At 41.6% G+C, this 71,329-nt stretch overlaps 5 protein-coding genes across 16 annotated transcripts in view; all 5 read right to left on the minus strand.

Moving 5' to 3' along the window:
- The window catches only part of nfic (nuclear factor I/C), a 95,863-nt gene extending 92,246 nt beyond the window's left edge, over positions 1-3,617 (minus strand). Inside the window, exon 1 of one of the 2 annotated variants that reach the window (XM_035522185.1) lies at positions 3,054-3,617. In XM_035522185.1, coding sequence (XP_035378078.1) covers positions 3,054-3,056 — 3 coding nt within the window. In that variant the 5' untranslated portion in view covers positions 3,057-3,617. Of the gene's footprint in view, positions 1-650; positions 1,101-3,053 lie in introns of those variants that run through there. The other variant, XM_035522184.1, reaches the window with a different exon arrangement.
- Positions 3,618-19,708: 16,091 nt separating this feature from the next.
- On the minus strand, positions 19,709-29,315 carry mfsd12b (major facilitator superfamily domain containing 12b). Of its 11 annotated transcripts, none has more exons than XM_027029968.2 (11): positions 28,858-29,315; positions 26,526-26,736; positions 25,682-25,808; positions 24,641-24,832; positions 24,258-24,350; positions 24,011-24,103; positions 23,435-23,605; positions 22,702-22,796; positions 22,220-22,267; positions 21,875-21,915; positions 19,709-21,263 (listed from the first exon to the last, which is right to left on the minus strand). In XM_027029968.2, the coding sequence occupies exons 1-10, from the start codon at positions 29,123-29,125 to the stop codon at positions 21,882-21,884; spliced, it is 1,332 nt and encodes a 443-aa protein (XP_026885769.2). In that variant the 5' UTR covers positions 29,126-29,315; the 3' UTR covers positions 19,709-21,263; positions 21,875-21,881. The 11 variants fall into 11 exon arrangements, with proteins under 11 accessions (XP_026885769.2, XP_026885766.2, XP_026885770.2 ...); XM_027029965.2 differs by having other exon boundaries at positions 19,709-21,268; XM_027029969.2 differs by having other exon boundaries at positions 19,709-21,280.
- Positions 29,316-33,783: 4,468 nt separating this feature from the next.
- On the minus strand, positions 33,784-53,346 carry csnk1g2b (casein kinase 1, gamma 2b). The gene is made up of 10 exons (XM_027029956.2): positions 52,833-53,346; positions 42,581-42,650; positions 38,660-38,808; positions 37,843-38,077; positions 37,328-37,413; positions 36,653-36,737; positions 36,371-36,519; positions 36,068-36,148; positions 34,308-34,414; positions 33,784-33,978 (listed from the first exon to the last, which is right to left on the minus strand). Exons 1-10 carry the CDS (start codon positions 53,058-53,060, stop codon positions 33,924-33,926), a joined length of 1,245 nt encoding a protein of 414 aa, XP_026885757.2. The 5' UTR covers positions 53,061-53,346; the 3' UTR covers positions 33,784-33,923.
- Positions 53,347-58,385: 5,039 nt separating this feature from the next.
- Positions 58,386-60,437, minus strand: zgc:101100 (uncharacterized protein LOC445169 homolog). The gene is made up of 4 exons (XM_027029957.2): positions 60,345-60,437; positions 59,902-60,082; positions 59,610-59,785; positions 58,386-59,361 (listed from the first exon to the last, which is right to left on the minus strand). The coding sequence occupies exons 2-4, from the start codon at positions 60,071-60,073 to the stop codon at positions 58,894-58,896; spliced, it is 816 nt and encodes a 271-aa protein (XP_026885758.1). The 5' UTR covers positions 60,074-60,082; positions 60,345-60,437; the 3' UTR covers positions 58,386-58,893.
- A 5,248-nt stretch (positions 60,438-65,685) lies between these two features.
- The window catches only part of rexo1 (REX1, RNA exonuclease 1 homolog), a 10,524-nt gene continuing 4,880 nt past the window's right edge, over positions 65,686-71,329 (minus strand). The window contains exons 5-16 of the mRNA XM_027029955.2: positions 71,255-71,329; positions 70,839-70,976; positions 70,114-70,234; positions 69,600-69,725; positions 69,156-69,293; positions 68,643-68,756; positions 68,457-68,530; positions 68,109-68,219; positions 67,877-67,992; positions 67,557-67,695; positions 67,345-67,465; positions 65,686-67,105 (exon numbers count right to left, since the gene is read on the minus strand). The exon at positions 71,255-71,329 is cut by the window's right edge and continues 83 nt beyond it. Of these exons, the coding sequence (XP_026885756.2) occupies positions 67,017-67,105; positions 67,345-67,465; positions 67,557-67,695; positions 67,877-67,992; positions 68,109-68,219; positions 68,457-68,530; positions 68,643-68,756; positions 69,156-69,293; positions 69,600-69,725; positions 70,114-70,234; positions 70,839-70,976; positions 71,255-71,329 (1,362 nt within the window). The 3' untranslated portion in view covers positions 65,686-67,016. The remainder of the gene's footprint in view (positions 67,106-67,344; positions 67,466-67,556; positions 67,696-67,876; positions 67,993-68,108; positions 68,220-68,456; positions 68,531-68,642; positions 68,757-69,155; positions 69,294-69,599; positions 69,726-70,113; positions 70,235-70,838; positions 70,977-71,254) is intronic.

Genomic DNA, 71,329 nt, shown 5'->3' on the forward strand with positions numbered 1-71,329 from the left:
ATGTGCAATGCTGTACATATCGCATTACGGGGCTTAAGCAATTGGTACGATTATAAAGTTTGTTTTGCAGCACGATATAACTCCTTATGTAAAAATAGGTCAGTGATCCAAAAAAGACAAACTGGAGGGAACACCATTTCTGTTAGCCTACACTGTCCTTATGTGACCTTTCAACTTTAAAACAATTTACTATACATAAATGAAAACAAATATATAATATTCAAATAATATACAAATATTATCAAATGCATCTTAATCTGGCAGAACAGCGTAACCCGTGGTAACTAAAGACGAAAGTTTTCACATACAGGAGAAAAAAAAGTTCTGTCCGTTTACGTGGAAATGTGTCGATCTGGTACTAACTTTTTTCTCCTGGTTTTATTCTCCCAGCATATGACCGAACCACCCCACGGAGCCCACAGGTGAGCTGGAGTTACAGTAATCACGTAACGAATAATACAGCAATAACTCCACAATCTTAAGGTAGGACAGCTATCTAATGTGCAAACTAATACACGAGTGCGCGTGAATGTGCGCCAGCAGGGCAGTGACGCGAGCGGAGGCGCTCCTAACCCCCCAGGGACTCGCGCCTGCACCGACCCTCGCGCTATCCGTAACAAACAAACAAACAAACAAACGAACGTGTTTACCTGAGTCAGACAGAGAGGAGAATACATCATGTTGAAATGACGCGTGTGGCGAGTACAGTGGCGAACCAGCGATCAGTTACTGGAACATGTTTCACAGTTAATCGTCACCATCATCAGCGGCGCCTCCAACATCGCCACCTCTGACTTCCAGTCCGTTAAAATATAAACCCTCCAAAAACCAGAAGAGAAAGGACAACAGTGACCCAAGTTTGCGTAGAAACTAAGATGAGCAAACGTGGAGTGTCAGGCAATCTGTTCCATTTAGGAAATGGGGGGGAAAGAATCAAAGAAGAAGAAAATGAAAAAGAGGGAGGAATGAAATGACGTTATAAAGATAGCCCATCCCAGACCAGCGCGCGGCTTAAAGAAGCAGGAACTGGCGGGAATGCCGTTGATCCAAAATGGTCACCAGCAGGGTACTGTATCTCCGTAGCTCAGGTGCAGCGTGTGTGACCAGTTAAACACCGGGTACACACGCGCCAGACTGTCCTCCCGCCGCGACCCGGTTTGGAGCGCGGTAACGTCTGAACGCTTGGAGCCAGTGTTACAGCGATTAGACCACCGCGAGCGCTGAGGACGTTGCGGAGAGCGCACATATGTGTACACGTGTATGTACACATGTACACCCATTCATGACTAATTATATTAGCGAGCAACTATCGTTTCAGCAGCCGCGCGCCCATAGTAAATGCTGGTGTAAATGTGTCGACCAGACTGCGCCGCTTCTAACGACAAGCGCGGAAAGTTTTAAAACTACATACCGCTGGACAATAAAAGGGTTTAAATTCAAAGGGGAAGGAGATTCAAAATCCGTCGCTTGATATAATGTACAGATCAGGAATCTGAATTCTTCATCAAACTGGACTGAAGTACATTTGTAAAGCGATTTAAATGACATGGTGTTCACTAAAGTGTATATTTCACATTTTCACACAGTTAGGCCTGTCAGCTAAGTAACAGAATCACAAGTGGGAAATAAGAAAGCTGTGTGTTACTTAAGAGAACTTTCTTTAGGAGGATTTTGTCTAAGTAATCCAACAACAGTCCATTCTGACACATTACATACGATACAAAGCCGAACCTTACTGAGCTCACCTAAAACAATCAAACCACAAAAACGAACTACAAACACGGATCTGAACACGGCCTAGGGGTAGATCATAAAGAAGTTGGAGCTAATATTTCTTTTACATTTTACTAATATGCACAATGGTGCATCATACTGCACTTTACTGCGTCTGCAAATAAGGGGCTTGGCAAATTCGGACATGGCCTAAATATCCGAATGTCCTTTGAATTATTGCAAAGAACGAAATTAATAAAGATGTCTAAGCAAATGCGTAAAACTGCAATGCGGCCCAACCTAATACATGTCACTATCAGACATATTCACGTCCAGTTCAGAACAAAATATAAATAACTCCTGAAAGTAAAAAAGGTTAAACTCCTCGATCTTCAGTCAAAAGTTACCTTCATAAACTGGTAGACAATAAAAAAAACTATTAATCTGTAAACAGAGAAGAGGAAGGCAGACACTTCCTGGATATACATAAACTGAAAATGTCCTTGCTGATATCGAGCTGATCTCGAACTGATCTGAGGATCACCTGAACTCTCTCCTCACGGTTATTATCATGATATTGCAGCAAACATCGCAGACTTAACCTCAGCTGCCCGTTACAGCCCGGAGTTAAACAGCAGTTTGGCTCCTTGTTTAAGTCTGAAGTATGGTGGAAGGGTTCGCTCCTGCTGTTCTTTAATGTGAACTCAGCTGACTGGAGGAAAGTAGACGTTACTGACAGTTGCCCCGCGCCTAGGTGACTTGGCCTTGCTTGTTCAAACGTTAAAGCTACGCAAAGCTCCCTTGCGCTTGTACGGAGCTGGTGTTCACCAACTCTCCGCGGAGGCACTCCAGAGCCGCGGCGCTTTAACTGCGCCACTCTCGCTCAGATTACTTCCAGGGACGGAGCGCCTCTGTCGGTCTGTGGTTCAAATTCATGCCGGCGAGCCTGCGGCTCTGGCTGCGGCCATTTTCTGCTGAGTAGACTCTCCGCCGGGCGGCTGCGCTCGCGGGCTCTGAACTTTAAACTGGCCTTCGGAGTGCGTGCGTTTCTCAGGCCAGCGAAGAGCGAATAACTTCCGCTGTGGGATAAACGCGAGGCATCTCGATCGTTTCGCGGCGCTGTAGCTTAAATACACGCCTGCATTTCGACCCTTTTCCCCTCAAACCTCGCGCTTGGCTAGCAACCAGCCAGAAACGGAGCAACTGCCTAAAGCTTGGGAGCAGGGCAGCGCGAGGCACTCCTGCGACCATCTCGGCACTTTAAGCGTGCAGAGCACGCGAGCTCCGCTGCCTCGCGTCTGTCGAAACAACGCAAATAATGATGAAATTGATCAACGTACCATTTTGAAGCGAAACTGCCAACCCCCCCGAAAAGTTCTAGCTTAGAAGCGTTTGCAGTACTGCAGTTCAACGTCTGGCCATCTCGTCGGTACGTTTTTATTACTCCATATCCATTTCTCTTCGCAAGGAAGTAAATCCCTGGTGCTCGGATGAGAATAACCCGGACACTGACCAAATACAAACGTCCCACGCGAGGTATGCAGCTTCAACCCAATCCGATATCCACGCTACGAGGTAGAGAAGGACAACACGCAGATTTTAGAATACAATAAAAATTTCACGGTCAGGACTCTTAGCTGCAAAGAGTGCATTGGTTGGGGATCTGGGTATCGCAGCCTACTGTAGTCGTAGATCGCTGAACTACAGCGCTAGATCTCCTGTCTCAGCTTTGCAGCGTGCAGTACGGCTAGCGGTGTTGCAGAGCGGTCAATGCCTCGTCTCTTCTAGTCTTTATTTTTCTTACGACACGATCGGCCAAATACACTGCTCATGCAACGGGCTCATCATAGATCTTTTTGTCGCCGATAAGAAATTGATTAAACACCACAGAGGTAGCTTTTGTGTGTGTGTGTGGGTGTGTGTGTGGGTGTGGGTGTGGGTGTGGGTGTGGGTGGGTGGGTAGGTGGGTAGGTGGGTGCGTGTGCGCGCGCGTGTCTGTGTACACAAAGGGGCCCGATATCTAACAGAATGCTTGTTTTATGGCGTAGTTACAATTAAAAGACTTATTTTAAAAATACAATTAAAAAATCATAATTTAACATTACCTAAAGACACAAGGGACTAATATAAATCCGTTGGCAACTACGAAAAGCCAGCTCCTACTTAACATGGGCTGCTCAAACCTGTTATATCCCCCGCACGGTGCATTATTGGAAGCAGTTCTTTTAAACAGCCGTCCAAGAAAAGAATAAGTGTTGCTCCTCATCATATATAGTGTAAAGGGACCATCTCCCTGGGCTTGGCGCTTTATAGCCGTAGTTCATATAAACTGGCAGCGCAGAATATCAGCGTTTATATTCTGCACCTAGTTATATTATCTTATCGGCCTACCGCCTGTAAGCGTGTCGTTAACTTTGTTTATATCACCCAACTTTTAGTAACTGCAATTACCAACAGCAAAAGTAAAAAATATAACTAAACATATTATTTATATATAACTTTATCTAATGGTTATGTGTTACTGAGGCTAGATATGACAGCCAGTGGGCAAGTGACGGGCTCAAGTTCCCGCAAAAAAATGCGATTTGGCGCCAGGTGTTCAAACAGTTTATCTTTAAATATAGTTTAATTAACAATCATTATGTAAAAGTGCGGAATAGAGGACTTGGTCAGGCCCCAGACCTGTGTCCTCTCGTCAGGAATCCATCACTGTTTTGGCACACATGCTGCGTGGAGCTGTAGAAAACGCACAGCATACTTTTGTTCATGAAGTTGATTTCATTAAGAGGAAAAAACACTCATCGTAAGATTTTAGTAATTTAATATATTAAGGACCATTTTATGACTTATGATCCTCATCACGATTTAAACACAAAGAAAACAGTGTTTTTCCTCAATGTTCAATAATTTTGCTTTATCACACAAAAAAGTCTAGAGACTATTTTTATGGGGCGGGAAGGCGATTGGTTGGTAAGTATTTTCATATTAATAAGCTATTGCTACAATGTCAGACCGTTTCTGAAAAATATTTTTGCAAAAATTGCGGGAGTGCAAAATTTTATATTTTGTTCATATTTGTTTGCCTTTAGTTTACTTATCACACTCAAATCGCTCAGAGGTTTGCTTCTGACAACCACGAGTAATTAACCTGAATGTAGCGAAGACTAAGAATTTCTTTAAAAAACAGACTACTGTTTTGACTAAAAAATAATTTCGGAATTCCTTGATAAAATATTTGCGCAATTGGTCGGTGGTTAATATAGCCCAGTCTCTGATTAGCCCATAGCGATGAACATTAACTAATTAAGGTTTAAAATTTCGACTGCCTAATAATTAAATACCTTAATTTCTTGTCATATTCACAATGAATAGTCCACAAGACAAGTTCGCTTAACGAAATCTTGTGCTGGGGTTTCCTCAGCATCGCCGGAGTTTTGAAATAATAATGAAAAAAGATAATTTGTTCTCCGCAGAAGTATCCTGGAGCATTGGAATACTGCAGACGTTAACATAGACTGTAATACTTTACACACGAAATCCCGGTATGAAGTTGATTTCGGTCTTGTATGATTTAAGCATAAGTGTTTTATTAAATGTCTGCAGAGTTGACAAAGTACGTTCACTGCTTTTCACTTTGTTGTTCAAGTAACGAATACTTCCAAATGATTGATTACAGAGGCGTTGTAGTTCACTGAAATAGTTCCTTCCAAATGGAAAAAGATATATTTTCTGTCTGATTGTTCTAAAATAAATAAACCGTGAAACTGTCCTCCAACTCAGAAAACTGTTAACTCTATTTATTGTTTTTTTAAACATATTTTTAAAAAATATTTGAGCAACATTCTTTGTCATCTTTGTTACACACCAATTTATTTATTTAGTTGTGAGTAGCCTGCAGTCTCGTCCTTGAAGGTCTTACGCTGTTAGTCTTACTCTGTCAGTCTTACTCTGTCCTCAGCGCTCAGCTCAGAGGGGCAAACGTGGGCACAACCATTAGGCCTGAGCTCACATGGAGCAGAGTGCATGGGTGGGTTCACTGGTCAGGCCTCGGGCAGGCATCTACCTGCTGCTCTTGCTCACCGGAGCACAACGGAGTCTGATCTGATTCTGGTAGATCAAGAGGCCTTGGAAGAGTGTCCAAGCCAGCATGAGCACGGACTCTGACACCTCCGGATGCATTCAAGACCTTTTTGAAATGGGGAAATTTCCTTTACTTTAAGCTAAATTCAAGAAGCAATGAAATGCAAAACCACAATTCACAGTGTGAGAGGGTTTAATTCTCTTATGGCAGACTGAACCTAATCCCACACCAACATCAGGAGCCTCTAATAATAACACTAAAATATACATTTCATTATTTCTCTATCCCCAAACTATGAGATTTAACAATAATTAAAAGTTGTTGTTTTTTTTAAGTTCTCTTATGGTCACTTACAAGTCTGCAGGAAAGTGTGCATACATGACTACTTTTCATTTTAAAACCAAAAGCGTATCTGAGTTTTTGTAAAGCTTTAATCACAATAATCTGCATTTCATTGAAAATAACTGTTAATAGAATAGCCATCCCTAAATGCAGATGGATGGGAGTGTTGATTAGTGAAATTAATTGCAAAGCTTGTGAGCATAACACAATTAATGAAACGATGCATATACATGAGAATCTTGATGAATAGATTAGCAGATGCCAATGCCAATGATCAATTATTTAAGCACATCCACCAGGAAGAAAAGTCATTAGAGCTGAAAACTTTACTGATTTATTTAAGTTGAGCTGGACATGAGTGGACAACGTAAGGGGTAATTCAGCACCCTGATCACACAGTCCAGAGCAGAAAAAAGCCAAAAGGATTGCAAGTGGACATTTTATTAACATACATTATTTCAGATATTAAACTGTGATCACACAGCCATGTATAACTCACTGAAAAAATGCACCTTTACATCAGTCGTTTGTCCACCAAAGCCTGTGGCTTTCCAAGTGTGCCCAGTAAGATGCCACACAAATCATAAACCCCTTCAATAATATGATATTGCACCCCTGTTTGCTTTTTCCTCAGTTTGGACAGAGCACCCGCAACCATTTCACTGCGAGTTATACTGTGTATGACTATGTATGTGACAAATCAACCAAACTTGAAACTTGAAACTATATTTAATTTTAATTATTATAATTTTAAATACAAGTTTAATTCAGAGCACATGTAGGATTTCATATTCCTAACACTGTGCAGTACTGTCATGCAGGCAATAATTGCCTGCACTATACAGAATTTAATATTTGGTTTAGGTTTTGTATCAGCTAGAGCCACCCCCTCCCCCAACATATTAGTGCGCTCAGCTGGGTTTCACACTATGGGTACGTTTCCACAGAACTTCGTACTGCTGTGTTACTGCGGTTTGTGGTCACATACTCCCTCTTCTGGTAAAATCGGAGTACTGCAATAGAATTTGCTTAATAATTTGCTTAAGCTTTCAGTGGTTTCTGTTGTTTGTTATTGTTTACTGTTAAATGAAAATATTACATGCATTTTAAAAGCAGCAATTAGCTAATTTGTTGGTACCTTTGTGGATGCTGTTGGATTTAATAATGCAGTGTAGCTTCTAGAACTGTAAGTTTCTCTTATCGAACTGCATTACTCTTCAAGAAGTCAGACACGCTGGTCTGTAGCACCGTATGCATGTTGGTGGTTGTGCGGAATGAAAAACAGTGAATCAGCAGTTCTGCAGCTGTGCCCAGAAGCGCTGGGGACTGACGTAGAGGCCCAGAGACTGAGCATCGCTCTCTGTGCCGACGGCTGGTCAAAACCTGCTACCTGCTAAAATAAACTCCTGTTAGGAGGGAGAGAGAACAGTCCCATGTGTTGGCTGGATTCAGATTATACATTCCACTATTCTTTGCATAATTCCATGGAAAAAAGACACAGAGTGGAACAAATCACAGAGTGGAAGAAAAGGGAACATAATATGTACTAATACATTGTGCCTAATACAGTTTAACTGATTCAGCACATATTCATACTACATATTAGACACCTATTTGTTATTATTTTAACAGCAGCAGTGTGATTGTGTGCACTGTTAGTTTAAAGGTGGCTGCCATCGTCATTCTGGCCTGCAAAGCAGTTCAGGAAGCACCACAAACTCCAGAGAACAGTGCAGCCCCTCCACCAGTAGGAACTGCTAGCGTACAGAGCACCAATCTGACTGCACACTTCCATTTTGCTCAACATACAAAGCAGGTTACTGTCCATCTGAGTCATGGAGGCTCAGCCACAGTCAGATGGTCATGTTCTAGGCTCAGATTAAGCCTAGGGTCATTTTCAGAGCTTTCTACAGACCTGTGTATTCACTCATCTGTGCATAAGAGAAGCAGAGGAAGTCACATATGCTGTATGCAACACTATCTTTGCTTGGACACAATAACAAAGAGCACATAATAATATCAGAAGATCATAAAATTTGCCATTTTGTTTTTGATGTGAAGTAGATTGCTCTAATTGCAATATGCTAATTAGAACATTCAGATAAGTTTATATATATATATATATATATATATATATATATATATATATATATATATGTCCACATGACAGACTATATTTCTGTGTAGTTATTCCTCAGCAGTCCTTAAGATGCAGTCAGCAGGCTGCATCTCTGTGAACTATTTGCATAATGCAGAGGTCTAATTTATCATGATCTGCACCCCCTGTGGGACAGAACTAATAGCTATTAGAAAATGATTACGCTGCAGTAATATGGCAGTGATTAGTCTGTAATAAGCTAACAGTCCTGCTCCAGCTAACTCCTATTAGGCACAGTTAAGTTAGCACAAGCCTCGTCATGTTGGTCATACTCATGAATCTTATATTAAAGTGGTTATCACTGGAAATGAAAAAATCGAGGGCAATTAAACTGTCTCAAAATGACTGGAATGGAAGGGATTTTTTTTTTTCGATACAATGACACAAGATGTAATAGTTGTCCAAAACTGCTGTGTATGGTGTGAGCGGGAATGTCATTAGGTGTGTGGGAAGGTTTTAACAAGGCTGCATTCAGGTTGTTTTGACCCCTTAAGGGCAGCAAACTGTCAGTTTTAATTATTAATGGCCTTTGAAATAGTAATATCATAAAGGAACACAGTATGAAAAACAGCTCTTTTTTTGTGCATGTGCTCTATGCATCTTGACCGGTATCAGTCCAGAGGAATGTTTTGTGAGGTTTTTTTTGGGGAGCTTTGTCAGTGTTTTGTGGGTGTTTTAGAGTGTTTTGTGGGAGCTTTGTGAGTGTTTTGTGAGAGTTTTGTAAGTGTTTTGTGAGTATTTTGTGGGAGCTTTGTTAGTGTTTTGTGAGGTTTTTTTGGGGACCTTTGTGAGTGTTTTTTTTGTGTTTTGTCATGATTCCATGAGCATAAACATTTTCTGATCATTGTTTGGATCTGCAGGCCATTTACATTTACAGTGTTTATCTGACGCTTTTATCCAAAGCGCCCTATAATTCTGACTGAACAAGGCGTGAGTAATTGAGGGTTAAGGGTCTTGCTCAGGCAACCTGGCAGTGGTGGGACTTGAACTGGCAACCTTCAAACATCCCTTCAGCCATCGTGACTGATTATGCATGCAGACACTATTAACTCTTAACTGGAAAAAACCTTTAGGAAAATGAGAAAAAATGCCCTATGTTCCATTATAATTTCCTTTTTTTGCATACCTGGTCATACATTTTGGCCATGAACAATTCACACACACTCTCAAACACCCCTCCACATGCAAATGCATTCCCAAAAAACACCCCACATGCACACGCACTCCCAAACACCCCTTCATGTGCATAAGCACTCCCAAACAACCCTCCACGTGCACACGCACTCCCAAACACCCCTCCACATGCACACGCACTCCAAAGCACCCCTCCACATGCACAAGCACTCCCAAAAAACCCTCTATGTGCACACGCACTCCCAAACACTCCTCCACGTGCACACACACTCCCAAACACTCCTCCACGTGCACACGCACTCTCAAACACCCCTCCACGTGCACATGCACTCCCAAACATCCCTCCATGTGCACATGCACTCTCAAACACCCCTTCTCTCCCAATGAGATGGCATATGAGACCAGTTTTTCTACCTACCATGAGAGCGTGCACCTGCGTCCACACCACACACTCTGTGTTTGATTGAACAGAGAATTCAGTGAAACCCAAATCCAAAAATGTTGGACATGTAGAGTGTCTGCTGCTTCTGTCATGGATGCATCTGGGTTGTGCCGTGTGAAGCCTTCTCATGCACCCCTAGTCTGAGGGTTTTTCAAAGCTGACATCAGGGGAAAAAGTGATCTGTGTATTTACAGTATCAGAAGAGTGATAAGGGAGGCAGGGCATTCAAGCAAGGTTCATTACAACGAGACCAGCCTTGATCAGGCAAAACGATGTGTCATAACAAGCGTGAAGAATACCATCCGCTTGTACAAGGGTTGGCAGTACTGGGGATGAATGTTTGGTAATGACAATATGAGTGAATTATTTACATATTACCAATAAAGTTCAGAAAAGCACTCACACACTTTCTGAGAACCAGTACCATCTCTTTAATCCACAGATTCTAATCCAAAAATACGAGCTCAAATTATTGCTGCTGCAGGCATGAAACGTTAACCCTGCAGATACTAGTGAAAAGACATGCATCGGCTCCCCCTAGTGGTACAGAAAAGACATTCGCACAGACAGACATTCTTCCCTGTGTGTGTGTGTGTGTGTGTGTGTGTGTGTGTGTGTGTGTGTGTGTGTGTGTGTGTGTGTGTGTGTATGTATGTATGTATGTATGTATATATATATATATATATATATATATATATATATATATATATATATATATATATATAAAGAATGTTTCAGAATTAATGTCAGTATCTAAGGACCATTACAAAGTTTCCCACTTTATAAAATATTAAAATACACACAGATAAGTTTCATTTTGAAGTGAATTTCCTTTTATCTTCAAGTAGGTCACAACCCATCAGAAAAACTGAGCCTTGCTGGTTAATTTGAAGTTTGCTATGTGTTGAGAAAGAAAGAGGCCAACTCAAAACCAAAAAGTAATCCATCACCTTAATCATAATTAGTACATCATTTCCTAAAAGAAGAATTCTGCTAACATCTGACTTAATTTAACTTAATTCAAGAAAGCTATGGGACAAGACCTCGAGAGATGACAAAGTGAACAGAGAAAATGTCAAACTCCATAAACACATTCCATCTTACTAAAAAGTAGGGCTGTGTTAAAATCATCTTAGCTGTTAGACAGACTGCTCAAACAGACATTGCTTTGCAATCGTCTGTGTGCTCTGATACCTTAGACAAATTTTCCCCAGGGCCTGTTTTAAATATGAATAAACTGTAAGTGTCTCAGCAAGTTCAGTGCAGCTGCCTAGCTGTTAGCTATTCAAGCAAGTTTTAAAACTTAAATACTTAAATTCTTTCTCTTGATGCTTTCTCTTCTCAAAGTAAAGGCTAACTCACCCTGCATTAATGGCCTGAATCTCTCTCTCTGGATTTTTTTCTCGCTCATCTACCTATTTATCATCTACCTATTTATCAGACTTTTTCTATCTATCTATCTATCTATCTATCTATCTATCTATCTATCTATCTATCTATCTATCTATCTATCTATCTATCTATCTATCTATCTATCTATCTATCTATCTATCTATCTATCTATCTATCATGTTCTCTCTCTCTTTTTCTCTCTCTCTCTTTCCTTCTCAGCCTCAGTGCTAATTTTAGTCTGGCTCTTCTCACTGCTTCTGGGAATGATTCGTGTCACTTTCCAGCCGTCTGAAGTCATGGCCTTAGAACCACAACCTCAGGGCTGACCCGGCAGCCCGGCCGAGTTTCACGGCCCCGCTGACACACCACACCGCCCTCACACGCCTGCCACCGGCTCTCAAGAGGCTCGGACAGTAAAACTGCGGGGCGTGAACCCTCCATCCACGGCCTGGTGATGCAAGCGTGACCACATAGTGTGTGCGCGTCGTCAAAGCGCGGGAAACGCTGGCTGCAGCTGCTGTTTTTAGGGCACAGACGGAATAAACTGCCGCTGTATTTACTTAACAGGAACTTACGGGCCAGTGTTTGTCCGGTAACAACAAAGGCTTAGAATAAAAGCAGTGTACTAAAAATGAGAAGATATATGCTTAACACATGCTGGCTGCTGAAGATTCAGGTGAGCTGTAGGGCTGTTTCAGAAATTCCCATCTGGAGCTTTAATGCACTACAGCTTCTGTATATATATTTGAGATTTTGCCCATTTATGTCCTTGGTGCTAGTTGCTGCCAGTTCCTGTCCACTGTCTGAATGTCCTGTGTCATGTTTCCTCCAAGATCTGTAAAGCTGGCTAGCACAGTGTTCTGCTGAGCACACTGAGAAGAGCACTAATTGTTTATTTCTGGGCCCATCCAGCAGACACACAGGATTGGCCAGCACAGTTGCAGATCAACACAAGACAGAATTACACCATTCTTGTCCAACACCATTCTTCTCACTTGGACGTCCACCTATTAATGGCTGGAGAATCTTGGGCTTCAAATTCAGGACACTAAGATAGGACTCAACTCTCCTAGCCATGATATTTATTAGGCCTTGTTTCTCTAATGGGAAAATATCTTCAGAATCAGAAGAGTTCAAAAAATATCTTCAGAATCAGAAGAGTTATTTGAAATGATAGAAGCATTTTTAATTTAATTCCTTTATAGGCAAGTGCTCAGTCATCATTAAAAAATAAGTATCTTTTGTCTTGACTTCAAATGAATCTCAGCTTTCCCTTCTAAAGATCCTAGAGAATCACTACAAACTGCAGAGAGATCTTAGAGAACCATTACAGACTGCAGAGAGACCTTAGAGAACCATCACAGACTAAAGACAGATCTTAGAGAACCATTACAGACTACAGACAGGGAGAAAAAGTAGAATCTGAAATGCTGAAACTATAGGTACATTGTAATACTGTAGGAGCCTTAGGTACAACAAACATCTGTAAATGTCTGTATTTAATTTACAAAAACCCTTCAGACACTGTAACACTTCTTCCCACCTCCCAAAACTTGGGACAGATCTGTTTGAAATTCTGAAGAGATGTTTCTTTGCATAAATTTGGGTCTTGTAAGTGTGGACGGGATTTGACCAAATCCTAAATTTGTCAGTCTGCATTTCAGGACAAAACAAAACTTGAAGATTTTTTTCCCCCCATCAGCCATGCTTTGTGTTCCAATTTGAATAATTTAAAGACTCTTTTTTTATCCACCCCATTAAACATGACAAATTAATACAATCATCTTAAATGAATCCACAAATGTATGCAGTCACAGAATACAGATAAACAAACTTACGCTTCATCAACTAACTTCATCTAACTTTATTAGTAGGCTTTTAAATCCAAGCACCACGGAATGCACAAGTTGCTAATAATTCTCTTCATCAGTGGTCAGTTTTTGAACACAGGACTGCTAGATATTTATGAACAGAGGATCACTCTCAACCAATCAAAACCACCTGCACATATAAAAAAAAAACCTCCAGCAACACTGCTATGGCTCATCCTGACTTTTCTGACTTTGTGAATTTTAGCTGAGAGCTCGCAATTTCACATTTGACCAAATCCGTTTTAAAGACAAGAAATGTAACATGTCATTGATAAATTTTTATCCTAGTTGTATTTCACAACTCTAGGCACTAATTCAAAAAATTGGATATATATTAATGGAAACTGGTATCCTCATTAGTGAAAAATGTAGTTGTTGTGTAGATTTCAGTCAGAGGTAAAGTATAATGATGACGAAGATATATTTATATATGGCTTATGTAAGTGTAGGATTGAAGGCATACACTAGGAGAGAAGGGAACATGTGTGAAACACAGGGTCAGACAGCCTGGTCATTTTTCACCCTGGGCCTGCCAAACAATCAAAACCTGCCATTTTGATTAGTTATTAGTAAGGACTCAAAGCGAATGTTAATTGCAGAGTCAATTTAAACAAAAGTGTGGGTGGCTAATGCTAATGCAGGAAACAGAGAGAGAGAGAGAGAGAGAGAGAGAGAGAGGAGAGACAGCAGGGCAATCACCTTTGTTATAACACTGGAGGAACAGGGAAAAGAGTCTATCCATTACACATGGATAAATAAGCAAAACCCAGAGACTTGAACATTCTGCAAACACAGGGCGTTCCAACAGAAACTGGCTGAGAGAAGAAAGGAATCCTCCAGATTTAAGACACACAGCCCGACAGCACGATGAACAACGCATGTGAGAAGGAACATCAGAGGTTTAAGGAAAACTCAGCAACAACTTTTAAAACATAATAAACCTGTGAGTTTACAGCACATATCAAAATCCATCATTTCTGGCAAAAAGTATTTATGTTAAAAATACATTTTCTTTCACAAGCTTCTGTGTGCATATGTTCTGTAAATTTCAAATATTTTGGTTTACACTTTTATTTTAATTAAGAAAATAATGTTAATGTTGAACTGCAGGATGAGGTTAAGTACACTTCATTAACCAAAGGCATTCTGGAGGACTGTTGTATGTAATGTTGATTATTACTTCAGTTTTCAAGACATGTCAGAAAAACGTTATCAGAGAAAAACATCAATCACTTCAATGACTTTCCAGTAAAGTTAAATGTATCTGTTAAAATTCCATCACCTGAAATGAATGAATCTACAAATTACAGCGGAATTTGTTATGAGCAGAGTGGTGTGTGTGAGGACTGTATGTGTTAGGGCCACCTGTTTCAAACGCCACATACATCACACCTCAAACCCAGCTGCTCACACTAAATCTGTAAAGTACATTTGAAATGATACAAGACCCTTTTCCTTAACATGTCTGTGTTGCTTAATGTCAGTATCAGACAGATTATACACAATCAAAAAGCCGCATGCAGGACGTGAGTGCAGGGATTAGGTGCAGTGTCCTCAGCGCGCCGTAAAGCCAGATCATCAAACACAGTTAGACTCACCATCCACCAGGTCTTGGCTGTCATATCATAGCAAAGCTGCCATTTCACTGTGGTTTCTAATGGGTTACCATCCATATGTGTGATGCTGGGGCGCTCCATGAAGAGACAAATATCCGGAGAGTGAAAGCGAGAGATAGAGAAAGAGAGAGAGAGAAAGAGAGAGAGAGATGTGGACTGAGTACTTGAAGTTCTCAGAGCAGGTCCAGGGGGTCCCAGACAGCAGGAACTGGAGAAACAGAACTCCGAGTGTCCCTGAGCAGAACCATTCTCTCTGTCATCCTCACCTCCCCAAAAGGGGGAGCAATTGAGAGAGAGGAAGAGAAAGAGAGGGGGGGAGAGACTGAGAGAGAGAGAGAGAGAGAGAGAGAGAGAGAGAGGGAAAAAGAAAGAGACAGAGAGAGAGAAAGAGGAGAGAGACAGACAAAGAGTGGGGGAATAAGACCAACAGGATTACTCCATCAACAGCTGCTCTCACTGAAGACACTGTCCCTAGACCAGACCACTCAGACGACTGCACAGAGTTCATCTTCGCTAACACACATAACCACATTTCAGTGTTTTTTTTATAAAAAACAAACACAGAGAGACTGAGAGCTGAGACCTAAAGAGCAAGCAAAAGAGTGATACCATAAGCCAGTGTCCACAGTTCAGAGTACCTCATACACATGGAGAAAACACAGGACAAACAGAATCTGTGCCATAGTCATACTGCACCAGTCATACAACAAAGAGTCCCTCCCACACCATGGACTGACCACAATGATACTGGGCGCCCTCGATCCAGACTCGTTTTTCCATTAAGCGACATCAGCAGTGTAAGCACTCGTAAACTGGGTGTCATGAAGACTCAGCCGGGTTTACGCAGCCAGGCAACACTAAATAGAAACGATGTACATACGTTTGACCACCAAGAGAATTTATCAGCATCAACAGAACTGGGATATGAATCTCACCCCCAGCGAGCACACAGCTGCAGCCCGTTAGCAGGGTGGCCCCCACGGCTTCACTCCCCCCACTGCCTTCAACTTCCTCATGTTTTTTTAATCAAACTGCTAAACGTAAGTCATGGACCTCAAGGTCATGGTAGTGGGAATCAGAAACTCCATAACAGCTTTTAAGTTTTCCAGTTGGAAGCAAAAACTGAAACTTTTAAGCAGTACAACCCTCTCCTGTCAGAGAGACAATGGTAGAAATCTAGAAATATGCAGGTTACTTTCTTTTTTGTTTCTTTGTTGAATTTTGTCTCAGTCTGGATATCTGGAAAATCAGTTACAATTTGAAATCTGTCCTGAGAATGTTCAAAGAAAAGAAAAACTTAAACAAGATGAAATGAAAATTAATAATGCCAATGAAAATTATATGTGCCCTGACTGTAATTACTTTGCAGGCTAATTCAGATAAAGTCAGACATGAATAGCTCCTACATGTACTAATTTCTTGGACACAGAATTTTTTTTAAACAACAAAAACCTTCACTGACAGTGTGGTCCACTCAGAGATGAGACTGTCTATGTCCAGAAAACAGACGTAAGTGGTAAACGCCGACTCTGTTTGTTACTTCAGGAGTTCTGTCCTGCTGGGCGTCACTACTAATTATTCAATTGAGTTCCACTCATCAAAAGTGATGTATTCTGCAAAGTTCAAAACAGACACATTTGAGAACAAGGCAACATGCAAACCTCAGTGACAGAGAGGCCTTAGCATCAAAAAAAGACTGACCTTTGAGTCTGCTGTCATTTAGCATTTGTGGAGTAAGAATTGTTTTCTGTTATAACCAGTAAGCTGAGTGGATAATCAGTATATTAGGGTACAGACTGTACTGCAGTTTTGATTGAAGTCTTGACAATAAAATAACCCCCCCCCCCCCCCCCCCCCACACACACACACACACACACACACAGGATAAAGCTGGTAATTATTAATCAAAACCACGAATGGTTTCCACTTGTGTCAAGTGTGGAATTACAAGATTTGTTTTGGAAAGTGCACTTGATTCCAGGCCAACCCAAACCAGCAATGTCAGTTCGTCAGTTTACCGACTTATATGACATACTGTTACATGACTGGCATGTCTACTGTCAAGGAAGACGGTGACACAAGGAAGCACACTCAGCTCAGCTGAAGGCAGACGGATCAGCAGCTGCGTCGTGACCCTGGCAGGACTGGATCCAGTTCCAGCAGGACTGACCCGAGCCTCAGCTCTCCCAGCTGGTTGGAATCCTAGCTCATGCACATTCTTTGGTCATCCACAATGATTCATGAACTAGCTTTATTCTGACAATAATGACATACTCCCTGTCGGTATATTTCTTGCTCTTTAATTGGCTTTTCTCAAACATTTTTCATGATTCCTGATTTTGAGTGGGTGGCACCCTTCCTCCAGTCCCCAACAAATGGCCGCATTTCTTTCATTCCACCCAAGAATTAAAAAACAAACAAACAAACAAACAAAACAAAAAAAACCTAGTTTAAAATAGAAGATATAAGTGAAAAGGTAGTCGTGTCCGCATTGTATTGTGATTCTGTAATTACACGTTTATTTGGGGACGTACTGCAGTAATTTAGGCATTTCTTTATTTTTTAATTTATTTTCCGTACATAACTGGAAACTTTCCCGTGTCGACACCGATGCTCATGCGTTCGTTGTTATCATCTTTGATCCTAACTCCCGCGGAAACTTGCTCACCAGGCCGTTTATAACAGAGAATTATAAACATCGATGACATGTAGCGCCTAATCCGACTACTGATCACGGCTAACCTGAAGGATAAAGTCCGCGCGCTTGTGTCTCGTTTGACAGCGACCGGTCAACGAGGGTGGCGTAGCCGTTACCGTAACCGTTACCGTTACCGTAAGCGCCGTTCTCCTGTTATGGGAAATCGGTGAATTCGCGCTTTTACTGGAATATCTATATGAAAATAAAGAAGGAGCTGCGTTGAAATAAAACGATCCCACGAAATTCAGCTTTAAATAAAACTCTAAATGGCCAACGTGGTGCGGTGCCATGAAAGAGTAAATGTCAAGTTTCTGTTTATAAGCTAAGGGAGTCATGTATGAAATCTTAGCTGTAATTACACAATTTGTGGAGGACATTCCTGGGTGACCTCCAGCACAAAAGGAAAATGCGATTGTAAAGGACGAGGGACCGAAAATATGGTCAAATCAAGCTACTTTGATATCTTTAATGTCTGAAGTACAAAGCAGGTTAATCTGTTTTATCATTAAACAAAATATCAGATTTATGCGATGAAGTCTGTGATTCAGGGAATAAAACTCTAGTATTTGTCGAGCCTTGTGAATCCCTCTAGCTCTTTTGCCTCTACGATGTCCCCCACAGCTCCTCAAATTGCACCCCATCATAACGTTTGTTTGACATATCGTGTATATGAATGTCAGCTATTACTCACTGTAGGCCATAATCTGTTCTGTCACCATTCTTCCTTCTGGTCCTGTGTTGTTTTATTCACAGGCTAGGACGCCTGTAAAACACTTAAAAGAGACTTAACTTTCAAGTGACCATGAATGAGTTATTATAAGTGATGTCATATACTTCATAACCTACTCAGTCTATTACTGAAAAGCAGCATGTATGACGAAGGTTATTAAATATTCGTGTGAGACAGTGGTCTCATCAAATGGCCAGATTTTACTGATGTCTGTTAAATGACATTAGAAAAAAAGTCATCATCTTAATCTTCATCTGTCCATTTTACAAATTCCTGTGCCATGGTAGTATGTAAAAGCACGTATCTGACAGTGGCCGTCAGGCGAGCGTCCCAACCTGCTGCACACGCTCTCTAAGCTCACAGCCTTCCTGCCCTGCGTGGTGGTCTTCCATGTTCTCTCTCTTTCCCCTTAACAAGGTCATCCTAGACCACTCCCAGTGCCCCACTGCACGCCTGGCCCAGACTCCAATTAGTGGTCATCGTAACGGGCTGTGATTACGCCTGCTCTTCAAACTAGACCTGGACCACAGGATTAAACAGTGCCGGGGGGAGGGGGCAGCAACAGGCAGTCCGTGGGCTGATCAGCGGGAGACACTCGGAGCTAATTAAAGGCCACCACTGCGTTTGTTTCTGTTGATTATGTTTCAGAAAAGTTTTTTTTTCTTCATGGAAATGGAGTGCCGCCCATGTATGAGTATGAATCAGCTTGTTGGGATATCGACTGTTAGGGGCTGTGGAGTGAAGCTCCAGCGTTTTCTCCAGATGTGGAAGGTGGTCATCTGTAGGGCAAGAGCTCGACTCCGCGGAGCCATAAACCAATTTGAATGAAATACGGACAGACCTGTGGAGGTGTTGCCCAGTCAGAAAGTCTGCTGGACTGCTTGGTTTAATGTTGCCTCCAGTGTTTAAAGTAGGAGGAAGCGCTGAATTGCAGTGCACCGGCACACCCAGACCCTACACGAACGGATCTGCTCCAGGGTAACATGAGATGAGAGGAGAGCTGTGAGCTGTCTTACACTGCTGTCTGTTTCTACATCTTCCCTCACACAAAATCTCATGTTTCAGATGAAATCTTCTCAGTAAAATTGTGAAATATGAAATGTGATATTTATCAGCAGATTTCGCCGCTATTCTGCATGACTTTTTAAAAACTGTTATGTTGCCAGAGTCCAAGAAATCAATGTCAATATCATATCATAGCTTAATATACTACAAGCGCCATAATGTTTTTCCTATGTTCAGCTCCACAGAAACATGAAAGTACACGTTTGTACAAGTAAAGTTTTGTAATGGAGCAGCATCTGAAGGAGATCTAGGCAGAGGATCATGATAGCAGGAGGCCACTTTTGTTTGATTGTTTGTCTGACTTTAACAAATGTTTTTTTTTAACCATACTTTTATACTTTTTCTAAGTTTCATCACCAGGAGCTGACTTAGAAAGCCAGATATGGAGTCCTGTAATATGGTAGCATCTTTCTTTTTCATGATAAGGTCACAGTATAAAAAAACAACAACAACTTAACGTTTCCAGTGGATTTCATCTTCAGTTTACGTAATTTTAATAATTTACAGAATAACAATTAGACAAACGTTAATGGTAATAACAAGGTGAAATAGGAGAAATCTTATCACAGTGGTGTTTCAAATGTTCACTCTGCGTATGTAAGTCATATATTCATAGCTTGTATCATTGGCTGTAATGTCTAACAGAAGAGATATTTTATTCTTAAATTAAATGTAAAATGAAGAAAGTCGAAATAACTCCTTCGTCAGACGAATTGTCGCCACCTAGTGGATAACTGAGGATATTATGATTCCGCAAACACTTCTAGAAGAATTCAAAAGTGTAGCTCATACACTAGCTATATACGTGTAAAAAAACGTAACTGAAAAACTGCAAAATGTTAACGCACAAATTCTTCCCGTAGCAGATTAATAGAGAATGTGTAATACTCCGTTGTCAGGTCACTTTCACATCAGTGCCTGCTCCTTTAAATCAAATTGCTGAACAAATAAAAAATTCCAACGAAATCTTATTTGACATTAGAGTGTAATAAGCATATCCTCCGTGCCTTAGTAGTAAGGACTAATAGCTACGGATATCAGTACAAATACCTGTGCGTACCCTAAATAGAAGTGTATGAACAGAAGCAATTTATTTGCTCGTCCTGAAATAATTCAGTTCAGTTTACACTGACAGAATCTTCTATGCAAGCTGTTTTACGGCTTCAACACTAAACACAACGTCCAGACATTTCTGCATGCTGTTAAAACAGGACGTGATTTCTTGATTGTTAGTACTATACCCTTAGGACTCCAAGAATGATGGAGTGGGCGAGTTTTAAAATAATTAGATTAATCTTACAAATGCTATTGTTCCATATGTGAAAAGGGAGATTTGGATTAACCTAAATAAGTACTTATGGATCTCACAAAAAATAAAAATAAAAAAATAAATCACGATCATCTAAACAAAAACCTCCCTGATGCCTTGATAGTGATGTCGCTGCTGGGGGATGTAATACATGTAACAGGTTTATGTGCACCTGGATCTCACCTGTTAGCACACGTACGGTCATACAGATAAATATGCAAGTCACTTTGGATAAGGGTGTCTGCCAAATACTGTAAATGTACACTAATCTAGGATCATAACAAATTATGTTGCATTGACAATAGCTGACCCTTCATTAGCACTCATTGGTACAGACAAACACACACTTTATAGGACAACATTAAAGATATAACCATCCCTGGAAATCCTCCTTCTCATTTCATGTACACTTGTAGGTTTTTTTTCCAATTCACATTCAATTTCATTCCTTTAACTTTGCCAAATGAAAGAAAAGCTGACATTGCCAATAAAAACCCAAATAGCACAGAATGAAGAACAAAGAATAACTAAGAACAACCACTACTTCAGTGTAATGGGCACGTGGATCTTGGATAAGACAGTCCTCTTGTACCCACAAAAAGCTTCACATCCTCACAGTTCTTCTTCGTGTCGTCATCGGAGTTGTTGTTGTGGTCTTTGTTCCAAGGCACACTGTTAACATTGTGACGTCTTACCCCAGCCAGCTTCAGACCTGGTCTAAGAAACACACTAAATGAGAATGCAGTGAGAAGGACTCAAGGGAAGTGAAAGTTAATAAGTTAAAGCCCTTAGCAGGAATCTTTAAGAGTTCCTCAGAATGTGCGGGAGCATGAGGGAGTGAGAACGCTAAACCACTGTATTCAATTGTATCCTATTTTTAAAAATTACATCATTTGCTTATGTTGTCATTTACATCAAAACTATTATATGTTAATGTGATGAAAACTGAATTAAAATGAAATAATAATGCATTGTTTTCCATGCTTTTCACAGTTTGGTCAGTGAGATTATAGCTTTACCAGCCCTCAGGGAGGGAATTCTTGCATACAGCTTCTGAAGCATGTGAAACAAACATGATCAAATGTGTGTAAGAATAAGTGTGAGCAGAGTCTGCTCAAGCTGTGTATTCATAACATCTTTATGATGCAGGTCTGTGACAGTCTGCAGGTTGAGAACAACCTGTGCCTACACGCTGTAGAGGAGGACGCCGGATCATTTCATCACTTGGCTGGTAACGTGAGAACACATTTAGGGTGGGGGCTTCACTTATGATACCCTTTCAAGCTTTACCATTTCTGCTCATTCTCATATTTAATATCTCACCTGTCCATTAGGAACACCTGTCAGTAATACAAACTCTCAATCTGGAACAGGGATAAAGAAAGATTCATGGTTTACAAGCAGGACAATTGAGAAAATCATTTATATCATTACATTTACCTGACGCTTTTATCTAAAACGACTTACAATTATGACTCAGTACAACTTGAGCAATTGAGAATTAAAGGCCTTGCTCAGTGGCCCAACAGTGGAAACCCAGCAGTGGTGGGGCTTGAACCAGCAACCTTCTGATTACAAGTCAAGTACCTTAACTACTGAGCTACCACTGCCTCATCATATAATATGGCAAGAACATTTTGAGTTTCTTTCTGTCTTTTGCAAACTCACGTCGACGAATCCTGATTGGCCAAATGAAAATTGTCCAGAGGCAACAACCTGCAACCAGAGCCACACCCCCGGTTACTGTTACCATGACATTGTGGTAGAACCACACGCAATCAGGGCAGCATTCCACAGTGCTATCAAAAGAGAACACACGACACTAAACTGAGAGAGTCAGCACATCATACCCACACCAATATACCCAAAAGGACAATGAGACACACACACTCACTCACCCACCCACACACCCACCCACCCACACACACTCTATTCAGAATGCCTGAGCACAGCAAAGGCCTCAATTATTACACAGACCTCTGGATACTTCAGCAGTCAGTCAACATTACTGAAACAAACAAGCATTCTACAAGTGAATTCCAGCGCTGAGAACCATTTTCTTCATCCGTGACAACTACTTCAAACCTGTATTCTACTGACTTGCTGACTTTGGAGAATGATTTTAATAAATCTAATTGTGCATTACTGACCTGCAGGGGTAAATGGCTTGGATTATCATAACTGCAAGGCCATTGGCCAACTTGTCTGTAAAGCTCATCGCTCCGTAAACAAATGCTCCACTTTGCTGTCAGGAGGAGAAAAAAAAAAACAATAAGTTCATATGATCAGTTAATAACCGTAGGGGTAAATGTACATTCATTCCTTGAGTGCCACATTCATTCTGGCTGTTCGGAACTTCTTGTTAAAAAATAAAATACATAACCATAACACTCGCTGTGCTGGGTATGGAAGTTTTCAAGAACATACAATTGATGGTCATGGATCATGGCATGACTTATTAAAACCTCTGTATACAGCAGACATACACAGTTCTTGCCCTGGAGATGGGAAAACCCCACACAGAGCTGCACTGTGACCCTCCTAGTTCAGACCATCACACAACAGACAGGCATTAAAAGGAGCTCGCACAGACACACCAGAGATACATTACTGCAGATCTTAGCTTGACCCCTAGCATCCCCTCTATTCAACTCATGCAAAGACTAGTGGTATAAACAGGTCTGTTAATTTAGTCAGGTGTGATAAATTATGAGAAAAACAGCAGCAGCAGCAACCCCCCCCCCCCCCCCCCAAATCTCTGATCTCCAGTGTTTAGTGCAGTTCAAAGTGACAGCTGCTTGACTCTCTGACAGTGGCTTTGGGAGTTGGAGCACAGCTGTTGGGCCAAGGCCAAAACAAATCAGCAGGCTAATGTGACCCTACCATCTGATCCCCGATGAGATTGGCAGTCATAGACAGTGACATGACCAAAATGATGGCAGAGCCAGCGCCGAGCAGCACAGCCGCTCCGTATATCCGAGGGCCCATCTTCCAGTCCAGGACCATCCAGCAGGAAAATGCCAGGATGGGCATGAGGCCTACAAAATATGTCAACTGAGGGGACAGTGAGATGTGTCAAATTCAAGAACTTAGCTACTATAACAGATAAAGCAGCAGGACAGGTACATGATAAATGGCACATGCTTCTTGTAACTTTTATATTTGAAATGAAAGAAATATAGTTTCTCAAGCAGGTCTCTTGGGTCCCTATCCAGACCAGGTTGTTTATTCAGTCCCAGCTCCACCTACAGCCGAGGAGCTCCAGGCTATACAGGGCTGTAGAGCTCTGTGGTGTCATGGGGTGATGATAAGAGCACATGTGTAGACTGGGAGGACCCCAGGGCTGCACTGAAGACCCCTAATGCAGAGAAAGTCTTCCTCACGCATGTGAACGTAACTGGAGTGATGAGATCTGACCAGGACAGCATGCTGTAAACCAGAGTGATCATGAAGACTCACAGTAGGCCCAATGTGCTGGCTGGCTGGCTTCATGGCCAGAGAGGACACCAAGCCACTGACATACAACACCAGGGGAATAGTGGCAATGTAGTTCTGCAGACAGACCCAGAATTAGCTCCCACAGTAAACTGAAGGGCATTGTACTCTAACCTCATTCATAAAGTTGGCTGAAGAATACAGTTGATTGACTGACTAATTGACTGACTGGATGACAGATTGATTTGTTTAAAGGGCCAGCACTCCATACCTTAGGTAGTAACAAAGAATTCACCAGATACATAGAGATGTATGTCTGAGAGAGGTTAACAATCAGTCTGGTACACATGTAGAGAGTCGCCACCTGCAAAATCAAACACACTAGCTTCACTGCATTATGATTCAACTCACAATTCACTTAGTTGGAAAAAAGAATTTCAGTTAGACTAGCAGAACAGGAAACATACGGATTACGTCCGAAGACTGTACACAAACTGCTGTACTCCTCATATTACTAATAATCAGGAGTTTACATTTATGCTACGCTCAATAAATATTACACTTAAGTGTAAAATCCTGCACTTATTATGCACCTTTACATCAGCAATAGTGTTTAGGGGAAATGTGTCTAGTCCCAGCCCAGCTGTGGTTCACCTGGTAGAAGGCCGGTTCGGTAAACCAGTGCTTCCACTGCAGTGCGGGTCTGGTCTGCAGGGAGGCTCCGTGGAGGAGGGGGAGATGCTCCCCGCTCTCACCTATGGGGGGAGCCACCGGCATCTCCCGCGTGCCCAGGTGGAAGAAGAGTGAGAAAACAGCACCGATGCCCAGCACGATCAAAGCCAGGACCTGGAGGAAAAAGTGTTGAATTAACACAGCAAAGATACTATGGCTTCCCTGATGTTCTATCACTGTATTAAGTATTAGGACTAAGCAAAGATTAGTGTTAATTTAATATTGCATAGTGCATAGTCTGCATTCATTCATAACATTTATTTTCTCTTTTAGTGGGGGAGTGCACAATAATAAGCTTAAAAAGCAAAAATGTAATCAACCAGATTTAGGTCATTTTTCATCCACTACAACATTCACCGTTCATTAACAGACACGTTCTAAATAAGCCGCATCAAAGGACCCAAAATGCATAATCACAGAATATCAACAAAAACATACTTTGCATATAGGCACCAGAATCAGACTATTTCACAGTTTTTAGAAGCACAATTAGGAAATATGAGAAGAGAGTCCAGAGGGATTAGTGTGTCGAGAGGGATTAGTGTGTTGAGAAGTATTAAAGCCAACAACTACCTATCTGGTGCCACAACAAAAACATCACAGTCACACACACAGCAAGTCCAGAGGAAACCCACCGCTAATGCTGGCAGACCAGCTGCCACTACATCCAGTTTAAGATTTATGAATAAATTCTTGATGCATTGTGCATATTTTCCACAAGGTTTCTCCAGCCAGAGAAACTCTAATTGGCTAGAAAATCTAAATTGCACCACCAACATACTACTAGCAAGCTAAGTGCAAGACATGCGTTTTATGTGGCTTTATGAAGTCCATGATGTCCATATTTTCTGTAAAGTATTTGTCCTTAAAATGGAGGTTTTAAGCCTGAGCAGGTGGATCTTGGAGGCCTGCTGGTGTGAATGCGAGTGCTCTAATGCTCCAACACTCTAACGAAGCGCTCACTCTGAATATTGAACTGTCCAGTGTGCTTAGGTGGTCAGCTACGGTTGGGTCGGCAGCATGTTGGAAGTGGAACAGTAACCAGGCCACCACGTAGACTGTGATGTTAGCTACCACTGTGAAAGCATACCTGTATGAGGAAGGAATGTGCGTCACTTAAATGTTAAAATGTCAAAAAGGGTCTTGTAAACAAACAAACAAATAAAACCCCACAAAATAAGGACATCATTGTCCCTTTAAACTTTAAAGCAATAAAATTAAATAATCCCTTGAATTATGATCCTTCATTTAAAACAGATCATTATATCTTCTCATCTCAGATTCTTTAGCAAATAATTAAATTACTGCAGCACAAGGGAATTACGTATGTGGAGCCTGAAGCTTTTTATGGTTGCCAGGGGAGAAATGATGCCACAGAGCAAACCACGTTCCTCAGAAAACGTGTACTCGTGTGCAAAATGTCATGAATCAACACTGATTCACTCACTGGTAAAAAAAACCAAAAAAACAACAACAACAAAAAAGCTCCAGCAGAATTTGTTCTTTCCATCATGATGCTTTCCCAAGAAACCAGTTGAGGAAGCATATAACAACCTGTGTGCAGTTTCCTTTTCAGCAGGGACTGTTAAAATATATAATAACAGAAGCACTTGCAGAGTCGCTCTTCATGTGCCCCTTTCCACCAGACCTGCCCTCTCATGCAGACCCGAGAGAAGCTGCAATGCTCTAAACCCCAAGCCCGAGCTGACAAACGCCACAGGCCAAAAGCGAGCCTTCCCGCAAAGCCTCCTAAACCACACTGCCTGCTCCTGCTGCCGAGGTTGGTGTCCCTAGTGGGAGTGTATACCTGTATGCCGTGAGCTCCACCTTAGCGTGCTTGCAGGTGACCAGCTCTGGGATGAGCGACAAGTGGGAGATCTGTGTGGCGGCCCAGCCAAACTGGAAGATGATGATGAAAGGGCTGAAGTAGAGGAGCTTCACCCATAGTAGTGTGTTCTCACCACAGCCCACGCATGGGCTGAAGATGAAGGGGAAAGACAGTACTACGCACACGGTCCCTGAAAAACAGACAGAGCTATAAATCATACTGTTACATCCCAACCACACAGGTTCCTCAATGCTCACGAAGTAAGATTTGAACTATGTGGGATTGTCTTTGTGCAGAACATGTGCTCAGTATGACAGTGTTCCATCACCCAGTGCACCTGACCAAGGTCATACTTCAGCACTTAATTACCTGGCCCAGGTAATTAAGGAACATCTTGGAGAGAACCTGGAATCCACCTGGACTGAATTGGGAATCTGTGTTATGTAACATGCTCCTCTGACTCCCCTAATCCACTCTAATCTGCTCTAAACCACTGATTTCCCTTGTCATAATAGGTAGATCAGTCCTGGATACCCAACCCTACCCCTAGATGCAGGAGATGACTGGGTCTCAAAACTGGTCCGGGCATGCTTCAACAATTGAGGTGACATGGATGGCCTACTCGCTCCATTATTCATTGTAGTTTTCTTAAAATTTGTGATGAGTACACAGCTTGCTCCTTGCTATATGAACTCTATCTAAACTGTTGCCAAAATGAATCTATTTTAACACAAAATTAAAAAGTTAAATTAAAAAGTTAAAATTAGATGACATGCTTAGAAATAAAATTTAATGAAAAATAAACATTTAGTAACATAGGTTACACATTATTCAAGTACATGTCAATTGTCAATGTCATGTCCAAGTGCCAGTACCCTAGTAGGCTATTAGTTTACGCAGTTCGCTGCTTTTAGCAGCTACATCATCAAGTTTGGCCTGGATACTTTTCTCCACCGACATCAACATGAACGCCTCAAGATGTTCTTGCATCATTGTGCTTCTCAGGAGGCTTCTGATTCTCCAATACAAAGAGTGATCTTCCACACTGCACTTGCGACACAGGCAGCATTTGCAGTAGCTTGTAGGCAAGCATCAGTTAAGCGCTTAAACTGGAGTGGCACCTTGTAGCAGCAGAGTGTCTTTACAAGACTTGCAAGTTGACACAGTAGTCCCATCTTCTTCATGATCACTGTCTGTCATCACAGTATAAGCATCTGCTACTGATTGTTTAAGTGTTGACCACTGCTGTCCAAAATTTTGTAGTTCTGTTCATAGTTGTTCAGCAGTGATGCCATCATCAAATCTAAGCAAATGTATATGCAGTTCTTACAAATGTTCCCTTAACTTAATGATAAACTATAAATGTTCTGTCCTAATATGAAAAATTCCTATCCTGTGCTTTATTTCAGCATACTAATAATCGACCAGAGAACAATAAAAGGCATACTACATAATGTACACTAATTATTAGTACCAGAGAATTTAAATACTAGATATGAGATAAAATAAATTGAAATAATGTATATGCTACCCAAAATGTAGTGGTATCGAAACAGAAATTGGCAAAAGGCAGTTTGACCAAATTATTTGCTGCAACGTTGTCTAGTGACAACTAAACCAACTTGATGATGTAATAGGGTATATTATATAGGACTATACAATTCGCAGTACCAGACAGATAATATTTAGTAGCTTAGAAAATTACATTTACCTGACACTTTTATCCAAAGCTATTTACAATTATGACTGAGTATAACTTGAGCAATTGAGGGTTAAGGGTCTTGCTCAGGGGCCCAACAGTGGCAACTTGGCAGTGGTGGGGCTAGAGCCATCAAACTTCCAATTACAAGTCAAGGACCTAAATCACTGAGCTACCATTGTTTTAACATCAAATGGTAACCAGTACATAAAATTGCTGGCCCATGATCAGACCAGAGTCTGAGGCCCACCGGGCATTGCCCACATGCCCACATGCCGGGAACATGTCATGGCAATCAAGCCATGTTGGGTCACTATTGTACTACAACCCAGTGTGTTTGATTAGAAATGTAACTAGCATAAACAAGAAATGTAGTTTACAAAAGTGAATAACGATGCTCAACTGGTTAGGCAGACTTAAACATAGGAACGTAAACAAATGACAAGGATGAACGAACTTCCTCATAAAATACTATGGCACACTGAAACTTGGTGGAATGTTTTTGCGGCTGTAAAGTATCTTGACAGTAATAAACGTGAGGGTAGAAAAAGCTTTGAGATTTAAGTTCAAGTGGCTTAGATTGCACGGTTTGTTTAGTAAAACCAGACTTACCAATTAAATGCCACGTCTTTCTCTTTCCGTATGATGCGTATCCTCGAGTCCGATCGGACTCGTATCCAACCAGGGGCGTGGAGATACCATCTGCAATCTGACCCACCAGCAGCAGGAATCCGGCGGTCGTGTCTCGGAAACCGAGTACTGAATGGTAATAAACCAGTAAGTAGGTAAACCACATTGAGGCGCAGAGGTCATTTAGGAAGTGTCCTGCTGCATAACTGAGCCTCCTAAAAAACGGCAAAGTAACCACGTTGTCTGACATTGTTAAATGTGAGAGAATAAACCTATGGACAGACTCGCGTCCGCCTCAGCGCGCACTACCCCGGGTCGGTAACACCTGTATATCGGCGGCTGGGAGGAACAGGTGTTTTCACGAGTTCACGAAGTCGATGTCTGTAGTGATGAAGCGATTTCATTTGAGAATGCTTACGCATATGGTCATATTCACCGCCCCTTGTGCCTGTTTATAGGGGCAGGAAATAAGAGCAGCAAGTTAAAATAGCTAAGACGAATATGAGCAAATAGTTCCTTTTTTGTGCAAGAGAAAGAGATGGAAAACGAAAGACACGGGGGCCGTTTTTTTCGAAGATGATATGTTGAATCGGGGTTTTTGAGCATGGAAATCACCAAACTGTTGAACTCAAGAGCGCACTGAGATTTCTCATCGATAGAGTTTTATAGCGTAAAGGTTCCATCATCATAAGGCTTCATTTTAATTTCCTAAGTGTGGCCATGATTTTTCTTTAATTAACGGTCACCACTGTTCCTCTAACTCCGACATTTACGGCATTTAACAGACGCCGTTATCCAGAACGACTTACAAAAGTGCTTTGTCATTTACTCATAGAACACATCCTAGTACAGTACAGTAGGTTAGAGTCCAATATACCAATGATCTAGCATACTGTAGAAATACAAGGATCACTGCTGACGCCTAGAAGTACAAAATGCATAAGGTCTGCCTTAAACAACGATAAGTGTAATAAACATGCACTATCCAGCGACTGGACACATGAGATAATTTCATGATCTACCGCACATGTTGATGTAACAAAAGTAACTATTACTGCATACGGTGCAGTTGAACTTCCGCTAAAAGTGTTTCTCAGTGCTGGCCCTGGACTTCCCCTGAACCGCCAGTATTTCCCCCACATGTATGACATTCTATGCAGTAGCAAAGACACTTAAGGTGTTCTGTGCACTTAGGAGGAGCAAAAAATGACTGCAGATTACTCCATCAGGTGAGCTACAATAGCCTACTACTCCAAGTCCTTTATCATTTAAATCAGGAGTGTCAATTAACAGAAATCGCCTGTGCTATGCTGGGCTTTTCCACTATCTGGACTGGAAAATGCTCTTCTGAATAGGTATTATTTTCTTCAGGTTAGAGGAAGAACCATCTGGTAGTTGAAGAACACATTAGAACCACTTTTTTGTAGCATTTACAACAGTACTTGACATTCAGTTTGCACAAGCACTACTTCACAAGTACTGGGAAGAACAATGGCATTCATGGTTTTATGGTATAAAAATATTAAACATATTTCCTGCTCAATACTCTTCCTATTAAGAGTAAACTTGCAATTTAAGGAGCTGACCAGGTTTATGCACAATAAGCTGCATTTAGTCTTAAACTGCTACATTACCTGTTTGATTAAATGGTTGCCGACCCCCCATGCACCTTTCTGGTATGCTGTCTTATTGTAATTAAACAATATGCTACAACACACCTACAGAAAAATCACTCTAGATCTGTAACCCATTCATGGTGACACTCTGTCACACTTCAGCTCTTCCTCGCACAGAGTAAAAGTGATGGCTCAGATCATCAATGATACAGCACATGAAAATACACTTTTGCGTGAACACCTCATGCGTGAACACCTCTTCTTTCCAGAATACAGGACAGGGCTTTTCCACCCCAGCTCCAGGCCAGAGGACCCGGACATAGAGAGTCCTGCTTCACCAAGTCAGACCCCCTCTGTACATCATGGCAAAACACACTGGCAACGGTGCTTTGGTATGACTGAAGCATTTTCAAACACTGGTGACAGTACTGATCTGAAATCTTAAGCTTTATAAGGCCTTTGTAAACATGAATACTAGATTTTACGTCTTAGATGAGATATAAGACTGTGCGTTTAAGATTCCAGGAGCAGATACAAGTGCCTCTTTTTGTTTATAAAACTTTACGGCACCAAGAGAGCCATCTGAAACCAAACAAATTTTGATGAATTTGAAAGAAATACATTTTAAATCCGCAACCACGGCTACCTACGGACACAACTCTAATGATAGGTGCACTTGTACAGGCTTTAACATTATTTCACAAATTTAGATTCAATGATGAAACAAAAGACCTCTATGCAATAGATCCAACATTGCTCCCCTTACCAAGAGCTTTGTTCCATGTATAGCACCAAGTCAGCTCACTACTGAAGAGCAGGGTAAATATGTTCAGTGCAGTGTCTGTCACAAAACCTGGCCTTTCTATTGCATCATTTTCCATTTGAGCCAAACAATTAAATGGGTCTTGGCAGAATTAAGTCTTGATCAATGACAGAATTAGCCTTCATTTCTTCAAATCTAATTTGAAACACAAAGGAAGGAAAAATGAAATAAAAATACTAAAAACTAATCAGGTCATCAGTTAAAATAAAACCTTCAGCACTGCATTTATAACAAGGCTGCAGGGGTCTGATATTTCAGACTGGAGTTTGTGACAAAGAATTTAACTTCAAGTAGAGATTAAACACAAGAAAAGTAAAAACAAACCAACAAAAATGTTATGAAGGAAGCAGCTTTCCAATGCCCTGCCCACACAGTCACTCTGAATGGCTCCTACGTTTCCATGCTTATAGCAGACACGTTTGCTGTGGGAGATCACAGACCCTGACCTTGCAGGGCATGTAATAAAGCTATAGGGTAGTACTGACCACTTGGCAAGTGCTGTGGATTCTGCTGACCTTTTCAGATGGACAAGACAAGGTTGTCATGGTGATGACCCAAGTCACACCAACTTTGGTTTGCTCATTTTTAACAGCTTTTACTAAATAAAATTCAGAATTTTTTCTTTTTTATAGTACACTAGGCCTGTTCCATTGACCTGGACAAACACATTTACCATGCTCAGTTTTCAAATATTTTCACTTAGTTCAAACAATTTTAAGTATTATAAGCTCACAAACTTTGATACAACTGCCATAATGGTACATATACAAAGAAGCTGGCATATATATCAGCACTGTGACATAAAACTGTCAAGAAATTTAAATGTCCAAATATATCCTTCACATATCCTGTTTTTGGCTTTTGATGTGAAACTGCACAACACAAATTTTGACACTATAGCTATATCTCAGCCATTGTGCCCTCAGATTTTTGTTTTTAAACAACTGTACAGACTCCTAAAAAAGACTACAACATATTAAAGTTTCATGACAATTAGGACAAAACTGTCAAACACAAAAGGTATTTCTTTGTCCTCTTCTTATAAGTTTGTTTTACACATACACCCACAACAGCAAAATACACAGTGGCAATATACTGTATACTCTGAGAACCAAGTATGAACTATATGAAATATATGATATGGTATATGATGGTATTGTCAATCACAATTCATATTCTTGGTAGAATATAGCTAGCAAATCACCTACAGTACTATACACATTTAACCAACAGGGTCAGCTCCTGGGCTGCTGTGTCTGAGACAACCTTTAGTTGGTATTTCCAACAGAACATTGATCTTACACAAACTCAACACCATTAAACCCATTACAAGAACATGGTCAAATCATTTCCCATATGACTTGCATTGATAATGTATTAAGCTGCTGCAAAACTCCAATTACGTAGAGGTAGAGATGCGTACGTTAAGGCATAAGCAACAACAGAAATATTATTCCGATAAAATTCCACTGCACCACACATTCGCTTTGACTTTTAACATTTTACTTGGAAAGGCACAAACTATGATTACCTGGTAAATAACTAATGTAAAACATAAAAGAGGAGGATGTTTTCTCTTCTTGCCTTTAAAGTTCGGCCCAAGTACAGATCTTATCGTTTCCGTGGGAACCATCGTAGGGCAGTCGCACCCCCCCGGACCATGTTGTTTTGTCTTCTTTTCTGCCCCCCAAAAGTGCAATAATAAGCAGAGAGCTTAGAATCTGTTTATCTCTCCATCATCCACAGTACCTGAGAACAGTCACTGTGCTAACAAACTCCACATCAACACAACAAAAAAAAAAAAAAAAAAAAAAAAAAGAGAAACAGAAAAATGTAAAAAATTTGTACAGGTTATCACAACACAGAATGTAAATGTTTGCTTTCAATCCAGGTATTTAGTTCTGAAAACAACCCACCAATCACTACCAAGAGGGAAAAAAAACAAAAAACAAAAAAACAAAAAAAAAAACTTGCTTTGCAGTTTTTGCCCTCAAATTTGAAACAAACAGAAACTACTGCTAAGGAAAACTCAATTTACCTGATCCATCAATGAACTGTCCTTGGATCAGTGACCATTGAACAACAAAATATTCTGCATGAATTATAGAATACAACAACTGTTTCAAACAGCTTTTTTTTTGTTTTCAAAATTGTCACAGGTTTCATTTATCATTGTTTTTATACAGAGTTCTGCATCATCCCTCTATGTTTGAGGTGTTTTCTTCTTTACATATGCTTTGTTTACTTTTTCTTATTTTAAAAGGGAAAAAAAGAGAGTGTCATGTAGTCAACAACATTCCTTTAGCTGTGTAAGCAAAGAGGAGCGTTGGTACAGGATTTGAAGTGACAGGAGGGGGCAGGGCTTAGAGAAGAGAAGAGAAGAGAAGAGAAGAGAAGAGAAGAGAAGAGAAGAGAAGAGAAGAGAAGAGAAGAGAAGAGAAGAGAAGAGAAGAGAAGAGAAGAGAAGAGAAGAGAAGAGAAGAGAAGAGAAGAGAAGAGAAGAGAAGAGAAGAGAAGAGAAGAGAAGAGAAGAGAAGAGAGCAGTGTATTTGCTTCCATTTAAAACTTGACAGTGATCAGAATGTTTCAAGTTCTCTTCAGAGGACTGTTCACTTGTGCCTCTGGAGGGCTTTCCTCTTTCTCCGTTTGAAGAAACAGCAGCACCTGAAGCAAAAGGCACATTAAAATCCATTAACACATCTCTCAGTTAACACTTGGATAGTCGGTTCATGTTAGTGAAATGAGCACAATCATAGCTCTCAGGAAAACTGAAAGCAATCCCAGTATGATGTGGCAGTGTGGTGATTTCTCCTACCATAGTGAGGTAAGACAGGAATACTTAGCTTTGTGAAATGGGGAGTGTACACATCCACTGATAAAAGAATAAAAATTCTGGGATTTTGATCATTATGCATACTTTTTGAATGCACAAACACAAGCAACTGAACCACGAGTGCAATTCCAAGCGGCTCCAGTAGGGTGTTCGGCCTTACTTTGTGTCATCTGCCACCTCAACTTCAGTGGCAGCTGTGATTGGGGCATTAGAGTGTCCTGCGGTTGGGTCATCTGTGTTCAACTCTCCGTTGGTCGAGCTCATTACCTGCATAGGTACAAACAGTCAGCCGCATAAGACAGCAGGCAAATACCAGGTGAGTTTAGGGGTCATGTGGAATTATTGTTTAAGTATCAAAGCCAGTATTAATTATCACAAGTCAACACTTCTGTATGTGTACACCTAAGGCATTTAAAGAGAACAATGTAGTGATAAAGTTTTTAAAATGGTATTTATTAAGTTTGTTCACAGGTATTGGAATGTATGTTGCATAGCATGTTGGCTACATTGTAAAAACATACATGTAAATGCTACTGAGGCAATGACAAAGACTGACACTAGGTGGCAGAAGGATTTCATAAGCGTGCTCTCCTATCAAACAAATAGTACCACTCTTTAAAGTAATAAAACTATAAAGAAACCTTATAAAAAAGGCAACTAAAGAAATGGTATGAATAAGACTTCTTATTTGTTCCATAATAGTCATTCCATCCTATCACACTACAGTCAATCAAATCCCAAGCCACACTGAATGTTGAGGAGGTGTGTCCCCAACCAAGCACTTTTTTGTAGATGCAGCCTGAAGAGTGAAGAATTAAACAGGTGAGCTGAGAGCTGTAGGTCAGTTATTGCACAAAGACAGAGAGGAAGCAAGAATCAAAGCAGGCAGGCAGGCACGCGCACACACACACACACACACACACACACAAGCAGTACCTGTACTGAGCCACCCAGCCTATCAGCTGCGATTTGTGATTCCAACGTCTCCTTATTGGTCACGGGAGTGGGTGGGGACTCACTCCATTTGGGATCAAGAGACTGAGCAACCAATCAGCCGTGCACACAGCAGAGGGGTGTTACAGGGCAGGGAGAGGGGGCAGGCAGGTGTGAGGTACAGTGGGAAGGGAGGCAGGGAGTCAGTATATAAACAACCAAAAACAAGGAAATAAGCACACGTAAGGAGATATTTAACATGCAGACGCAGTACAGTTCATGTGGAAAAAAAAGAATATAAAAGTTAAAACTGGACAGGGAAACACAAATAACCACCAAAAGCACTACCACTAATCAGGCAGAAACATGCACCACATTGGGCTGAGACTTGCCTGGTGATGGTGTTTAGCGTTTATAGTGTGTTGAGTAACTCCGAATGAAATACTACTTTGAAGACATCTAGATGTCAAGGTTTTTGTTTCATTGCCAGTACTTGCCATCTAGAACAGACTGCAAAACTCAGGCTCAAATTCATTTGAATATAAATCACAATAGAGCGCTGCCTTGAAGCCTTTGTCAGAATTTATTTATTTTACTCAGACACCTGTGACATATAGACAAACAATACAGGACTTTGTCACCAATGTTGTGATTAAACGCAACAGCTAACTTGTTTCTGACAGAAACTGGGAAAGCACCACAGTTCCTGGGCCTCGTGGCCAAGGAGAGCCTGCACTTGTTATGGAAATGAGCTCCTGATAAATCCACAAAAAGTGACCTTCCATCCATCCAGTGATGGTCTTTAGAACAACAATGTGAGCAATGGGATCAAGCAGCAGCTGGAACATATGGGACATTGGGAAAGCACCGTGCAGGCAAGGGGGAGCGTGCATGCTACGACAGAAGGGCTGCATGGACAGAGGAGGCTGATCTGCAGGCTGTGATGGAGGGAGCCTCCACTCCAGGCTGTGATTGACAGGCACTCACCTGCGCTTTGTTCTGCTGCTGTGCTTTGTCCCGGCTGCTGGCCTGTGGTGTATCGCTAGGGATGGGGCCAATGGGCGTGGGCTAGAGACATAAAAACACGCGCACACACTATACCTCTGACTGGCCAATATGGACAAACTCACATGTGCAAAAGATTAACGTTGTGTTGTTACGAACACAAGGCTTTTGAGAAGAATATACAGGAAGTGGTAATGGTGTGAGGAGAGGGAGAGAGTGGCGGTTGGGGCTGGTGGGCAATAAGAGCTGAAAGCTTTGGTATGTAGGAGTGAAATCAAAACTCACAAGAGGCTTGCCAACCCAGTCATATTCATAATCAAAGATGTAGCCATTCCTATCAAAGAGGTCCGTGAAAAGCTTCCTAAGGTAGTCGTAGTCGGGCTTCTCAAAGAAGTCCAGCCTTCGGACGTATCGCAGGTATGTTGCCAACTCCTCTGCACGACAGTGAGGGGACAGGAGGTAGGCTATTCACAACTTCAAATCAGCCAACACGACGCACAAAGAGAACAACAAAATGAAGAAAACCACTCAGTTCAACTGTTTCCTAAGGGCCAGGCCCAAACTGACCTGGGAAATTCTCGCAGAGCACTTCAATTGGTGTTGCCCGCTTGGTGTCTCCAATTTTCTGATAGCGCTCCTTCAGCGTGTCTGCCTGTAGGAGAGAAAGCGCATGGGTGGACTCAAACGGCTGGGCATAAACTCCCAGGGGGAAACAGTCATGCAGCGCAGGTAGGGAGCACAGTAAACTCCAGCATCCCTCAAGCTAAGCTTACCGATTAATCTGAAATACTTTCAAGAGGAGACCGCAGAGAGGACCAAGACATGTTCCCTTAGTGGTCTCTTTCTTTCTCAACTGATCTAATTTGACAAAAACTGAGTGCAGCTAATGTGTCGAAGGCACTTTAAAGGTGAGGAAAGAAGAAAACCACAGTCTTTCTGACAGAACTCTGGCAAACAGGTTCTCTAAAGGGGAAAACAGCTAAATGTGGTATTTACCAGCTGCAAAAAAAAAGCTTTTAATAAGGATATATTACAGATGTCAAAAACACAGTGGAGGAAACATGAACGTGACATTCTAATTAGCAGGTGTGGAGAATAATGTATTAAGACCTGTAAAAACCATTACTCAATGAATAGTCATGAGAGAAGCAACATTTAGTATACCAAGGGCATGGACAGTGGTTTGTGTGTGCACGTGCTGTTGTCCGTAAGATGATACAGATCACAAAATGTATACCTTACCTTAAGACCTTGCCAGGGTAGACTCCCCCGCAGGAAATACATGAACATGTGTCCAAGCGCTTCCAGGTCGTCTCTTCTGCTTTGCTCTGAGGATCAGAAAGAACGGTGCCTTTAAGTTTGATGGCTGTTTGTGTCCAGCTGACACTCTTTCTATGGTGAGTACAGTGCTTCTAGCCTTGCTTCTAAAGACTGCCCTGCAGAGTTTGGCTCCAATTCAAGCCTAATGCTCTCAGTCCAGGTAAGTGTTTGTGTGCATTTGAATATAATATGCAGTGGTGTTAAACTCTGCATGTTGGTAAGGTTTTTCTTCTAGAGAATCAGCTGAAATATACAGCCTCCACTGACTTTAGACTACTTTCTTTAGAGAGGATTGCTTCCATTACACACACACAAAATAATAATGTGAGAGAAACTTGGAGGTTTTGCCACACGGAACAATTCGCTAACCACAAGCACTGTGTATTGCAGGGTCAGAGGCAGGTAAAATGAGTGGGGGAGAGGCAACTGGGGCTCACCTTTGCCCAGGTGTGTGTTAATGCTCATGTAGCGGGCTGTGCCGGTCAGGCTCTTGTGTTCCCGGTACGGGATGTGTTTTTTGGTCTCTGGGTCAATGTACTCTTTGGCGAGCCCAAAGTCAATAATGTGAATGGTGTGCTGCCTCTTGCTGCCTGGCCGACCAACCAGGAAATTCTCCGGCTTCACATCTCGATATATTAAGCTCCGGGTGTGAACATACTCCATGCGTGTTATCTGAGCCACGGGAAACACGATAAGACATTAGAACAGTGATCCCCAACCCTGTCACTGAGGGCCCTCCCCAAACAGTGCACATTTTCGCCAAATTTCAGCTCCCAGCAGACCAGAATGAAGCAGTCAAGGACACTGAACACCTGGTACAACTGTGCTAAGAGCTGATACAGAGTTAAAATGCGGACTGTCTGGCAGGTCCCTGAAGTCCCTGGTGATTTGGAAGACACTGCCCTATAACATTCTAGAACAATGTCTCTTGTAATCATCATACTATTCACATTTAGATCAGTGCGCATCACCCCTGGTACTAGTGGTGCCAAATTAGACGTTTTCTTTGCTCCAACACACCTGGCTATATTCTCAAACAGCTTGCTAACTGGCTGAAAAGTTGGATTTGGTATGTTAAAACTGGAGAAACAATTCTATTCAGTGCAGGGCCGCAGTAAACCCAAATTGCAAGTGCAAAACAACTATTTTGGTTTTAATATTCATTGTGGCCTGTGTGGGTGACAACAAGCCAAAAACAAAGTTCACGAAAAAGCACTTCTCCATTCTGAGAGGAGCAGGCTGCAGTAGACTCACCAGCTGTATGGCTATCATGAGGACGGTCTTGAGGGAGAAGGAGCGGTCACAGAGGTCAAACAGGTCCTCCAGACTGGGGCCCAGCAGCTCCAAAACCATGGCATTGAATTTCCCACATGGGCCAAAGTAGAACACCTGAGGAATCCCCTCTGTAGAGAACCAGACACATGGCACCAGGGCTAAGCATCGGCCCAGACCTCCTTCAACTCATAAGGTTCGGTTTGATATCAATTCTATTTTGATTCAACTTAGGAATTAAATGAACACTACAGTGCCAATATTGCTTATGAGCCAGATTTTCTGAGAATAAACACTAATAACATGATGGATTACTAATGTCAATCACTAATTATTCAGCTCTAATAATTACATGCAATTACTACAGATTTTTATACAGCCCTACAAGACAACTGTAGCTTACTCTGCCGTTTTACATTATGTGTGTGAAGCCTATCAGTTGCGACTGTTCTTGGCCTCAATGTCCAGGAAGAACAGCACAATCAGGATCCAGCAAAAGCCAATGGTGACGTCATCATTCAGTGTTCACATGCAGGAGAGTCTGCCCTGTGGCTATCACCCCATAGAACTTGAGGTAGATTCCTCCAAAGATTCTCCCTGATCAGACTGGCACCATTCCCATGAGGAGACACACGCATGCACCTGCACTTTAGCCTACTTGGTTCACTGTGTACTTGCAGCTGTAACGGATGTCGTCACAGCAACGGAGCAACCAGGAAACTGACTCATCAAAGCTCTTAATTGTAAACTGTGCACTGCATTCACTCAGTTCACAGTAGGAGGAAATCTACTGCTTCACACTGCAGTCAACACTCCCCCTTACTGGCAACACAGGGCGTTGCTCTGTCTTTATAGTCATACCCCTTCAAAACACCAAGCAGCACAACAGTATAATTATAAACCTGCAGAAGACTACTGCGACTTGTAGCATGAATACTCTGATAGAGAACGGCTGTACAAACAGGATTCTGTAATGAACAGTAATTACGTAGGTAGTCATTTCCTTTTTGGAGTCTTTGATGGCCCACCTACAATCAAAAACTTACAGTTTACAGTGAGAGCATTTTTTTTGGAGGGGGGGCACTTTCCAATCTTTGTTATTGCTGCACTCACTTCAGAAACCCACACTATCAGAACTGGGGGAAAAAACAAACACTCTCACACACGCACACTCACACTCACACACACACACACACATACATACACACACACACACACACACACACACACACACAAAGCACAGCGCCTGAGCGAGCAAGAGACGAACTGGGCCAGGGCCAGAATTAAAGACTGAGCACAGAGTGAGAGCCAGTACTAGCCCTGTGCTTCCTCCAGCCGAGCTAGCATGGAGAATAGCCAGGAGGCTGCAGCGTGATCGTCATGGTCCTGCTTTGATACAGTAGATAAACAGAGAGGGCTCAGGTTAGCCAGCTCCAGCACAGCTGCGCAGAGCACCAGCACATGCTGCTGAGGTCCCATCCAGTAGCAGCGCAGCACCACACCCTGCAGGTCCACCTAGATCATGGACACGCTCATGGCAGACTGGCCTTTTTGACTAAAACTGCCACACACAAAAACCTTCGAGCCCAGAGCAAAGAAAACCAATTATTATAACATTTAAAACCATTTGCAGTTTGAGAGTGACTGGAGAGAATGAAACCTTGTCCGGCAAGCTGTAAGCCCTTTAATAATTGATGCTGGTCCATGAAAAGTGCATGGTTGTTCTAGGAGCAACGAAGAGCAGGGACTTAACAGAGATGAAGCCACATCAACAGGAAAACAGTGAGGTAGAGGCTTGTGCAGGCAAGTTAGGTTTTTCTGTGTGTAACTAACGTTCGTAAAGTGTAAATCATAATGACAACATAGAAAACAACAGGCGGTGGCCCTCAGTGCATTGGTCTCCAGTGTGTCCATCTACGAGGTGCTCCAGCGAGGTGCCAGAGGACACACGGGCCTGCCCTCATGGTGTTGTCCAGCTAGGCCTGAACTCCTGCCAGCGGGATCAGCACACACCAGGAAAGGACTAAACATTCCACCTGTTAGCTCGTTGCAGACAGCAGGGCTGCTGTGTCTACAACCTCCCCTTCCATTTGCCACCTCCCACAAACCCTGGCCAGCATCGCAGCCCACAAAGAGGCCTCAGAATGAGCAAGTCTTGTAAAGTGTACAGTTAAATTTAGAGTGCATCCCTAGATAAAGTAACCTTACAAACAAAAAAACAGAAAAAAAAACAAGCAATACGTATTAAAACACACCAAAGAGGAATAACAGTAGTAAGAGTCAAATTTAAGAAGGGACATACAGTCTAATAACAAAGAGCTTTGTCATTTTTAGAGAGCGTTGTCATTTTTATTCATTACTCACACACACACATGTATTGGCGTTCTGAGTGATACTTTAAAAAAAAACAAAAAAAAACATCAAAACTTCCAAAAAACATTAGCAAATGTCTTGTGAAGCAGTTGCCAGTTAGGTCTGGCAGTGCATTTAGAATTTCTAAAGTTTCAGAATGTGCAGAAACCAATCCATGTATTACGTTTAATCATCAATTAAATCAAAGGGGGGGGGGGGGGGGGGGGGGGAGTAAAAGAACATTACACACACTACAATGTTTCTTAAATGTACTGGCAGCTGGGAGACATTCTGACTAAGCATGTCATTGCAGGATGATCTGAAATTAGCACACAGGCTATAAGGTGAATGGGACAAGGAAGCCTGAGCAATATAACTGTTGTTCATCAAACCAGCGAATTCTTCCTTTCCTATTAGGTGGCCTCATTCTGCAAATCCCCCCATTCAACCAAAGCTTAAACTGTATTTAAACAATAAACTAACAGTGCCCCCCCCCCCCACGTCTTCCTCAAGAGGTTTTCCAGTGATGTGTTACTGGGGTGGATATTTGATAATGGCAACCCAGCTGGGCAGAGCTCTGTCTATAAATACTACAGGCCAGCCCTTCTGCACACTTCCTCTACCTCTTTCCCTCTCCCTCGTTCTGGCTCTTAACACTCAGGGAGCTCCCATTCTGGCACCAGAGGGCTGGCACTCACGCTCGCTCAGGAGACACTCGGCCTGCGAATCAGATCTCTGCACTGCAGCCCACCCGCTGCTAAGAAGGGGATGTGTGTCAAAGTGCTTGGGTGCTTCTTGATTGTGTGGCTGTGTGTGTGTGTGTGTGTGTGTGTGTGTGTGCGCAAGCGAAAGTGTCAATGCCTGATTGTCAACCTACCAGCCCACCAATCAAATGGCTTGGAGCAGACAGGCTTTGACCGTGCCGTTCTTGTTTTTATTTAAGGGCTTAGGAAGATCAAAGATCAAACTCCCAGCTCTCTACCACATCCCATTTGAGCTGCCAGCTGTTCAGCCTGCTTTTCCCTGCCACACAGCACTGAGAATGACCCATGCCATACTCCACCTCACATCATTCACACTGAGAAAATTACTATACTATAAGTAAGCAACTGGACTGGGTATGCATGATGTCCAGACTATTTACAAACATGACAATAATGAAGCAATAAACCAGCACCTCAGTTATGTCACAGCACAAGGGGAAAAAAAAGTTTTCCAATTTTTGTAAGGGAATACCAACATAATGCAAATAAGTTCTCAAATTTAAACCTACCGATTCTTTAAATTGACAGTGCATGAGTGCATGCAATGTATATGTGGCCCAGGACCAATGTTGAGTCATGAGGTCATCCGCCGACGTATGCTGGCCGAGAGGTAACGCTGCCACATAAAAGCCCCTGGAGCTTACTGCCCGCATGGTTCTCACAGCACACAGGCCAGACAACAAGCCACACAGGACGTGGAGCAGGAAAATTGTTTTGCACAGACAAACAATGATTTTCTCCAGCAGTGAATAAAGAGAGAACCCATGAAGAGGGACTCAGGACTTACCTGAGTTTCCCAACTGTTTATAAAATCTGTACTCCAAGTGAAGTTGTGGTGCTCTGGATTTAACTGGCTCCTGAAACAAACACAAACATCCATTAAGAGGTATGTAGGAGAAAAGAAAAGCAGCTCACACCATGTCAACAAATTAAACCATTAGTTTGGGTTGCTCTGAGGCAGCCATCAGTATAAAAACAAAGTGTTTGAGGGAGAGTGTATGTAAAAACTTCCAGAGGACAGCAGTGTGAAGGTTACAGTTTATTCGAGATGCATCACCTAGCCTACCAGGCCCATCTAGTGAGCCAGTGTTAAGTCTTCATATTCTTCAAAGCTGACATTATATTAGGGTAACATCCCACTGTTAAAAGAAACCAAGCACTAATGTGTTATAACACAGCTGTGCTACAACACAGTTATAATGCAAACAGTCCTTTACGCCATTTATTGCATTTTTTTTTCTGAGCCCCCCTGTGATGACCATTCTAAATTGTGACTTTCAAGAAAAAGAAGACTGCAAGTTGGTAAGAGCAGATAAAGAATGTTCAGCCTAATGATTAAACTATACCTGTGGAATTATTGCCAAACCAGCAGGGTCACCAGAACAGGAAATCAGGGTCAGGGCTCTCTAAAGGGGAAATACCCAGGGTGTCTGCCTTCACCTGCCATATTACTTTTTTTTTTAATAGAAGAAAGGTGAGTAAATGCTCAGAAAGCTTTCCAGTGGTCAATGTTGTGTGTGAAGAACACAAATAGCAGAGCTTCTATTAGCTTTGCTAGGTCTCAGGTTACAGGGAAACACCCATCCAGCAGCACTGAGTCACCCTGCTGGATCCAGCATGCACAGAGAATGCAGAGACCAATCTTCAAGCTCTATAAGCTCCGAAGGAAACATGACCTCCAGCCAATGGTTCCCATGCCTAATAACCATCTTTGAAGTTGTGTGCTCCAGTGACAAGACTGAGGCAACTCAATGTGAAGCTCATCAGCCTGTGTGAACATCAGGCTGATGAGCTGGGGTCAGGTTTGCCAGAGCAGGGGAAGCCCAAACACATGGTTGGCGTATTCAGGACCAGGGATGAGCAGCTAAGCAGAGTTGTGCTGAAAGGGAGAGATACTACTGAAGCCGTGCACTTGGCTACAAAAAGTCCGATTCTGAGACTGCATCAGAAATATATAACTAATTATGAAAAACAGATGGCTTAAAAACTAACCAACACTATGTATTCCAAATTGCCTACTCTGAAGGTTCAAGGGATTATGGTGGTTTTATGTGCCATCAATAAGCACAAAATGAATTTGTGGACAGAGCCAGACCATGACCCCATTTTAACATTGCTCCACATTCTCACATCCAAACCGAGGAGACATGTGTATAAATACACCCCCCCCCCCCCCCGAAATACAAATGGTCAGTCATGCAGAAATGAAGCTCTTCCCAAGAAAAACATAAGATATACAGGAACTCAAGCATTGCAGAAATCTGACAAAATCCAAGCCACTAACGAACACCACTGAAATCAAGCATAACCTAAATGGATGTAACGTTTGGCAAACATTAACCCCAGCACTAAAAAGCCTGTAATGTAAGAATACAACCAAACACCAACATGTGCTATAACCTAGTTCCAGAGAGAAGAAACCAGCTAAACCTACTGACTAGAAAATGAAAAACCTTCATTCTAACTAAAGTGCTTTGGCAGGCCTTCATCAGAGTTTAAAAAAATAAATAAATAAATTCAGCTCGATTTAAATACACAATAAAAAGGATTCATCTTTAAAAACATCCAATCAAATAACTGCAACTCCCAAAACCTAATACAAGCTACCAAAAAAGAGAGAAAAAACCCCCCACACAATTAGAAAGGCAGACATAGGAGACTTACACATGAGTGTCTGCTTCCACCTACGATTTTGTTCTAAAGGACACATTCAAAACTCAATAGACATTTGAGCTCACCAGTGCCTGGAAGGCCAAAAATACAACCTTACAATCAAACAAAGCAACAAACTGAACACAGGAACACCCTAACTCCAGCCAATATTTCACATTAATCAATCATTCTCTAGTCAATTTCATACAATTTTATGAACTTCTGGAATGGGGCGATATTAATGGCTTATTTTTAGTGATATATATTATATAATTTGATAATGTATTGCATCAAACTTAATTTTTTAAAAGCCTGGCACTGTTTCAAAAACAAGCTCTGATGTGGTTCATTTGAACTATTAACACAGTATGGCCCAAGAAGCTACTGAAGGGATCCGACATGGTATCACAAAAAGGGAGGACTTCCAGGTGCTGTTTTGAGTATTGTATGCATTTTACCAGCTGGGAGTTCTCAACTAACAAAAACCTGCAGATACACAAACCCCACAAGCACATTTAGTGCTACATAGAGTATTGTTTTGAAGGTTTGGCAGGCATTACCACAGTTAAATACTACACAGCATATGTCTTAAAAGCTGTCCAATCAGGATCTGACTGTAACCATATGATTTGTCTGTGTGATTACTAAGCCAACCAGTACCAATATGCAACATTTTCCACCATGAACACTGATGATACAGTTAAAAACAGTGGCGTTATACAACTGATCCAAGAATTCAAACACTGACAATGAATACTCAGCAAGTCATTCTGAAAATGCCACAATGCAAAGAGGTCATCATGGACATGGCTAAATGAGGTTAATCCTTGCCAGGGAGTGATATTATCCATCTTTGCCAATTTTTTGGTAATACTTTATGGGTTTCAGGTCACGCTGCCTCAAATCACTTTTAATCATCTACTTTAACAGGCCAAATAATCACAGATTAAAAAGGCAGGATAAAAAGACAGAGATGGCCTGAACCTAATGTTCTGCATAGAGGACAAGAGAAATCCCTACAATTTTACATCTGTAAATTTACTGTTGCTCATTTTAGCAAGTGCTCCATACAACACACCAATAGCAAATCCCTGGTTTCATACAGTTCACTCTTCGGGGTGAAATGGAAGGTTAAATCATAGGCAACCTACATAACCCGCATAAGAAAACAAGGCCACTATTAAGTATTCATTTAGATGAATTCTGGAATTCAAACGTTTTTATTGATAGGTTTTACTATTTGACAGCAAAGACAAAAAAAAGAAAAAGAAAAGATGACCATGCCCTAAAGATGAACCATGTCCACAGCTTGGTGATCCATCACATTTTCTGATGGGTGCAGGGAGAGAGCAGGTTGCACCGTGTGTTCCCTGAGAGATGGCAGAAGGGTCCAAAACGCTCTACTATGTTAGTGACAAAGGCCTAGGAATGGCATAGGGAACCAATAATAGCAACAGACCATTTCATATTTAACTTAGTGAATGCCTACTGATAATATTGCTATATTAACTGCACCAACATTTTTAGGGGAAACATTTTTACTGAACGACCTCTAATTTATAATGATTTTATTTATTTATTTTTTTTTACACCTAGGCTGTGGCTAATGAAACTGACAGATGGAGCCATCCGTCCAGCTGGATATTTCTGAGATGTCTGCTGAACGAACACCACTGAATCTACCATTTCTGATTATGGCATCCTTCTCCTCACTCAGCAAGTACTATATGGCCTGAGCCAGTTTTAACAGTCTAGCTCCAGATGTTTAACTAATTCTAACCATGTACCTCTAGCTGCTCTGAAGCCATAATCATTCAGATTTTTCATTGATGTCAACCTTTTCATTCAAGTCATTTTTAACTCTATATTGTTGAGTTTTACTGCAGTTGCACTGGTAACTCATTTTAAAAAGAATGCAAAATGGATATTGTAACACGCCAAATACATATACTGGAGTATAAACAGAATAGTTTACAAAACAGAGAATAACAAAATTAAATAAACATGAAAAAAGAACACCATTTAAAACAGAAGTATATTCATACAGAGATTAAAAACAAATGTTGAACAGTTTCTATACAGCAAACAGTTTAATGTTGTGAGAAATGTATTTCTGTAAAGATATACTAGATAGACAGGTTCTAGTTCTGACATTGCAGTAAAAATGTTACATAAAAGTAGTGCAAAAGCAACAGAGATTGCTATACATTTTACATGTAAAAATTCCATTTTCCAGACTCTGATTTCTTAGATTTTTCAGACTATAAACAGTTGGATGTTTATTATGTAAATAAATGGTTTTAGAAACCAACTGTTAACATGCATGCTACATTTTGAATAGGTATGCAATTATGTTGGCAAATTACCACTAAAGCCAAATCTTAATCAGTTTATGCCATAATTTAAATGGCTGTGTACCTTCAACTAGTAGGGAACTAGAAAAGAGAACTTTTGTTCATTGACATTGCTTGATTGGCTGTTAGATGGAGTACAACATATACACAAACAAATTAACAGTTTAATAAATAACTATAAATAAAGTCAAACAACACACAAGCACCGATACTTTTGGCCTATAATGTATATACATACATAAACTGTTCTCTTTATACCCTTTAGTCTTATAATGGGGGGGGGGGGGGGGGGGGTAATGTTAAATTTAAATGTCATACTTTCATGCCACCAGTGCAGCCTTGTGTATTCACTGTGCCCATGGAACGACAATGAACACAGCTGTATACTTTCCTTACATAGAAAAGACTGACTTTTCTGATAACTACATCACTGCATAACTGCTCCAAACACCACGAAAAACACTGCTTGTCCATCTATTTAGAAATTCTGAATTTTAGAAAAACAGAATAAAGGGTAATGATCTGGAAAAAACAATACTCCATACCCCCTTTCCTTTATTTTATCCATACTTATTCAGACCATACTTTTCCATACTTTGTAGAAACCCTGCTTTCTACAATACAGGGCAGTCATGCTAAAGAGTACCACGAGGGTATGGCCAAGAAAACACCAGCTATGCTGCAACACAGTCATCTCTTAATGAAGCATTTACAAAACATATCTTCTCATGAAGGTGTGAGGTATCACTATGCAAAGGTCTTCCAAAAAAACAAAGCAAAAAAAACAAAACAAAAAAAAACCCCACTTTACAAGTGTTTGATGTGGAAACCACGAGGTAGAAAGTTTCCCTTACTATGCACAAACTAGAGTTATAAATAATGTAAATAAATAAATAAATAAATAAAATATTAAAAAAAACCACACTCACCTTCTCTGGGCATGCATTGTTGATCCACCTTAAAACCAAAAAAGTAAAACTTGCTGGTATAGAGCAAGGCACTTTTTACATTTTTATTTGTTTAATCATAGGTTTCAAAGGAAATATTTACATTAAACATGAAAAACAATTTACATACAACACACTATCCATGTTCTTTAATTAAAAGTAGCACTTCACATCTACAAATTACAAGTTTATTTTTGTGTGCAACTTCCTAATGCAACAGAGAAACCTGTACTAATAACTATAGTATATTATGTAACAACTATAATTGTTCCTGCTAATTTCTGCTACACTTGGATCAAAACAAGATCATTCTCTTTCCCAAGGCATTCGGTCTAATCCTCTTCAATGCCCCTCACTCCAATCCTACCATGTGCACATGCAAATTAAGACCGGGAGGAAATACCACCTGCCATTAGTGTGGTTTCCTGATTGGCTAACACAGGTGGATTATGCTGAAATTATGAATTGCAGAAAACAGAGGTCATGGTTGTCACCAAAAGCAACTATTTTAGTGATGGTTGTAAAGAGGTAAACACAGTTTAGCCAAAGTGATAAAGTTTAGTCTTATTTACCAGTACACTTGTCATTTACATTACATATTTAAATAAATATTTTAAGACATTTTGCTAAAAATATTGATACATTTAAAAAAAACTGTTTCCCCCCCCTCAGATTGCCAAATGTTACCTCAAAAAAAAAAAAAAAATTTAAAAAAATAAAATAAAAAAAGTACATAAGCAAAAAAAGACGGTACTGCACACTTACACAAAGAAATGTTTGCTAAAAATAACTTTAAAATGATAACATGGCAAATTCCTTCACTACAGTTCCAGTGGGGGTTAAGCTTACTGATCAATACTACATTCCCACAACAGACCCACCAAATTTATTCCCAGTTTTAAGACAGACATTCTCAGCAACCCACAGATCAATAGCGACCATCGTTGACCATCCTGTCACACTGGTCCAACCCCACGCCCTTACGGACCATGCTGCAAAACCAAGCACAATATGACCACACTTAGTCATGGGACATTCACTTAAACAGTGGGGAGAAAGGGGCAGTCTCCATTCCCACCCAGCTGCCTGCTCATAGCACTATGAACACCTGGAACACATGCCAGATTTGGGACAGGTTAGATAACCCAAATATTGCATCACAGTTATTTTATATAGGATTTAGTAACAAATTGTTGCCAATGACAAAATGTAAAACACTGTAACATGGAGGAACAGTTATACAAGAAAAACACCTCTTCAAGGTACCAACACAGACTGCTGTGGGTTGTAAGGAAATCTGCCATTCACAAAACTATTTGATACAACATCGAAAGCCAAGGAAAACCTCAATTTAACATACAAATTCATTTTATGGTATTCAAAATTTAATATTAACAAACCAACTTATTGCCCAGCCCTGTAGCTCATTTGGGAATCCATCCTCAGCTGTAGAGTGCACGTTGGCAATGGTCAGCCACACCTGCACACTGCCAGCGTTTCTGATCAGGTTTCAGGCTTCTAGATGGAGGCGGCAGCTGCAGGGACCTTATAGGAGCCCTCCAAACAGAGGCAGCCACACAAGCTGATCTTGTACCTAGCATGGCCCGAGGGAGAGAGAATTCCTCTAACATGATGACTCACAGAGGTGGAGAGGCTCAGAGCAGTCTGATCCCTTTAGTTACATATACACTCACAGAATGAAACGTTTAAGCGACCCTACCAGAGTGAAACATTCAGCTGTGGGATACTGAAGGACTGAACATATGCAAAGACAGTATGCCTAAAACCAAAAGTGAGAAAGAGGATACAATGGCAGCTGTATTGTACAAAGGCCAAACAACAATTCTATCACCTTACATGCAGCAATGTCCTTCACCAAAACCCATAACTCTACCAACATGATCCAATGATCGGTTTTCAGCTTCCTATGTAGGGTTGACTTATCACCAGCAATTTGCTTACTGGCAATATGAGAAGCCTGATCTACTCATGTAGACACAGACTCATTTATTAATCTGCCCATCCATCAATCCATGTCACAGTAGAGCAGGGAAGGAATGATGTAGCCAACTGAGAAAACATTTAGGAGAGTTAATAGTGACTGCCTGCTCTTGTGTGCACGCGTGCGTCTGTCCAGCGGTCAGTCTTTCAACCACCTTCCACAAGGAAGCATGTTCCAGTGTGAGAATGCCATCAAACATGACCAGGCTAACAAGAATGTAAGCATAGGCGCGCACACACACACCTGCTGCCACAAGTCAGATCAAACAAACCAAGACACTCATATTACAAGCAGTTGTTTGTAAGCATTCCACAACTAGGATGCATGTGTACGCGTGTTCATGCTTACACACAGTGTTTCCAGTCTTCCAGCGTTTCTCGCTGTGAGAACATGCACAGCTAAAGTGAAGACTGAGGCACTATGTGCACAAGAACTGGCCAACAAAGACAACCTTTCAGTAAGCCCCCTATGCCTGCGTGTCTCTGTGTCTCTCTCTCTCTCTCTCTCTCTCAAAATGCAACCACCACCACACAATAAGAGCTGAGATGTCAGAAAGTCCAAACCACTGGCAACCTACAGGCACCTTGCTAATGTTTGTGACACTTCTATCCAGAGGAAGACTAGCTTGTCTAAACAGAGCTTGGTAAACATGTGAACGGCAGCTCAATGTAGTAGGACACTGACCTGGAGCTATAATCCCACACTGAATTTAAGACATGTAATCTGTGCGACAAATATCACACTGTTGCCAACCTACCTGAATCTTACCTGCAACCGCATAGTACTATAAAACAAGAGCCAAGCTCCATCTAAGGCACCAATGTACAATAAAGAACCAATCATTCTGTGCAGACAGAATGTGTGCTCAATGGTGGCATTAGAGTACGGCTCCCTGTAGTAACCACACATACTGACTGCAACACTGTCAGATGTTTATACCAATACACAGGGATAAAAACACAATTACAGCGTACAACAGCATACAAAATAGCCTTCACACAAAGATAACGAAGATTTTGACATAGGAAATGTAAAGATAATGATGTCCTCATGTTAGACAGTACACACACATACAAACACACGATAGAAAGGATAGAGCAGACACAGGTAGTCGTTTCCCAGAACACGTGAACTTCCCTGGCAGCTTTAAATGACTCCAATAAACATGAGGCAATAAAATATTAAGTGGCCCTTACAAACTATGTTAACTCCAAGTGGTTGTCTAAGAGAAAAACCTAATAGTAATATCAGGTAATAACTGCCCACACCCATATCGAGAGAGAGACTACATACACCCCAACACACATTTACATGCATTAAAAATTAAATGAATAAATCTTAAGAGTGTATTGGAGAGATTGAGTATGGGCATAATGTTGATTTGTGATACAAGTTCACTAGACAGAGACAATACCAAATCCAGCATTTCATAGCCTGTGGCTAAGTGAAGCCAGCTCAGCCCAGTGGAGTCGTGCTTCCTGCAGATAAAAATGGATTTCTGACACCTACTTCCTTAAAGCCCCTTGTCATTCCTGCTTGTGTTTCAAAGGACAGGCTGAAGCACTGGCAAATCATGTTTCCTCAACCCAAGTAACCAATGCAAGGTCAAGCTTGTCGATACACTCTTTCAAAGTTAACAAAAGCCTCATCATTAGGATACAGCTGACTGTTAGCACTTTGCATTAAAGATGAACAATGCAACATGTTTTATAACTTTACATCTGTATGCATGTATGTATGCATGCAGAAGGTTTCCAGAGAGAAAGCAAAATGACTTCCACAGGTGACGGACCTCTCTCTGAAAAACTGTTTCTCTAGAAACCTTGTGTACATCACTACAATTTTTAATATTTCTATACCTTTTATTATTGTACACTGCAGTTACTCACCTTTAACCTTCCTTGAAGACTGACACAGCCCTCCTTTTGTGGGGTTTAGAGCTCCACGACACCAATGAAAATAGAAAATCCACCAATAACTCTATGACCCCTCAAACCTTAACTCAAATATGGTCTTAATATTTAACACAAAGAAAGAGCGTGGCAACCCCAGACAATTCTTTAGCACACTGAAACCTTTTACAAATTCAGGTTTTTACAGTAAAAATATGACAGTAAATGATGAACTAGATTAGTAATTTATGACTTTCTAAATTTTGTTTCGTTTTCTTTACATTTAGCCTTGGTTTCTTCTAAAGCAGGGAGCTCAATTGCAGGCACGACAATCACTCTCACAGAAACCCAGCTCATCTGCTGAGCAAGCAGTTCTTTTCTTTACCACCACCTCCACTTCTTCCCAGCTCACACATTTACTGCAAGCACATGGAAGGGAAAAACTGTCGGTATGTCTCACTGATCTATCTATTATCATACAAGGATATTTATTGGATAAAGACTACAAAGCAGTTCTGTAGGTCACTGGAGACAAGGGTGTCTACCAAATGCAAATATGACCATTTCAGCTGTTCAAAAAAAATCTTCAAGTCACACTTAAAATACTTATGAGTTTTACCTGAAAAACCTGCCTGGTTATAGTGGACCTGATTTTCAAGCAAAAATAAAGGCTTGTTGACTCTGTTGCAAAACAAAAACTTCTCTCTATGAAAGAGGAAACTTCAAAAAGGGATGAAGAAAAGAGAAAAAAAAAAAACAAAAAAACAAGAAGTATTTGAGTACATTTTGCAGCTGCAGGACTAGATTAATCCCCAGGCTACAAAACTAAGGGCATATTTTATGCCTTGAAAAAATTAAATGAGCTGAATTTAAAGCTGTACAGGATTCCTACAAGTCATCTTTAACTAAAATACAAGTAGTACCTAATCAACTTAACCTATGTAATTAATATCCTCAAAGTGGTACAGAAAATGTAAACTGCTATCAAACATTTATACTGGGGAATATCATCATCAGTAGTAAAATTAACAACCAACCAAAAAATAACTAGCTTCTCAATGTAGTGAAGGGAATGTGGTGGGGGTTTTTTTATGTTTTTTTACACACAGTCAAAATAAAGACAGACTGGTAAGGCACAAATCATGCCTACATATACTTAGGAGATGCATCATATTTCTCCTCTCACACTTACCAGTTTGATGGCCACATATTCGTTGGTGTAGAGGTTCTTTCCTAGCCTCAACTCGCCAAAGTTCCCACAGCCAATCTTTTTCCCTACACGGAAGTTGGGGCCAACCATGAGGACACCCGAGTTGTTCCCAGGGTTTCGGCTGCCATGCCCACTCCTGCTGGTGCCCGGCTTAGACATCCTCTTCCGGTCCTCGGCTTCTCCCTTCCCACCTCTCTTATCAAAATCCATAAGCTTATGATACCCCGGCCTCTCCACGATTACTCGCCGGCCATGCACAGCAGAAAGGCGTCAAAACAAGCCCCAGGGAAATAGTGGGGTCAGAGGCAGTGAGCCAGAGAGAGCACTCAGACCAGTATATGCACTCCGAATTAATCCTTCAGGATGGGGGATCTCCTCCTGTGATGTGGTGTCCTACGAGTAGCACGTTACTGACCAAAGGGGGCAAGCTGTGCTACCTTAAATACACACACACACACACACACACACACGCGCACATTCACACACACACACACACACACACACACACACACACACACACACACACACACTCACTAAATTATTACCACACACATACACAATTCCTGCTACAGAATCGAGGGAGCCACTATAGAATGTCCCCTTAGGGTCCTCATGGTTTCTGGCAAGTCAGTCTTTGGAAAAGCCAAAACCATTCTTCATGCACAAATACTGCAGTCCAACAGCAGGGGTAAAGACAGGAACGACAGGTTCACACAGTGAAGTAAGTGCTTTCTCCACTAAATACCTGTAAGACATTAGACAACAACAAAAAAGCAGTGATTAGCAGAACAGGTGCAGGTCTCATCCAGACTAGAAGTTGTCATACACAGGACATTAAATCAATAAACTGTTCTCAATTAGTTTAAAAGCATCCATTTCAAAAACAGTCCAATAAGTACTCCAATGACAATTACACAAGTATTAGTACATAAAATCATCTAGAGGATGATGAGATCATGCAGACACTAATCCGTGACCTAACTTCTAACAAGTAAGATTATTTTAGGAAGATGACCCAGTATTACTAATAAATACTGGCCAGCGTGTGCATAAATACAATTGTGTTTAGGCAAGAAAACCAAATGAGCAATACAGAACCTTTTGGGTAAACCTGGAGAGATTGTCTATGAGCAACAAACACTATGTCTTAGCATCAGCAGAGTGAAGCCTGAGACATTTATTAGGCAGAAACACCACAAGCCAAATATGGCAAGAGGCACTGCAGTCATGGGATTCTAAAGCATGGAACATTATAGTCACAAATTACAAGCCAAGCAACATGTGTATCAGTTTTCGATAACTCCTCAACCGTCCTTGCAGACTGTCCTCATACAGCTGTGGTCTGCAGGTAAAGAGCTTTGACAAAAACATCCCCGCATTTGGAACAGAAGCACAATAGTGACCCCTAATTATTCTTAGTTAATAACAATCACCATTTTATTTAAACCATCACAACACAAGTCAAGAACAAATCTGATTGTGTCAGATTAAGTGAAAGTGTGTGACTGGTCCAAACAACCTAAAAGAGACTCAACAGGAACTTCTGAGATTAGTCAGTGCTCACATTCTCACCAAAAACCATACAAACACCTCAGAGACACTGGCGCATCTGGGTCAAACTGGTAGTGTTATAATTATCATTATTGCTCTGTCTAAAATGCATTATTGGATTCCTAAGAATTAACTATTTGTGCTTCTCATTTGTATACAACTAACAGAAGCCTAAGTGTGGACTACAATCTCCAGTTTAGTCAGAGGTGATGTCAGTGGAAGGCAAGAGAGGTAGAAACAGGTAATGCAGGAACTATTAATAATACTGCTATAGCTTCACTGGAAAATGCACTTAAATCAATCAATTGGCACCAGGACCAAGCCTTGTATCTTGCAGTAACAAGATTGCAGATACGTGAGGAACAACCACTGCCAACTTAGTTTTAGAAAAAAACAAACAACAAACAACAACAACAATTCATCTAAAGCATTAGGTTCCCAGAGCCAGATTTTGGAGTCAACTTAACATTCAATATGTCTGATAAGAAATGCATCAGTAAGTAATAACATGGGAGATAATTTAATTAAATGTAATCTTGGGACATGTAAATAGTAATCTTGGCACATTCGCTAAATGTCCATTGTTGAAACAATCAGTTTTCCTGGTGGGATAAATAAGACATTTCAGGTACTTTTAAGCAATGTTAAACAAAAAACTCATTTCATTACTTATCAAATTGACTGACGTTAAGCCTTTGCAATAAACCTCTGTTTTGGTTAGCTCAGCACCTGTGCTTGGAGGGAGGTGTAGAATTCTGAATGACAGACAATGTGAAAGAAGGGGGAAATGTAGCTTGGCCTTTTTTCTCAGCATGAGATCAAGCCATAAAAATGTAGAAAGCTAAACTGCAGACATCTTAACTCTTACAGAACTTGCACCGGTTACTTTCAAAGGTGAGTCATAAACGGAGAATTATATAACCCATTCTATGACAACCAATTCAAAGTACAACAACTCTAAAATACATACTATCAATGGCCAATGACAGGCTCGCCCTATACAAATGGCCCAACGCCTTCTGTGTAGTTTATTTTCTACCTTAGAAACAAGGACATAAACACCATCATCAGGCCAGGTATTAAGTTGTTACTGCAGTTTCATAATCATAAGAAAATTTGTCTGACACGCGAGTCAAATAACTTAGGAGAAAAAGTAAAACAATTGCCAATTCATCCAAGTCGCGTTTAACAATGTTGAAAAATTCACCAATATTTGTTTAACATTCCAAGTAATATTTAGTTCCCGTGATTTCCATTCTTGAAAACACCTGCCATCAAGTAGCTAGGTAAATCCACGGCCTACATCAAAACATTAGCTAGCTATTTAGCTACTTACCAAGTGAAAACTTCAGAGTTGTAGCCAGCGAACTAACAGAATATTACACCAGGATTACTTTGATGTCAACACCTCAGAATATATGTACTAATGTGGCGAACAAGCTTACATGACAAACTTCTATTTATCTGATAACCGGTGCACATTTATATGGTTAAAATAGACCTCGGTTTGGTTACGTTTTCTACAGCTACACTCATACCAAGAAGCAAAACAACCGAATGCCCAACTAGCTGCCCACGCGTATCCTCGTTTAGTGCTAATCAAAAAGCAGGAAAAAAAAAACTTAAAAACATGAACATGTAGCTACCGTTAGCTAACCTTCTATTGAACATAAAACACAAATACTGGCCCAACAAAATCTTCCACCTTTCACCAAGACATAATCGTCAAATTAGGCAGACGTCGCTCAGGTATCTCGTCTGGCTAACCTAGCTAAGTTACCTAGCTAGCCAACAAGAAAAATGCATTGTTTAAACAACTGCTTACTTAAACTCCCATTAATAGAAACATTTATATATACTGGTCGTTCATACCACTCGACCCAGATATCATACTAGGGTTGTATAAACGCCTCACTTCCATAGGGGTTGTGGAGCACTCCTGGATAATGGGGCCTAATAGCTTGATTAGCCATACAGAGTAGACATGCAGTCAAATATAGACAGGGCAGTATAATAAGATAATAGCTAGCAAATATATGTTGGGTTTGTACATCATAGCTAATATTCGGACAGACATCAAACCTCCAAATGTATATAAAAGCATAACCAACATTGGGCCAGCTAAGCGCATGCGGTGGACTACTTCAAACAACTTTTCTCTCACGGGACAAGAAGTGCCAATAGCAAGACATGGAAAACGCTTTAAAACCCATATATTTAGCAGCACTCATCCAGATATACATTTTTCAACTAAACAGATATATATATAAAATTAGCTAGACAAATAAATTATCCATCCAACTTAGGTTAACTAAAATTAGGTTACCCTAAGAATCTAGTTAACGCTAGGAAGGTAACCTAGCTAGACAATTAACCTAAATAATTTACAACGTTAACTACAATCAGAATCCCAGTACTCGGTAATAAATAGGAGATGAAAGTTTATTCATTCATCATGCGTAGTACATTTCCATTAGAGGTTGCATTACGGCTGGTGGCATGGCTAACTAGGTTGGCTAGCCAAGTTAACCAATTAGCTAGCTACCGTTTCTGACGTAACTACCGGTAGATAGCTAGTTAACTAACATGCTATGCACCCAAGGACCGCAACAATTTAACTATACAATTGAGATCATCAAATATTTATAACTAGCTAACCAGCTAGTCAAACTGGTCATTCCATTGGTACCTTAACTAAGATAGTAGCCAGCCAGATAGCATAGGTCATCCCAACGGTACCATTAGCGATCAAGTTGAATTGGTCAATATTCCACTTTAGTTAGTTAGACACTGTTTGTGAGCGAGGTTACATTAAAGTTACATGTCACGCAAGATAAGCCTAAACTTTACAAAAATATCTAACGTAGCTAGCTAGCTGGCTGAAGAGATGAAGCTATATTTGCTGTTTATCTTTAAAAGCGTTACACGGCGATATATACAGCTAGGTTTCGTTAGCTGCCTAACAATGTCCTCTCCACTTGAATAATAACACAATGCTCAAGTCCTTCCGAGTAACTTACCTCAACAAAGGAACAGATTTTTACATATTAAGACAATTCACTTCCTAAGCTACGTAGCTAGGATGCAAAGTTGTAGCGTCTCGTTATCTGATCCATTAAGCTGAGGTAGAACAGGCGTCTAACCGTCAAGTTGTCAGTCACTAAGCTAACTACTGTTAGCTAACCTACGATACCTATTTAACGCTAGCTAGCTAGCCTTTCCGATTTAAGTATTATCGTATTATCAGTAAACAGTTTTATTAACTACATAAAGTTAACAAAACCATTACCTGTCCGCCCAATCGTTTTCCTATGTTGTATGCCGCATGTTCCTTTATTTATGGCTTTATACGTGTGTTTGTTTTTTTTGTTTGTTTGTGTTTTTTTTAATTCTCCAACTAGCCAGGTTTGCTGTTGTCTCTTTAAGCCTCTCGAGTCGGTGAACGAGGCGTCAGCGTCACGCGACACTCCCATTGCTGCCTCTGCGCTTTCCACCTCGCGCACCTGAATGAGGAATAGTCCTAGTAATGCGCCCAGAGAACAGACGGGTTTACGTGGCTTGCCATTAGAGAACGAAGTTAACAATTAAACACAACTGAGAAACTTATTTTACGAGTGTTTTAGTTAGTAAGACAGTTACTCTGCGCGTTGACTTTTGTGTTTTGTTTAAAGTAACGTTTGTATTAGCAATCCAACTATCTTAATTCAAATCCATAACTAGTTTTTCTCAGCTGCTGAGTGTTCTTTCCTCACATTCAGCACTATTCTCATTTTCATAAACCTTACCAAATATGCAAAAGCCACTAGCCTAGAAATCAGTTACGCTTGATATGAATACCAATCTGTGCCGAGAGGGGGCGCATTTCCGTATATGTGCGGCGTGCTGAATCTGCACAAGGATTCATGCATTATTCGATGTTATATATTTTCGCCACTTAAATCTGTACCTAGATCATGACACGGAATTCATGCAAACAACCATTAACAAAACAAACAAGGACACCGATGCGAAGCCCAAAAGCTTTTTGAGTTTAAAAGCGAGAGAATTATATTTTTACTCTAAACGTGTGTATGGACTGCAAGTCAAGCATGCGCAGGGAAAATATGTGATGTCGTTTGAAATACAATTTTATGTGTACAAGTCATGTCAAGGTAAACTTCCGCATCAACACTTTCAATGGATATATAGCCTACACTTTTGTCATTTTGTGGTCACGGTATTTAAGCAGGCTCTCACGCAGTCTGAAAATGAAGTTGCGCTATTTTTATGCCTCAGTACCAAGACCATGTTTAGGTATTGTGAGTCAAAAGCTCATCCAAACAGTCCACATGTCGAGGTAATCTCCGCGGCATCTCACTCGTGGACGTCTGCCGCAGACATGTGCAGTACGAAATTCACTATAACGGGGTCAAGTGTTGTCCTCATGTTGACACTCAAACTAGATGAGCAGGATTTTTAAAAACGTTGTTTTGTTTTAGTTTTTATGATGCTGCTACAAGTCCAGATGTGAGGGAAGCAAGACTTTAATAGGACAGGCGCTCTGTGGTCGAAGGTTGCCGCATTTGGCCGCTAGCACGGCATTACTGTGCGGATGCATGACGGGGAAGAACGCAGGCGGGAAAGGCAAAAGGCCCAGAGCACGCGGCAATGGATGATGCTGCTGTCCTCCAAAAATAAACGGCGCGAGAACTGTGGGGGAATGCAGAGTAGAGCGCGTCTGGAAACGTGCTGGGCTCTCTGGGGAAGCGCTGGTGGGACGAGCGTCGATATCCCGAGTGGATGATGTTAGAAACTTTCTAACAGGTGAAAGTTGCGTTTGTGAGCTGAAGCTTTTGTCTTCGTCCGTCAGATCTTCTTTGGCTTGTTTGCAGTCACGTGCGTCCCCCCGAGCAAGTCCTTTTGAGAAAGGAGTGAATCGCTGCCCTTTGCGAAACTTTGCGCGCCTATTCTTGAACCACACCTAAAAGAGCACATTCGGTCAGAATTGTAGTATCATGATAAACTGTCATTATATCAGGTTGTTTTTGGTAAGAAAAGCGCCTCCATTGGCTATCTTTCAGAAACGTTGAATTATCTTAAACCAAAAGCGCAGACGGCAATCAGTAAAGATATCTCTTGTATCGGTATCTAATAACACCTGAACAAATAAAAGAACACCGTTTACAAAATTGCCAGTTGTTAAAAGTGTTCTCTTAGTGGATATCAGACCTGGACGCGCGCTTCTGGGAGGTTGATGCACACGGCCAGTCTCTCTCGCGTGCTCACGTCGGGATACTGAGTTTGCTGGAAGGCTTCCTCCAGCGCGTGCAGCTGCGACACACTGAAGGCCGTGCGGCTCCGACGCTGTTTGTGCTGGTTCCCGTAGCGCGCCTCCAGAAGCAGCTCTACACACAAACAATATGATGGTAAACAAAGCACCTTATCTAGAAATGTAAATGTGATGGTCGCTACAAAATCCGTCATTTTAGAATGCGACAAGCATGCATACGGGACGTTTCACCTGCAAGGCGCTCCGCCACCGTGAAGGTCTGGACGGGCTGCGCACGGCCTGCTGTGTAGATCCGGTAATGCTCTGCCATCTGGTGGTGGAAGTCATAAAATAGCGAGTTCCCGCGGGGAGTAGAGTAGACTCCGTTAGCCCTGCTCGGTCCGCAGAAATACAGCGTATTCATAGTGTTTTGCTGTGAAAACAAATTAAATACATTAGCTCAAATAGACATGCATAGTCACTGAGCAGAAGACGACACGTAGAGTAAAAACCCAAACAGCCTTTTAAGGTTGCCAAGTTACTTATTGGAATATTCTCTTAATAATAATTAGCAAATAATAATTTATAAAGTTCTCATTAATATGACGCGACACTGTTCACGAGAAAGTCACCGACTTTGTATTAATGTAGGGATATTTTGTATTTTAAGAAAGCAGTATTACTGGGAATTTTACCTGCAGCTTTGAGGAAATCCTGATATAATCGCTCCGAGTCTGGAGAGTTCTGTATTATTTAGTCGTACAAGGTCCCTGCGTCCCCGTGTCTGCTCCCCACAGCCTGGTCTCAGGCGCGAGTCTTTAAACAGCGTTAACCCCAGCGTCTCTCACCCTTTAGCCAATAGAATAAAGGTATTAGCCTGGATTAAGGAGGATGAGGGAAAAAAAGGGGTCTATGGGCTCAAGTTTTTTGAAACTATTGAACTTGGGAGATTTACGCAAAGGATCCCCCCTCAGTAAGCGAGCATTTCGCTTCCCCAGTTAAAACAATTAAAACAATGTGGTTCGCTAATCTCTGGAGCTGGGCAGATTAAAATAACAGCCTTTGATTGTCCGTTGTTCCTTCCCCTCATCTCGCCGGGCATCGTCAGTCTTAACTCCAAGGGGGTGCCTGTCTGCTTGGTTTGTTTTGCTAACGGATCCCATATTTTACCCATAAACTGTCAGTTGAGAATGAAGTTGACTCCGAAATATCTTTGATATCCAGATATCTTTGGAAAGTACACTATTCAAGCAACGAACAGTTTGCATTAGTAAGATTGCTGCCCACCTTGCAGTGCGGATCTGCTCATCTTAACAGCCTCAGACCACATCAGATCAGTAAAGCTGTAGCGGCTACAGGCCGCACTGTTTAAAAGATGTAAATTCCGCTAAAGCCTGTTGAAACCGAGCTGCTTAGGGCCAAGAAAGACGAAACATGCCGGGGAACCAGATCACGTTTCCCACGAGTATCGGCGGTGTGGTGCGCGGTCCACACCTACATCACCCCCACCCAACCCCACCCAGCCCCGACTCGGAGGGTATCACTGGAACCAAGGACACCAGCCAAGTACAGGACCAGGCTCGGGCAGAGGACTGGGGGAAAAAAACCTATACCGCTTACTGACTGTGCAGAAGCACTTTTTCTCGTAAAGGGATTTCAGTCTATTTAATCTGTTTAAAAACACTTGATATTCTGTAAACCCGTGACCCTATCTTGCAATTTAAGACAGGGTTTAACATCCTAGTATTTAATGTATGCCTAGACTCTTCGCCAAAATATGGAAACAGACGGTGAATAAAGTCAGTATAACAACCCAAAACGTCCCTCAGGAAAGTGCAGCAAATCAGTGATCTTTCATTAGCTCCTGTGTAATTTAACCGTGCAGTGAAGAAAGCACAAAATCCTAGCAGTCAGAAGGACTTTAGGTATCCAGGTAATTTAACAAAACTGAGAGTGACATAGGTCTCTAACAATATAGTCCTACCTGTTGAAACTTCATCGGAAGATACCTTGAATATATCTGGCTGACATGAAAGCTAAGGGAGGCTTTTTAAGCAAAAGAAATGAAGAACCACAAGCCTTTTATTACCTGCTTTTACTATTTAATAATTATTTTACCAATACTATTACTATCCTATTACTAATAACTATTACTATTATAGATAGGCCTATTAGTAAAATAGTATTTTACTAATAACTACTACTGTCAGTTGTTTCTTGAAAAATAGCATTTTTATGTTTTTCTTATAAAATGTGCTGTTTTGAAGCAGTTGGTGTTTATTTGATAGGGTTTATTAAAGACTAATATATATTTTCAAACTCATACAGTTGGTGATGAATGTTTTAATGTAAACTTTTTTGGGGGGGACCTAATATTTTTGTTTCTCTCATGTGCATGTTGAATGCTGTGTTTCTTCAGATACTCCCAATGCAGATCCCCTATGGATCCTTATAGGTAAACGTCTTTAAATGAATGAAAGGGCACTGTGGTAAAGTCAGTCAGTGAAAGTGTCTATTCACACTCTCTTCTACCGAACAACAGGAATAATTATAATGTGGTTGAAGATGACAATATGTCCTATGAATTTATATTAAAAATATCCTCTAAAAAAAATATTTGCACTCTTAACTGCTTCTTTCGGCACCTGTGCCCAAAATGTGTGAATTTGGTCTCCCCCCATATTTAAGCATTTCCCCTCCTATCCTGCCCCCCCCCCCCCCCACCTGCTTTGTGGCGTTCTTGCCTGTCAGGCTATATTAGTGTCCGCTTAAAATAAGTCATTTAGAAGAGCTTCAGGGACACAGGCCTCGAACCCCATAAAGCTCCCAGCTCAGAAGCCTTTGTCTCCTCAGCCTGCGGGATTAGCTGAGATTTGCTGCTAAGAAAAAAAAGTACTTATTTCATGGCACTTTCATGATGAACCCTGGCCAAAGCTGTGTTGTCCAGGAGGATTAAGGCAGCACAAAGACGCTGGTTGTGTGTGACCCCCCCCCCCCCCAACTGCGGTCCCCGTGTTCCAGACCCACAGCCTTTCCCATTCCCACCTCCTCTTTTCTCCTTTTTTCTCCTTTTCTCCTCTCATCTCCACTTTCCCTCCTTTTTCTCCTCCTCCTCCTCTTTTTTTGTCTCCTCTAACACCATAACATCCTGGTGCTGACAGACGTAGCTTCAAGTTTCTACCGGAGTCCCTCCAACATGGTTCTGTTTGTCCCAAACCCACACAGCCCTGTTGAGGAGGAGACCGCAAAAAAAAAAAAAAAAAAAAAAAAAAAAAAAAAAGGGAGGGGGGGGGGCTGCTCAATCCAAAACATTCTCATCACTTTTGTTTATTTACATTTGTCTAACTGGATACAGCCCCACTTAACTCATCATAGGATAGTGTAGGATAAGCTTTGGGTATTATGGGATATATTCTCTCCTGCAGTTTAAAAGGCTTGAATGGGATATCCCCTCTGCTAAAGAATCTACTTAAACATGCAGACAGAACAGTCCTGTTAAGGCTCATCACAGATTAAGAACTTCACTGCATGAAAAGAGAGACTGAGAGTCGGACACGTAAAATGGAGCTTGCTTCCTAAACCAACTCATGTCTTGTTTAACGATAGAGCCCGTACTGAAGCATTTGTTCCAAATCATCTCACAATTATATCAACTATAAAGGACTCCTCATTCAGGACCATCTATATCGAAAACATAATATACAGACTTTTAGTGATTCAAGAGCTGGTATATATTTAACAGAAGAGTCAACAGGACTGTCTGATGTTAATTTACAACTGTAGAAAGTTTCCCGTGCAAACATGCAATGGCTTTGGAAACATGAGTAAACCTTTCATCAGCAAGACCCTGCTGTCCATCTGACAGCGTTTTAATTTCCTTTGGATTGGATAAAAACTACAGGGGGTGTTGAGGGGTCTTTTAGTCTTTTGAGAAGCACCATAATGGTTTTTGTTTACAGCGCCTGTTCAACAGATGTTTGAGTTAGTGAGCAGATCCTGCCCTCTCTTTCTTTCTGTAATTACTTATCAATAGTTGAAATTTGTATTGACAAGTAGCTGTCAAGGGGAGAGCTTTGTAGCTGTCAGTTATCTGTGGAAGAGCTGCTTAACTAGGAGGCCCCTACACACGCTGGATCGATCTGGCCACAACACAATTGAGAGGCAAGGGAGCCAGGAAAAACATCTTCGCTGGGGGGATCGATGGGGCTGCTGGCCTTTGACCCGGCGCAGTGAGGGATCTGGACCAGCAATCCAGCCACCCTGTATAAGCCCCTGTGAGATGACTGAGAAATGCTCAAAAGTGCTTCACACACACACACACACACACACACACACACACACACACACACACACACACACACACACACACACGTCTGTACAACTTAAACTATGCAAACAAAACCAAAAGTAACCCAGCAGGCAGCCATTGAAGACCTTTTTCTCAAAAGTCTAGTTTTTCCGCCCGACATAATTAACTTTTATGAATGTGCTGTAAGACAAGTGTTACAGTCTAAACAATAAGTGATGTCTGCATGTTGCATACTATCACACACCCTAAAGCGCAATGATGTTTTTGGATTTTTAAGATCAATTTTTTAATCACATAGAGTCAAACAGAAAGGGGATTGCTGGAAGTTGCAGAAACACAGAGTTAAAAGTGAAAATCAGAGACCACTCAAAAGAGAGGATCTAAACAGGCTGAGACACCTTTTGGCCTTTATACGTACAAGTGCACAGGAAGCATCTGTATAGCAAAAGAAAGAAATGTCCCCCCCGCTACTGAAAATGCTTTTTCTTATTCTGCACACACGTATATAATCATAATGAAGACAAAACTGAACTGAATGCATGTAGTACCTTGATTCTTCTGGGCTGAAGAACGTAAGATTGGAAATAAGTAAAATGAAGCGTGGTCATTACTACACTGAACACCGACACTCCCTGATGACTTCAAATTACAGCATTTCTTCAGTTGAAGGGGTTTCTTCAGCAGTCCCCTCGGCCAAAAGAAAGTGCAAGTCTAAATGAGGCCTGTCTTTCAAGCTCTTGACTTGGCCCCCCTCAGGGTCTGTCTGCTTGAGTGACAGATCAATATTGGAAATGAAATGAGGATCAGTCTCCTAATTGGGCTGAGGTTTGCACTGTGTAGGATGGGGTTTATAACCAACATGAGCCATAAGGAGGGTGAGGCTCAGAGGGGTGCCAAACCTTAAACACATGAATCATGAATCAAGATTCGTTACCCTCTTCATTGCTCAATTAAAACTTCTGCTGCACAGAAAAACTGAATCACGTGTACATCTTTACAACAAAACTATACATTTCACAACAGATTAGACACTGTATATTGCATTTCATAAGACTAGTTTTCACTTATAGTGGAACAGTGGCTCAGCTGTCAGAGGCTGGGGGTCACTGCTGTTCCTTCCCAACATGGAGAGTGTGTATGTGCCCTCCACACCCAGCAGCCAGAGGTGTTCAGAGGGGGTGCTCTGATCGAAGCTGATAATGAAACTCTTAAGATCCTCCATCCCACAGGCCCAAATCTCTAAGTCATGCTGTAAATGGCCAGAGATTCTCCCTCCTCACAGCAGCATTGTGGGAGTATTGATCCTGTAGTGCTAGTTTCTTTTAATACCTGGTGTCTGCAGGCAGGCCGCCCGGATGGGAAATGACGGCTGGGGCCCACCAGGGTAAAACATGGGGGCCAGGGTACGGGGTCACACAATGGCACTCGCTCTCACCCTCCCTGACTCTTTTTGTCCCGTTTTGTTTTTCAACAAAACAGCTGCTGCTTTTAAAGCGGGACCGTGGGCAGGCATCTGCCGAATGGGATGGAGAACGGCATAAACACATAGGCATGAAGCAGGGAGACACAGAAGACACGCAGATGAGAAACAACAGCTATCACCTCATAGCATCACAAAGAAATGCATTCAGAGAAGGAAACACTACTGGTCCTGTTTTTGGAAAGACAGTGAACCAAAAAGGAACTAAAATAATATCAGTGGTACAGAAAAAATTGAGGTAAATGAATAGATGATTTAAATTATTTAATAGAAAACAAAATTAGATACAAAACAGCTTTGATACAGCATATTTACAGCCCATGGTATCTGTTAAACGATGATATAGTACAACATACTGTCTTACAGAAACAGTGAACAGAAAGTTAATATTGGTCATAATAGTGAATGAACAGAGACTTCACCTGCAGGCATGTTTACTTTGCATGTGTGTGACTTCTGAGCTAGCCTCATCAGTCCCATGCAATTCACAAGCTGTGGATGTCTAACAAAAAATATCATCAGGTATTGCTCATCGAGACAAAGGCTGTTATTTCTTCCTACCATCCATCTCACTTAGACAAACAAATATGGTTATCCTAACACCTGGTCATCATAAACCTGGCCATCTAACAGATCTCTGGATCATCTGTCCTGGTCGGCAGGTTTGTAAACAACAACATGGAACACAAGTACTACGTGTAGTAGAGCAAGCACTGACTGCACTCATCGTCACAGTCAGGAAAGGCATCTGAACAAACCACAGGAGAAAAAAGATCACCTTTTACAGCGATGCAGCTAACTATACGTGTCAGTATTTATTGCTATACACCGTTTCTTAAGGTGGCATAAATGGGATCACTAAACATCATACTAGTAAGCAGATTTGTGGATTTAATACTATAACAAATATTTCCTCTTGCTGGAGGAGAAATATCTCCTCTTGCTGTAACACCATGTCCCAGGCTTCCGGCAGTGGGACATACAGACTTCCTAAGCAGCAACTCTGGTTCATGGCCTGTGCTCCACTCCCTGGAAGGCTGAAGTCCAGCACTGTGTGCTGAAATGTCCACATCATGCTCCACCCTGGCACGCTGGACCACAGTCAGGCACCTCTGGTCTACATGATGACATCATTACAACTGCTTTGCAATTGGTGGTGGTTGGGGGTGGGGATGGGGAGTTGTTTTTCATCAAAAGGTGAGGAGTGCCATGGACATAAAATAAATAATCCATCAACAAAAGCACAGTTTTTGACTGCAAGTCATACCCTTTCACAATCTTGTTTCAAGATAGAATGCACTGAGAGAGACTGCCTAAAGAGGGCGCTGTTGGAGAAAGCAGGCTTCGACAAGCATCAGGCAGACAGGTCCCAACAAACTAGCCACCGACAAGCAGACGTGGCGTCTCCCCTTTGTTTTTCTTTCATTCTTCCTCTCTTCTCACTGAAACAGTTCCATTAAGGTGGGACTCCATAGGTAAACTCAGACCCAGCACAGCTGTGGGAGTCACTTCATTCAGACTTCCTATAGCTTCTGCTTACCCCCTCCATTACACACTCTGAGATACTGAGGTCAGAGATCATCTCTTGACCTTCGCATCCTCTTTGATCTTCCACATCATGAGTTCCATACAAGCAGCAGCATCCTCACTGGAGTCGTGGCCCTCCACTAGTGAGAAGGGAGGACAAGAAAAATGAGATTCCTCACGCACACCCACACGCACACCCACAAGGAAGCAGAGTGCTCATGCACATTAAACTCACCAACCATCCTACTTCCTAGTAAAATAGCCGCACTCACTGGCCTCTCTAATAGGTACACCAGTGTTACAGGAGCATTTTAATGTGTTCATTTACAGACTGAAGCCCCGTCTGTTGCCATGCACCCTCTAAACCTGCCGCCCTCACCGTTGTCCTGGATGATGCGTTTGAGGTAGTCGGCCATGACGTTGCGCAGGGCACGCTTGTAGGGCAACCCCAGGCGATGCGGGAAGACAATGGCCGTGTCCACCACCATGCTGTGTAGCAGCTGGGGAAGGGGCGTGGCTACAGAGTTAGAGCTCACAAGACACAGCATGGGAAAAAAAAATAAAAATCACCCATTTGTGTGTGTATATTACCTTAAGGGCGAAGAGGTCACTCTCTAGGCTGTGGCCAATCAGAATGGACTCTGCGCTGAACATGTTCAGGAGCACAGCCTGAACGTCCCGCAGCCTTATCGTAGCGCTCTCCAGATCTTCCTCTGTGACACCCGAAAACCTGGATTAACACACGCACACGCACACAAAAGTGCACACACACAGATATCAGATGTACACATACATGTACTTGCATGAACATGCCTGATCACACACAAGCACACAGTCAAACAGTACACACACGATCTACTGTACAACATACCCTGCAAGGCCCAGTGTTGTGTGTGCGTTTGGAATCGTACCGTGTGTTGTAGTCCACCACTATGCTCTCGGGCTTCACAAATGTGTCGTAAACCACTTTAAGGCTGGAGTCGATGACCGTCACCCTGGTCAGCTCTAAGCCCTGCTTTGTGTAGCACTGTGGGGGGTCGGGACGACAAACCAGCCAGATTTTTGTGAACCACGTGTGCTATATGACACCTCCCAGTCCAGTGTGTGTATGTGTGTGTGTGTGTATTTTAACTGCCTTCTCACCATTTCACAGTCTAAAGCATAGACACCGCCATTGCCATCAGGTGGTAATGGTTTACTGAAGGTCTTCACATAGCCATCTAAAGAGTCCTTACGACCGTCCTGAACGTGTTGCTGATGAGAAAAATGGCATTAATAATGCACCCAAACCACATTCACATTCACACACATACCAAACTACATATAGACAATAACCTAACCTAACCATGTTCATAATGTAGCAAAACGCATTCACACACTAATCAAACATTAATCAAACACACTCTACCCAAACAGAATTGAGCGAGAGAGAGCGACTGAGCGACCGAGAGTCGGCAGTGTTGAATGATGCCTCAGTTAACACAAACTTACTCTCACCACCTGACACCCTGGAGATCCCACTGCACCAGAACAGCAACTGTACTGAGTCTCCCAACCTCCAGACACTATATGGAATACACACAAAAAAAGGCTAACTTATTAAATAATCACCAATATGTCCCTAAAATGTAGAAGTTTTGTTCTTACTGAAGTACAGAGGAGCCCCCCCACACACACCTCTGTATCGGCGCAGTCGGCCCCAGTGGTGGCTACACTCCTCTTTGCGGATGCAGCTGCCATTGGCATTGACTTTGTACTCAGCACCACAACGGCAGCAAATCTTAGAGAAGGCTGAGGGAACAAGTCCAAGTCAGCAAGTACTCCAGAAGGCCAAATTAAAGGGCCAATACACACTCAGGAAAGCCAGTCAGCTGTTTCTTCAAAAACAGAACTCTTCTAATGAGGTAAACTACTACAATAAATATTAGATTAAGTGTCTCATATGAGTGACACAGTATTTCATATGTTTACAGTTATTTAGGAAATGTGAGTTCACTTTGAGCAGTTTGCCATCTAGTGGTGGAATGATGGTATTTCCATGGATGCTAACGTGAGTGTTGTCTGTTAAGTAAGAGATGGAAGATATATATATAAAAAACAGATTAAAACTGTTATGTTACATCTATTTGTACAGAGTTAATAAATGAATAAGACAGAAAGGGTTTAAAATGTTCAAGTAAAAGCTCTTACGATCGTTGTTTTTCTTCTCGGGGACGTTGACGAGGATGGCGTGGCCCGAGCGTTGTGGATGAGGTCGGGGGTAACCGTGTTCCTGCAGCTGTTCCTCAGACAGGACATAAGCTTTCAGTTTCTGGTAGAGAGCTGTACCTGAAAGGAAGAGAGACACACACACAGGTGAGAAGTGGCGGCCAATTGCGCATAGCGTACTCTCAACCAGAAACCTCAGCCCTGTAGAGGACACAGACATGGGGGACAACATGGAAACTCCAAATATTTACAAATCTACAGTTTCCCTTGATCAGACCTGAGCGAAAAATCTCTCTCGATTTTGGGTTGTTGCAGGAGTTCTCTAGATTCATCTCTCTCCCTGGTCTACACCTACAAAAATGGTCTACACCTACAAAAAAGAAAGGGCGAAGTCCTTGTGTTCCAGTGTAAGAGCACATGGTATACCTTTCAGGTCCACATCCTGCTGCTTGCCTGTGCGGTTGATGGTGTAGCTGGTGGTAGCCGCCAGGCGGCCACCCAGAACACCCTCGTGAGACTGAGCTCTGCTGTTTACTGGTGCTGATGCCTTCTCTGAGGAACAGAAGCACAACCACAGCCTGTACTCAGTGTTTACTGAACTGCACCACTACACTCAACAGCCATCACCTTAACCTAGACGTTATGCCATTGACCCAGCCTGTAAACCTTAACCTACCCTGGTTATTGACTGTACAAACTCAAATAGTAGGGTGGTGCTGGCGTACACAGTACTGACTGTACAAACATATTAGGGTGGAGGCGTCATACTGGTTATTGACTGTACGAACATATTAGGGTGGAGATGCTGTACTGGTTACTGACTCTACAAACATATGAGGGTGGAGGTGCCGTACTGGTTACTGACTGTAAGAACATATGAGGGTGGAGGTGCTGTACTGGTTACTGACTGTAAGAACATATGAGGGTGGAGGTGCCGTACTGAAGGGGGCGGTGGGTGCTGCACTCTTGTTGCGCAGTTTCTTCAGTGTGTTCACAGCAACGTTCAAGTAGATGTTTTTACTGCTGCTCCGTTCATACACCAGCTTCTCCTCATCTAGGGCCTGGGAACAGCCACACACACACACACACACACGTACACACACACACAGACAGACAGACAGATGCGCGCGTGCACGCACACACACACACACACACACACACACACACACACACACAGACGCACGTGCGTACGCACGCACACACAGACGCACGTGCGTACGCACGCACACACACACAGACGCACATGCGTACGCACGCACACACACAGACGCGCATACACACAGATTCACAGACGCGCGTGCACACAAATATTTTTCTCTTTAACGAGCAGGAGAAAGTGCAGATTGTAATCATTAAACAAAAATCAAACAAATTATTAACAAGCATGCACTGGTTAAATGAAAAAGGAAAGAGATCATTTTACTTATTAATAAATGCTTGTTTGGAAATGTCTACATTTTCTGGAGAAAAAAAACAAACAAACATGACAGGCTAAATCAATACTAGGATGTTTCTGCAAAGTGTTGAATAGTAGTATGCATTAGTATTATTTTCACTGCAAAATCTCAGAAATTCACTGCTAGACCTGAGTTTTCTTTAAACTGGTGTTTGCATTTCATGAGAGACATTCAATAGCTTGTGGCTCCACAACAAAACCACACGCACCATCTGGAAAGCAACCTCCTCAGAGGGGCAGAACTTCAGACACTCATCAATGAAGACATTTAGGTAACGCTGACGGATGTTGGTGGGGACTTTTGCTCCAAACTCAGTGGGAATCACTGGCCGTTTCATAGAGGAACTCTGTGTGTGGAGAGGGAAAAGGAATGACATGCTGGGCCTGAGAGCAATGAACCATGGGAATCTTTCCTAAACACTAAAATGTGAGCCTCGTTAAGCTACGTCTGTCTCTCCATCAAAATATGATATAATTTTAGTCTCGGCTGAAGCTTAGCCTGCAGGTGGAAGCCTAGCACAATGTGTGTCAATCTCAGTAATGACATAATTGTTTTGAACAAGCAACAGCTAAACCACCAGGGACTTTATCACCCTCTCAGCTGACCGTGGAGTGTTACTGAGACCTTGAGCGTCGGCGTGTGAGCGACCCTCTTCTGCATAGCAGTGCATGTGGTTTTAGAGAGCATAGAAGCAGACGT

Source organism: Electrophorus electricus, chromosome 23 (genome assembly GCF_013358815.1).
Source record: "Electrophorus electricus isolate fEleEle1 chromosome 23, fEleEle1.pri, whole genome shotgun sequence".
Taxonomy (NCBI): domain Eukaryota; kingdom Metazoa; phylum Chordata; class Actinopteri; order Gymnotiformes; family Gymnotidae; genus Electrophorus; species Electrophorus electricus.

Excerpts from the sequence above, each read along its gene's own strand:
- mfsd12b (XM_027029961.2), bottom strand. The coding sequence starts at position 29,125 with ATGTCAGACAACGTGGTTACTTTGCCGTTTTTTAGGAGGCTCAGTTAT. Across the intron at positions 24,833-25,681 it reads TGGACAGTTCAATATTCAGA|GTCCTGGCTTTGATCGTGCT; the intron begins GTGAGCGCTTCG and ends TTTTTCCTCCAG. Across the intron at positions 24,351-24,640 it reads CCGAACCGGCCTTCTACCAG|GTGGCGACTCTCTACATGTG; the intron begins GTGAACCACAGC and ends TTGATTTTGCAG.
- zgc:101100 (XM_027029957.2), bottom strand. The coding sequence starts at position 60,073 with ATGAATACGCTGTATTTCTGCGGACCGAGCAGGGCTAACGGAGTCTAC. Across the intron at positions 59,786-59,901 it reads GGTGGCGGAGCGCCTTGCAG|AGCTGCTTCTGGAGGCGCGC; the intron begins GTGAAACGTCCC and ends GTTTGTGTGTAG. Across the intron at positions 59,362-59,609 it reads TCCCAGAAGCGCGCGTCCAG|GTGTGGTTCAAGAATAGGCG; the intron begins GTCTGATATCCA and ends GTGCTCTTTTAG.
- csnk1g2b (XM_027029956.2), bottom strand. The coding sequence starts at position 53,060 with ATGGATTTTGATAAGAGAGGTGGGAAGGGAGAAGCCGAGGACCGGAAG. Across the intron at positions 37,414-37,842 it reads TAACACACACCTGGGCAAAG|AGCAAAGCAGAAGAGACGAC; the intron begins GTGAGCCCCAGT and ends TCTGATCCTCAG. Across the intron at positions 36,520-36,652 it reads GCTCTGCGAGAATTTCCCAG|AGGAGTTGGCAACATACCTG; the intron begins GTCAGTTTGGGC and ends ACTGTCGTGCAG.